Source organism: Castanea sativa, chromosome 6 (genome assembly GCF_040712315.1).
Source record: "Castanea sativa cultivar Marrone di Chiusa Pesio chromosome 6, ASM4071231v1".
Taxonomy (NCBI): domain Eukaryota; kingdom Viridiplantae; phylum Streptophyta; class Magnoliopsida; order Fagales; family Fagaceae; genus Castanea; species Castanea sativa.
In genome coordinates this window covers 52,400,079-52,472,167 of record NC_134018.1, presented here as the reverse complement: position 1 = coordinate 52,472,167, position 72,089 = coordinate 52,400,079, and the positions used below count along the sequence as shown (strand labels likewise).

Genomic DNA, 72,089 nt, shown 5'->3' with positions numbered 1-72,089 from the left:
ATGACTTTAAATAGAAACACACCTACTTAGCTTATATTTTGCAAATCATGACCTGCGAACAAAACATATGTGAAACAGCAATATACAATAAAAAAACTTAACTTAGAATTTAACTTGGGACATAAAACAATCCAAGTGTTTCATTAACTCCTCAGCACTAATGTGAAATAGTTTTCTGCTAATGTTTTCAAAGTGAAGGGTTCAAAGACCTAACATAACCAAACTTTCTTTCTAGAACAAGTAGGATGCCAATTTTTACAGGGCATGTGGTCCGAGGACCATGCATATCAAAGTTTTTATCTAATACTTAGATATTGCAACTTAAAATGTTAATTTCCCAAAGTAGAAGGTCTATGGACCCGACATAACTAAGGTTCTGCTTAACACATGATAAAATATCAATTTCCATAAGGTATGTGGTCCGAGGACCACCCATGACCAAGTTTCCGTTTGATACTTAGAAATTGTAACTTAAAATGTTAATTTTCCCAAAGTAGAAGGTCTGTGGACCCGACATAACTAAGGTTCTGCTTAACACATGATAAAATATCAATTTTCACAAGGTATGTGGTCCGAGGACCACCCATGACCAAGTTTATGTTTGATACTTAGAAATTGTAATTTGAAATGTTAATTTCCCCAAAGTAGAAGGTCTATGGACCCGACATAACTAAGGTTCTGCTTAACACATGATAAAATATCAATTTTCACAAGGTATGTGGTCCGAGGACCACCCATGACCAAGTTTCTGTTTGATACTTAGAAATTATAACTTGAAATGTTAATTTCCCCAAAGTAGAAGGTCTGTGGACTCGACATAACTAAGGTTCTGTTTAACACATGATAAGATATCAATTTCCACAAGGTATGTGGTCCGACCATCCATGACCAAGTTTCTGTTTGATACTTAGAAATTGTAACTTGAAATGTTAATTTCCCCAAAGTAGAAGGTCTGTGGACCCGACATAACTAAGGTTTTGTTTAACACATGATAAGATATCAATTTCCACAAGGTATGTGGTCCGAGAACCATCCATGACCAAATTTCTGTTTGATACTTAGAAATTGTAACTTGAAATGTTAATTTCCCCAAAGTAGAAGGTCTGTGGACCCGGCATAATTAAGGTTTTGTTTAACACATGATAAGATATCAATTTCCACAAGGTATGTGGTCCGAGGACCATCCATGACCAAGTTTCTGTTTGATACTTAGAAATTGTAACTTGAAATGTTAATTTCCCCAAAGTAGAAGGTCTGTGGACCCGACATAACTAAGGTTTTGTTTAACACATGATAAGATATCAATTTCCACAAGGTATGTGGTCCGAGGACCATTTATGACCAAGTTTCTATTTGATACTTAGAAATTGTAACTTGAAATGTTAATTTCCCCAAAGTAGAAGGTCTGTGGACCCGACATAACTAAGGTTCTGTTTAACACATGATAAGATATCAATTTCCATAAGGTATGTGGTCCGAGGACCATCCATGACCAAGTTTCTGTTTGATACTTAGAAATTGTAACTTGAAATGTTAATTTCCCCAAAGTAGAAGGTCTGTGGACTCGGCATAACTAAGGTTCTGTTTAACACATGATAAGATATCAATTTTCACAAGGTATGTGGTCCGAGGACTATCCATGACCAAGTTTTTGTTTGATACTTAGAAATTGTAACTTGAAATGTTAATTTCCCCAAAGTAGAAGGTTTGTGGACCCGACATAACTAAGGTTCTGTTTAACACATGAGAAGATATCAATTTCCACAAGGTATGAGGTCCGAGGACCATCCATGACCAAGTTTCTGTTTGATACTTAGAAATTGTAAGAGATAAACCCAAATACATATTGATAATTTTGAACGACGAACGATAAAAGTGCTCTTTATTAATAATAATACCTTCGCAGGTTGTTTGCATTCCAAGGGCGTTGTACAATTTTTTCATCTAGATCAGCTAGTCGATATGATCCTATGCCTGCTACAGAGATGATCCGATAGGGTCCTTCCCAATTTGGTCCTAGCTTTCCCCATGCTGGGTTTTTGGCAGTACCCACAACTTTTCTCAACACCAGATCCCCAAGCGCTAGTGGCCTTAACTTCACATGGGCATCATATCCTCGTTTAAGCTTCTGTTGATAATAAGCCATTTGGACCATAGCGGTCTCTTGCCATTCCTTAACCAAATCCAGGCTTTTCTCCAGGAGACCATCATTACTTTTTCGGCTAAAAGAACTCGTCCTTAGCGTGGGGAAACCTGATTCTAAAGGTATCACCACCTCGGCCTCATAAGTTATAGAGAATGGTGTTTCTCTAGTGGACCTGCACGGCGTAGTCCGATACGTCTATAAAACATGTGGTAGCTCCTCTACCCATCTACCCTTCACGTCATCCAGCCTCTTTTTGAGTCCACTGACTCTGACTTTGTTAACAGCCTCGGCCTGCCCATTTCCCTGAGGATAAGCTAGGGTGAAGTATCTGTTTGTGATGTCCATGTCACTACAATACTTCCTGAAAGCTCTACTATCGAATTGAACGCCGTTATCTGAGATAAGTGTGTGGGGTACCCCAAATCTAGTGATAATATTCTTCCAAATAAACTTCTTGGAGTCGATATCCCTAATATTTGCTAAGGGCTCAGCTTCGACCCACTTGGTGAAATAGTCAGTTCCCACGAGTAGCCATCTTTTATTTCCCACGGCCCTCGAAAAAGGCCATACTATATCCAATCCCCATTGAGCGAAAAGCCAAGGACTGGACAAAGGATTAAGGACTCCCCCAGGCTGATGAATGTTGGGAGCGAACCTTTGGCATTGGTCACACTTTCTCGCGTAGTCTTGAGCTTCCCTCTGCATATTGGGCCACCAATATCCCTGAGTCAGAGCCCTATGGGCTAAGGACCCTCCCCCAGTGTGGCTTCCGCAAATTCCCTCATGCAATTCTTTCAAAAGTGCCTCCGTTGACTCAGGGTGTACACATAACAAGTACGGTCCAGAGAAGGAGCTTTTATACAATTTCTGATCCTCGGACAGTCAGAAATGAGGCGCCTTTCGACGAATCTTATCTGCTTCAGACTTGTCCTCGGGAAGAATGTCGCTTTTTAGAAAAGACACCACAAGGTCAATCCAACTAGGTCCGGGTCTTATCAGATGGATATGGACGGCACTTGCAGTGGTCAGAGTTGGTTCTAGCAAGTCTTCAATGAGGATAATCTTAGGCAAAAACTGAGCCAAGGATGTCGTCAAAGTGGCCAACGAGTCCGCATGTGTGTTTCCACCTCTAGAAACATGAGAAAGGATAAAGGAATCAAATTCAGATTGTAAACATTTGACCTGGGTCAGGTACTCTTGCATTCTTGGATCCCTAGCCTCCATGGTCCCCGTTACTTGGCCAACCACTAACCGAGAATCCGAGAACATATGAACTTCCTTTCCCCCCATTCTACGTACCATGTTTATACCGACCAAGACCGCTTTGTACTTGGCCTCGTTATTAGTGGTCGAGAACGCTAATCTCAATGATTTTTCGAAGACAATTCCCTCAGGGGATACCAAAACAAGTCCGACACCAGACCCCCTCTGGTTGGCTGCCCCATCAACGAACACTTTCCAATTCGGAGGTCCTTTGTCCATAATCATGCCAACTGATTTCTCATCCATGCTTGATCCCTCCGCAGGTTCTTCCAACAATGGTTCAGCGAACTCTGCCACCAAATCTGTGAGAACCTGGCCCTTCACCGAGGTGCGTAGCATGTATTTGATATCAAAAGCTCCCAAAATAGTTCCCCATTTAGCTACTCTTCCCGAGTAGTCAGCACTGCGTAACACTGACTTGAGAGGCAGTTGGTTCAAAACCATAAAGGTGTGGGACTAGAAATAGTGAGGAAGCTTCCGCATGGCATGGACTATGGCCAGAAGTGCCTTCTCTAAATGCAGGTAACACACCTCAGCTTCATTCAAGGATTTGCTGACGTAATAGACCGGTCTTTGCACCCCACCATCGTCCCTTATAAGGACCAGGCTGACTGCATGGACGGCCACAGCTAGGTACGCAAACAGGATTTCATCAACCTTCGGCCGAGACATAATGGGTGGCCGGGAAAGATATTCCTTAAGTCGCTGAAAAGCTAAAGCACACTCCTCGGACCATTGGAATCCTTTCCACTTATTCATCAGTTGGAAAAAAGGCCTGCACCTATCAGCTGACCGAGAGATAAATCTGTTGAGAGCAGCGATCATCCCGGTCAACTTCAGAACTTCCTTTGGGTTCCGAGGTGGTTGCAAGCTCTGAATGGTTTTAACCTGTGCCGGATTCACCTCTATTCCTCTATAAGTCACCATGAAGCATATGAACTTTCCAGAATCCACCCCAAAAGAACACTTTGAGGCGTTAAGGCGCAGCTTGTACTTTCTAAGTATTTGAAAAGTGTCGTCCAGATCTTTCACGTGCGTAGGTATTGTCTTACTCTTCACTACCATATCATCCACATATACCTCAATGGTCTTTCCAAGTTGAGACTCAAACATTCTGGTCATCATCCTTTGGTAAGTAGTCCCGGCATTCTTCAATCTGAACGGCATCACTTTATAGTGATAGTTCCCTATTGGAGTAATGAAAGAAGTCTTCTCCTGATCATCTGCCGCCAATGGAATTTGGTGATAACCCTGGAAGGCATCTAAAAAGCTCATTTGAGGATGCCCGACCGTGGCATCCACAAGCTGATCGATGCGAGGCATCGAGAACGAGTCCTTTGGACAGGCTTTGTTTAGGTCTGTAAAGTCCACACATTCTCTCTACTTTCCGTTCTTCTTTTTCACCACAACTGTATGCGCCAACCACTCCGGGTAGAAAACTTCTTTAATAACCCCAGCCCTTTTGAGCTTGAGCACTTCTTCTTTAACAGCCTCGAAATGCTCTTTGGAAGAACGCCGAGGTGGCTGTCTCTTAGGAACAACGGCAGTGTTGACGTTCAAATGATGGCAAATGAAGCTTGGGTTAACCCCCGGAGCCTCATAAGGATCCCAAGCAAAGACATCGATATTGTCTTTCAAAAACTTGACCAATTTCATTTTCTCCTGGTGTGGTAACTGTATCCCCACTTGAAAGAACCTCTCAGGATCATCGGCTATTAGAAACCTCTCCAAATCTTCACACATGGCTTCCTCTGCTGTCACCACATCGGGTGCATCCAGAGTTGTTAATTGCTATAAGTCCTTCACAACCGAGGCCGAGGACTCTGATTTGGCTTGATGCAATACTGCAGCCGATATGCATTGCCTTACCACTGCTTGGCTGCCAAGAATTTCTTCGATGAGTCCCCCCAAAGGGAATTTTACTTTAACATGCAAAGTTGAGGGGACAACACCCAAAGCGTGCAACCAATGCATGGCAAGAATGGCCATGTATGGGGAATATGCGTCAACCACAATAAAATCCACCTCGACCGTTTTCGAGCTAGATTGTACAGGCAATCAAATCTGTCCCTTTGGTATGATAGCCTTCCTTTCGAAGCTTGTCAGTGGGGAGTCATAAGGTGTGAGATCCTCCAGTTTTAACCTTAGCCCCTTGAATAAGTCAGGATACATAATATCCGCGCCGCTACCTTGATCGATCATCACCCTTTTGACGTCGTAATTGCCTATCCTTAAAGTGACCACCAGAGCGTCATCATGGGGTTGGATGGTCCCAACCTTATCCTCCTCCGAGAATCCCAAGATAGGAACATTCCCTTTAATCCTCTTCGGCTTCGAGCCTGACTCCTCGGCCTGGGAGTGTGACACTGCCATCACCCTGGTAGGACAGGAACCGGTCCTGCCAGGTGCAGTAAAGATGACGTTAATCGTTCCCAAGGGCGGCCGAGATGAGTTGTTCTTCTGATTATTTGAGCCTGACTGACTGCCTTGCCCGTTAGGTTAGTACAAGTGCTGCTTCAACTTCCCCTTGCTAACAAACTGTTCCAGATGGTTCTAGAGGGTCCAACAATTCTCGGTAGTATGACCCACATCCTGATGGTACTGGCAAAAAAGATTCTGATTTCGCTTCGTAAGGTCCCCCGCCATCTTACTGGGCCATCTGAAGTAGGGTTCCTTACGGACTTTCTCCAGCAGTTGGTGCACTGGTTCTCGGAATACAATATTAACTGCTTGAGGAGTGGCTGAGCCAGACTGCCTAGAGTAATCTCTCATCGGCTTATTGTTGTGATACCTATCCGACCTGAAATCCCTTCTCTCTTGCGGGATAACCTTCGCCATAACCTTCGCCTTACCCTTACCCTGCTGTTAATCTTCCTTAACCCTTTTGTACTCGTCAATACGGTCCATGAGGCGACGTACATTCCGTACGGGCTTTTCGGTCAAGGATTTCCTCAAGTCGTGATCAGTGGGAAGGCCCACTTTAAAAGTATTGATCGCCACCTCGTCAAAATCTCCATCTATCTTGTTGAACATCTCCCAATACCTGTCGGAGTATGCTTTCAACATCTCACCCTCCATCATGGCCATAGATAATAGAGAGTCCAACGGTCGAGGAACTCTGCTGCATGTAATGAACCGAGACGCGAATGCCCTAGTAAGTTCCCTGAACGAACCGACAGACCCCGACTTTAGTCCATTGAACCATCTCATAGCAACAAGTCCCAAGCTAGAAGGAAAGACTTTGCACATCAAGGTTTCATTGTGAGAATGCACCGCCATCCTCTGATTAAAGTGGCTCACATGTTCCACCGGGTCTGTCCGGCCATTATAAGTGGTGAAGGTGGGCGGGGTGAACCACCTGGGGAGCCTTCCATTCTCAATCTTGCATGAGAAGGGCGATTTGGAGAGTTGGTGTAGCGCTCGACTCATAGCATCATTCCCCAAGCCCTTAGAGGGAAGCTTCCTATGCTTATGACCCGGTAGGTCATCCTCTTTGCAAGAGAAGGTTTCGTTGGGGGGAGTCCTGGACCTTGAACTATAACTGCTTCCCCAGGATCCCCTTGAAGAAGGATTGGATGGGGGTGAAGCCTGCCTTCGTCTGACGCGGCGCAGCTTCTTCTTGAGGTGGTCAATCTCCCTCTGCATGGCCTTGGCATCGTCCTCATGAGTGGCACTACCTCCGCCGCGCGTATGAACGCTTCCCTCTTGATCCCTCCAGCGCTCAAGACGCTCAAAAAGATCTTCAGGCTGCGATCCTTGAGATTCTGCATGGTGTGAACCTAAACCTGCCATGATGTTCCAATTCGTTCAACGCTAGATTTCCCACAGACGGCGCCAATTGTAAGTGCACAATTGCACCCGGTCCCAAAAACAAGTGTTGGGCTCGGGCCCAATGAGCCTTATACAATAAACTTGTAGAGAATGGATTTGAAATCTAGGTTCGGGATGTTGGAAGTTTGATTAACAGACTAGAGTGCCACTATCTGTGCAAATGGTAATCGAATACGACAAAGAGACCTCCTTGGACATAAGCCGAGGACGATTTGTATAAATATTCTTTTTCTATGCCAAAGTTTGCAATTCTTAGTTCCTATTTTTCTCAGCAGAAAGTGTAGATCCCTCTCTCTTTCCTCTCTCGTTTCCTTATATACTTTTCCTCTTCATTGGTTCATCCACGTGTCATACAAATCTTTCCCTTAGATACTTGTCCCATCCACCACCTTCTTGAAGTCTTCAAATAATAGCAGGGAGACTGAATCCTACTGGTTAGAGGTCATTTCTACATTAATGCGACCAAGGAGGTAGGTGCAGGGTCTTTAATGTGGTGGTAGCAGCCTTTTCCTTAGATACTTCTCTCACATCCTCGCTTCTAGAGGGTTCTTGGATCACCCTCTTACCCATCAGTTTTTCTAGAATTCTGCCTTTAATCCGTTTAGCAAGTCCCAGGGTCATTGCTAGGCCTGTCCGAGAAGATATTCCTCTTCGGACAACTTCTTGGACCTTTACAGTGCAGATTGACTTGTGGGCCTGGAGGCCCTGATAAAAAACAAACTGGTACCAGCCAACCAGGCCCAAAGCCCAAATGTTTGTTCAGGAGTTTTTACCCCCCCCCCACATATATATATATATATATGACTTATAAATTTGAATTGTTTTTAGTTATACAAAAAAAAGGCTCATAAATATAAAATAATTCAAACTCTCTCTTCCTCTAATTTTATATATAGTGTTAGATATATGATTATGTTCTTTATGATTTATTTATATTGAATTCCTTGTTTTTAACACTAAATTAACTCATTTGGCACAAAAATTAAATTTTTTTGATTAAATGGGCCACACACACACACACAAACACACACACACACACATATATATATATATATAACTTATAAATTTAAATTGTTTTTAGTTCTATAAAAAAAGGCTCATAAATATAAATTCATTCAAAAATTATGATTTTTATGGTTTACTTATATTGGACTCTTCGTTTTTTACACTAAATTAACTCATTTGACAAATTTTTTTTTTTAAAAAACTTAGATTAAATGGGACACATGTTGCAAAATTAAACTCTAATTAAAATCTAATTTTTACATTGAATTAACTCACTTGACACAAAAATTTAAAAACTTATATTAGATGGGACACGTGGAGCAAAGTTAGACTCTAATTGAATTCCAATTGGAAATCTAATTGGATTTTCTCTTAACTTTACCTATTATTAAATATTAGTGTGTAACTCCGTGCATATATATGCACGGATACATTTAAAAACAACCACAATTACATATATATAATTTAGAATCTAATTAGATCTAGATTCTTCTGTTTTTGCATTCAGTAATTTACTTGTCACAAAAATTAAAAAAATTAGATGGAACACATGCTCAAAATTGTACTCCAATTAAAATTCAATTTAGAATCTAATTGAGTTTAGGCTCTTTAATTTTTGTACGTAATAATTTACTTTAAACACAAATTTATAAATTAGATGAGACACGTGGCGCAAAATTAGACTTTAATTTAGAATTTAATTGGATTTCTCTTAGCATTGGCTATTAAATAAATAAATAAATATATATATATATATGACTTATAAACTTGAATTGTTTTTAATTATACAAAAAAGACTCATAAGTATAAAATCATTCAAAAATTATATTTTTTATGGTTTACTTATATTGGACTTCTCGTTTTTTTACACTAAATTAACTCATTTAGCACAAAAATTAAAAAATTTAGATTAGATGGGACACATGGCACAAAATCAAACTCTAATTGAAATCCAATTTTTACATTGAATTAACCCACTTGACACAAAAATTTAAAAACTTAGATTAGATGGGACACATGGCGTAAAATTAGACTCTAATTTAATTCCAATTTGAAATTTAATTAGATTTTCTCTCAGTTTTACCTATTAATATATATATATATATATATTATATATATATATGTGTGTGTGTGTGTGTGTGTGTGTGTGTGTGTGTGTGTGTGTGTGACTTATAAACTTGAATTAGTTTTAGCTCTACAAAAAAAAAAAAAAAGCTCATAAATATAAAATCATTCAAAAATTAAGTTTTTTATGGTTTACTTATACTGGACTTCTTTTTTTTTTACACTAAATTAATTCATTTGGTACAAAAATTAAAAAATTTAGATTAAATGGGACACATGTTGCAAAATTAAACTTTAATTGAAATCCAATTTTTACATTGAATTAACTCACTTGGCAAAAAAATTTAAAAACTTAGATTAGATGAGACACATGGCGCAAAATTAGACCCTAATTCAATTCCAATTTGAAATCTAATTGGATTTTCTTTTAATTTTACCTATTATTATATACTAGTATGTAACCCGTGCGGAATCGATATAATTTAATAAAACAATGAAAAAAAATTGCACCTTATTATTTAAGTGATACTATTGGTTTTTTTATTTATTTATTTATTTATTAATCATGAGTTTATTCATATTTAAAAGGCTTAGTTAAGTCTAAATTCATGTTTAAATATTAAACGGGAATGGATATCATTTAATAAAATAATGAAAAAAATATATATTGCATTTTATTATTTAAGTGATACTATTGGTTTTGTTTTTTATTTATTAATCACGAGTTTATTCATGTTTAAAAGGCTTAGTTATGTATAAATTCATATTATTAACCAGAAAATTTCGTTAACAAAACTTAGTATTATGTAATTTTTTTACAATTGCATGGATATGCTTAAAAAATACACATTAGGATGCATAGTATAATTCTTGTATATATAATGTAAATACTATTGATAAATGGTCATTCTTATATTTTGTTAAGTCTTTAAAAAAAGTTGTAAGGATATTATTAGGTAGATTTATTCATGTTTAAAAGGATTAGTCACGTCTAAATTTATATTATTAACCAGAAAATTTTGATTAACAAAATTTTTCATTATGTAATTTTTTTACAATTGCATGGATATACTGAAAATACACATTTAAGATGCATAGTATAATTCTTATATATATATAATTTAAATACTATTGATAACCGCACGGGAAATGGTTAATTGTAGTGATACTATTGGTCAATTTCTTTTTTGTCTTTTTGGATTTATCACAAAGAGGATAGAATTAGATAAAACATTAAAAATATATATTGCATTTAACTACAAATTTTTGATAATCACAAGGATAAGGTTGATTATACTTTGAATTTTCCACAATCTATAATCATTGATTTTGGCAAACCATTAAGGAAATCATAATTGTAAAACTTTTGCAAAGTCTTTTGCACGTCACTACAAATTCTTCATAACCGTAAGGATAAGGTTTATCTCGGTTCCAATGTCCCATTCTAATTTTGTGACATGCTTGAAAGTTTGGAATTTTATACATGTCGATTCCTGCAATAAGTAGTTGAAGCATTTTTTCAGCATTTGACAAGCCAAAACTTCCCATGTTCATCATTTAAAATTTTCAAAAGGTTATCAATGCCTTCATTATTTGACTCACAAAGTAGCATGATTCCATAAATATGAGGTGCAATAAAATTGCCACATGGAAGAGTTTTTTCAATTATTTTTTTTCCTACAACGACTTCTTCATTCAAAAAATATTGGTAGTTTCCCACTATCAGTAGCGCATAAGGATTTTCTGCTTCATAACATGAAAATATTAAATTTTTTTCTTTGTCATGTAGTAGAGCTGGATGATTGAAATACGGAGTCAACTCAATTTGTTGGAAGACCAATTTCTTTTCTGTTAACTTCTTGAAGCGTTTGCAACTAATTAAGACAAAGGAAAAAAATCAAATTAATAGACTGTATTATTTATATAGAGGGAAATGAATAAGTAGATACAAATTGAAGAAATAGTTTTTTTTACCTTAACTTAATGTTTCCTAAGAGTGTTGCCGAATCTTTGCCCACTTTCGAAAAGATTTCAACCCACATGTCAATAGGAAGGTTTTTTAAAGTTTTCATATTGTTGTTTTGTTGAAATAGTATTATAACATTTCATCTACTATTTATAATAAAATCATTTGTTAAGGTTCATAGTATGATATTAAATAACAATACATAATAATCACGTGTTTAAGAATTTTGAAATGATTATACATGAATTTGATGGTGAAATGGTTCAATTCGTATAGAATTTTGTATTGCAATTGGTTTTTAATGAATTTCATTGTTTCTATCCATTAATATTAATACTTTACAGTTAATGTTAGTGGTTAATTAGGTTCACTAAATTGCTGTTTTAGTTTCCTAACGATTCACAGTATTAGAAAGTGGGCAATGATTCGGATCCCAAGAATATAACACAAACCAGTTCAATGAATCAACAAAAACGGAAATCAGTGTAAAACATAAAGGAATTGAATTTGCTTAGAAGGAAGGGAAAATGTCATAACATAGAGAAGAAAATTGATCAAACTTATTAGTTATTACTTATTGAACCATACAATGAGAAGAATCTAGAAACAACTATAAAGATAGATTCAGAATTGGGTCACTGCTTTTTTCAAATTTATATTCAAATATTGGTAAATTATTAAAGAGTGACAAGAAATGTGATTCATTTAAATCATTCAACATATTATGTATTCAATTTTAATTAGTATATGTTTAAAGTGATCTTATTATTATATGTTTAAAGTGACAAAAAAAAAGAAAAAAAAAAGAAAAGAGTTATTATCATGTGATATGGTGAAACCTCCCATCGAATTTGACTATTGTCATAGTTTATAGTTTTGGAAAAAAAATTATCAAAGACTTATGGGATTACTGTTCAATGTGACATGGATTATTAATTGATATGATATAATTCTTGTCATGTATAAGTTAGTATAACTTTGTTAGTTTCTGTTCAAATTGACAAAAATGAAATGAAAGAAAATAAGAAATCTAGCTTTTTACAATGCAACGTGACAAACCTAATTAACTACTATGTAACCATGTTATGGTCTAACTTAAAATATAACTACCAAAAAAATGGTGGAGTTATTACTTGATTTGTAATATTATAGTCCAACATGAAATAGAAAATAAAAATAAATAAATAAACTGAAAAAAGTTGTTTAGTTACCCACTTGATTTAAGGTTATCAGCAAATATGACAAATTAAGTCACTGTTTTCTTTTTATTAATTAACTATTTAAATACAATATGAATGGAATATATAATATTTACTTTATAATGATTATTTTTTATCATTAGCCCAAGATATTAATGAATTAAAATAATTTATTTATTTATTTAATTGGGGCTTTTGTGCACTAAGAAAATAATCTTTCTGAACATAGATCTTTTCTACAATTTTAAAAAAAAAATAATTGAATGGTTACAAAAATTATGAGAGATTTGAACTATGATTCAACTAATTCAAGATATGATGCTATCCATTGAGTTACAAAATATTCTTGGCTTATCTTAAAATTAAAAATTATGTTTTGTCTAATGACTATACATTTGGTAAGGAAATCAGTAGTTTTAAAGACTCAGTTCGTTGGCAACAAAGTTTCCAATATTATGACAATTTCTTGTGAGGGGAAAAAGCACGGCAAATAAGGATATAAACTGTGAAAACATAAACGACCTTTGTCAAGACAATAAGCTGTTTACAGCATATACTATTACGCAATCAGGGGAAACCTGATTAACATAGGCAACAAAAAAAGTTTTATGAAACATGAAGTAGGAAATAAACATGCAACATCAATCATAGGCAAACAAAAAAACTTTTATAATTAAAGAATAAAAATTATTCACAAAAAGGACGGAAACAATAGGACGATGAAAGAAAGGAGTAATCAAATCTTAAGAATGGTTGGAATTCATTTTGCAGACCATAAACTAGGACCATTAAAATTCTGAGTTTCCTTGCAACTTGTTATGAAACAGAAAATAAACATGCAACATCAATGATAGAAAAACAAAATTTTTTTTTTATAATTAAACAATAACAATTATTCACAAAAATGAATGAAAGTATAGGCGGATGAAAGAAAGAAGTAATCAAACCTTAGAAAGTATAAACCAGGACTATTAAAATTGTGAGTACAATCCGAATCTATGGAAAACATTTTCTTATATAAGATACAGAAATACCCAAATACATGCTTCATTGATACCGAGAGATTCTTATCAAATTCCATAGCATTCGTTGAACAACAAGGGAGCTATATATGAAGGTTATTATTGGAGAAGGGAAGATGAACCTTAAACTCCACAGGTATGGAAGAAAAAAAAAAAAAGCACACCAGAATTACAACTAATTCACTTAAATTTAAACAAATGGAATCACATGAATCTTGACACATGGCACAAAATTAGGATTCTAATTTAGAATTGCAATTGAAGTTTCTCTCTACTTCACCTATTTTATATATATAGATATATAGATATATTCGATGATTTGTAAATGTTCGAATCTTGATATATATTTTTTTAATAAAAGATACCAAGTAATACAACTTAGACACGCATTGAATAAGCCTAAAATATCTTTCTTTTACATGTATCCATTTTTCTTCTAAATAATACTAGATTTGTTAAACGTGTTAGAAAGATTCAAAATTTTAATGGAATATTATTTTTAATGCATAACTTTTTGAATTTTACATATATAAAAAAGGTAAAAATTTTCAAAATTACATTTAAAAAAAAAAATTATACTTTAGTGAAAAGAAGGATATTGACTATTTTATTAAATTAAAGTGTATATAGAGAATTTATTTGTTGTCTTTTGAAAAGGAATTTTTTTTGAGACATCCTAAAATAGAATAAAAGATTAACACAAATAGAATATAAATTATTTATTTTTAAAAGAATATGATTTTTTTTAATATTTTTATAATATATAGGTCCCCCTGTCATCAACGATGTTAAAAGTGAAAAATAACGTTTTTAATAAAGAATTAGAAGAAAAATGAAAATGCAAAACAAAGACAAAAAAATCTTAAGTTTAGCTCATAAAATAAGAAATTCAAAAAACTTTAGAAAAAAAAAATGCATTTCAAGGAAATCAAGAAGCTTATCAAATATCATAAAAATTGCAAGATACATTTCCTTTTATAGAAATTTAGGAAATGCATGCAATCTACTAGAGATGCCGAATACCAAATAGGCAAAATAACGAGAGAGATGGAATCGATGGATTATTAAAAATTACTAGTAGAAATTAAGGAAAACTTTTTGTTAAGTTACTACAATAATAAAATGGTCGGGCGTTTTTAAACATTCTTTGAAACGGTACCCTAATCTATATGATTTGAAGATTAGGAAACAAACGAGCTGTAGGAATTCTCCAAATTAATAGGAAAATAAAAAACTTTTGGGTATCCAAGCGAAGTTCACATTTGTCCCAAGTTGTCTAGGGCTATTAAAGTGCCTCCAATACTTGAGAGATGCTATGGTTACAATATTTTCACAACAAATTCTAAATGACATATTGTTATTGGTTGTTACAGGTAAGCAAAAACATAATTTAAGTTGTGGATTCAAATTAGAACCAATAACAACTTATCACCTATGATTTGTTTAAAGTATTGTGAAAATGTTGTGGACATAGTACTTCTAAAATAACATTAATTAATGTCACTAGAATAGATTCTTATAATTTGATCCAACGGGTGATGTATAATAAGATATTAAACGTACGGATAGGAAAATTTTATATACAATAACTTAGGTGCAATACCGTTAAAACAAACCTAAATGGATTTTAGGTAAAATATATATTGCATCATTTAAGTTAAGTCGATTATTTTTTCAGTTTGCAAATTTTAATTTTATCATCTTGGTCTTGTAAGTTTTCATTTGTTGTTATTGTTAGTCATTTTGTTAACTATTAAAAATAGGCAAAATACAAATTACACCATTTAAGTTTTATCACTTTTTTATCATGTAAATTCAAAATTTTTATTTCACAATTAGTCCTGTAAGGACCTAGAAATCTAATAGTCCAGGCCCACTTAGAATAGTGAGTTTGTACAGTTCAACTTAGGCCTAAATCAATAAATTTGTAAGAGAGGGAACCAAACAACAAGAGACGGCTCAACCAGAGGATGAGAGTAAGGAAGAAAGACTTCGTATTATAAGATATACAGGTAAATGTGAATCGCACTATTCAAGTCACTTCCTCATCAATGCTGTTGATAAAGCTGTTGCCCACCATTTAATGCGGAGGCAATAGGCTACTCCAAACTACAAACTTCCCCTACAATCTCTGATTCTCTCTCGTCAAATCCCTCCTCTCACTTGAAATGCCTCAGAGTCCTTTTGACTTATCCCTTCCTCTTATCGGGCAAACTTCCTCCTCGAGCCCGTGGCCCATGGCATCCCCCCACCCATACTGCAACTCTTCAACTTCATCCTCGGTTCTTCGGCACCCACAATAGCCCCCTAAAACTCCTGCTATTAACCCTGAGGTGAAAGCAAACTTTTATTTAGACAAGCAAACTACATACGTGCCACATACATTCCTACGTGGTAACGTCCTTTCATTTGTCTCCAGCACGCTCCTGATGCTTCGGAATCCACGATTTCACATTTATGGCATCAAGCAACTGCTTGTCTTCCCACGTTCGACAACTCGATCAAGATCCTACGGTCCTTATTTTCCTTCATTTATGAGCGGGAAAATTATCACCAATTTTTTACTCCCATATAAGGAGAATTTGGGGCAGAAGTTCATTTACGCATTCTGGCAATTTGAGTTGAAGCAACCTCCCGAGGAGAATCCTCTTTCTTTTGTTTCTATTTTTGCACAAGTTAACTCTTTCATACCATAGAACTTCATGGGTAGATACGCTAAGGCTGTATTTAGTGCACAATATAAGATTCCCAACGGTGTTGAAATCGGACATTGTGAATACAGTGAATGGCTGGTCTTGAATAGACCTCCTGAATCTGTGGTCATTCCAATGATTGCCTTCATTGAAGGCGGGATGGAACTTACCATGGGAAGGGTTACAAGAGACTATCTAATAAACTATAGGTTAACCCCCACCCAATGCTCTCCAAATGTCTTTAGTGTCCTCGGGTGTGTAGATATGCTGAATAGAAAAATGGGAACCAACCTTACCTAGCATGATGTAAACTGGGTATACAATTGCCAAAAAGGGGAAAAAACTAAATATTACATCAAATGTAGAGTCCCCTTTGTTAGGTTAATCTTCTGCGTACCTGACTCAAGCAAGGGTATGGACTAGGACTTCCTCATCATCTCGGGAGATTGGCACGATGGATGGGGAACCAAGTAAGGTTCTCGAGGACCATAGATGCATATAAGATGTTTAGCTAATTTCATCAGTATGAAAGCTTTCTTTTTCTTTTCTTTTTACTCATAATTCTTATTGTTCTTCTTGGCAGATGAATACCACATTGCCCCAACTAAGCATCTAGTGAACCTCAAGGACTTGAACTGGATCCTCAAGTCAGAGATTTTCCTACACAAGGACGGTCAACTTCGAGCTGCTCACGTCATCTTTGGATACAAGCCCTCCACCAAACGTTTCCAAAGCCCAAAGAATGTCATTAAAGCCAAGAACTCCCAATTGGTTTTAATTGACGTAGCCATTCTAGGCTTCCTACTATTAGAACCTCCTCTAGAGGGGACTCAAGACGCCCAATTTCCAGCCCCATTAGCTGTTAGGCTCCTCTACGCCCAAGAGCCTCCCATTCCTTCTGACGACGAAGACAATGAGCTCATACCAGAACCTACCCAGCCAGAAGTCATAGATAAAAACTTTAAGGTCTTTTATTAACAAAAGGACATTGAAGACACTCCCAGTACTTCACGCCCACGCTTGCAGCCTGCACAAGTCAGCTCCAACCAAGAGGCAACCAACATCCTAAAAGGCATGGGATTTGAAGAGAAGACCCCTAATTTGCTCGCCCTACTTATAGCCCATGCTGGGGGCTCCTCCCCAGTTGTAGCAGTGGCGACTCGACCACCCACCCCTGCCCCAACACACACCTCTTTTGTTGATGCAACGGACAAGAAATGGAAGAGGCCTAAGGAGGCAAAGGCACTGAAGGTGCCGATGAGGGGGAGGTCTCCCAGTCCTCCCACCAGCCCCCTGTCAAAGAAGCTTAGACAGGGAGGGGGCAATAGAAGAAGTCCTCATCCACAGGGACTACTAAGGAGCTTGGGGGAAACCAGCCCAAGAAGCCTTCCATCTAGTGGCCCCTCTTCACCCTCAGCTCTGGCAACTCGGTGCTGGGCGATGCTAATCTGAGGGACCCCCAAAAGGGGAGCTCAAGCCTAGTGGCCGATTACCTGGAAAAGGCCTTATGCCTGCCTGAAGACATGGCAGAGCTGAGGTCCTTTAGGAAGCGTGAGGTCTTCCTATCCCTGAACTAGGACTTAGCCAAGGTATGTGGCTACTCTCCTTAGCCTGCAACATTAAACTGTATAAACCTTAATTGACACTTTCTATTATTTTTGTAGTCTGTCCAAGCTACCTTTATGGCCGAGGAATGGGTAGACCACTCCTTGGACTTGGCAAGAAAGGTAGAGAATAAACTAAAGGCTGCTAAAAAAGCCCATGTGGAGGTGGACAAGAAGCTCAAGGAAACTCTTGCCTAACTGATCGAGGTGGAGAAGGCTCAGAGGAAAGCTGAGTCTGCCCTCAAAGGTTATGAGAAGTAGGCAGTTGATGCCCTGGAGGCCCAGAAAAAGGTTAAGAATAAGATGGCTCTGACTGTGGTGGAGTTAAAGCAAACAAAGAAGCAGCTGGAGGCTAAGGAGGCAGAGATGTCCCAAGCCGAGCAGGCGGCCTATGACGCGAGCATGACTAAGGCCGCTGAAAGCCTTACTGCCCAACTCAGGGACGTTGCTCAGGCCTTCTGAATCAGAGCTTAGGGCTTCTGATAAGGTGTACTATCCCCCAACCTTCCGCTTGGCACCTATTCCCCCCCTAACCTTTAGCAGATCCCAGTTCCGCCCCCCTCCTCCACAGACTAACCTGCCTCTACTCCTTCTACTTCCCCCTCCAAAAACCAAGAGCAAGAACAGCCCCATCAGGCCAATGTGGTGGACTTAAAGAAGGAGGAAACAACAGAGGTGGCCTAGCTGAAGAAGAAGAAAAAAGAGAAAGAGCAAAAAAAGAAAGGGGGACAAGGGAAAGAAGCTTCAGCATAACCCCACCTCAGACTAAGAGACAGATGGCCATTTTTTGTAATTAGGCTCAAATGTAATAGGCGCTTTTTTTTATTGTACTTAGTTTCTCAAACATTAATTAAAAATGACTTCATGACTTATCTTAAGCTCCTTTAACTATGTAACTTATATTTGTCAGTTTATATCTTACGCTCCTGTACTCCCTTTATAGCAATTTCATCATACTAACCTATAATTTATTCATGGAATATTCCTTATCTTCCTATCTAATCTAGAATGACTCGCACTACAACTAATAAACTAACTCATAGAACTTAAGAAAGATTCCGACCAACACTTATCTTACATTGGACTTGGAATCCCAAACCAAACCCACTAGTAGTGACCCTGACACCCGGGGAAACATTGAAGGCTAATTACTTCACTGTCTATTTAAGCAACCTCTTGAAAATATCACTTTATTCCCTTTCTGTGATCCAGGGGGTCATGTTAGGTCTAAATTCTATCCAACACTTAAAAGACTCTTAGAAAGCTGTTAATTTACCCAAGGCTTGTGGCTCAAGGAGCCAAACAAAGCTGAGGGCTTGTCTAACACTTAAAACATTTCATAAAATTTTAATTTACCCTAGGCTTGTGACCCAAGGAGTTGAACAAGGTCTAGGTTCTGTTTAACACTTAGAACATTTCATACAATGTTAATTTACCCTAGGTTTGTGACTCAAGGAGTTGAATAAGGCCTAGGTTCTGTTTAACACTTAGAATATTTCACAACCAGATTATTTTAGCAAATACATCCACAATAAGACATAACTAATCAAGATATAAGTGGCAAAGGAATTCATAACATTAATAATAGTAACGTTGCAGATTGTTTACATTCCAAGGATGAGGAATTACATTTTCATTCAAATCTTCCAAGTAATAATCCCCAATGCTAGCAACAGAAGTGATCCAATACGACCCTTCCTAGTTAGGGCTCAGTTTTCCCTAGGCAGGGTTCTTTGCTGTCCCCACTACAGATTCCCTAGAGCTAGTGGTCGTGACTTAATCCCCTTATCATAGCCTTGCTTAAATTTTTGTTGGTAATGTGCCATCTTTACCATTGCCACCTCTCTTCTTTCCTCAACCACATCCAAAACCGTCCAAGAGTGAACAGTTGTTCTCTACAACATTGAACTGGTCTATCCTTAAAGTTAGGAATCTCGACTCAAGAGGGATTACTGCCTCTGCCCCATAAGTAATTGAAAAAGAGTCTCCCCTGTTGATCTTCGAGGTGTGGTACAATAGGTCCACAATACATGGGGCAATTCATCTACCCATTTTCCTTTATCGTTGTCCAACTTTTTCTTCAGCCCAGATACTATAACCTTATTAGTGGCCTCAACCTATCCATTCCCTTGAGGATAGGCAGGTGTAGAATATATGTTCCTAATTCCTAACTCCCCACAATATCTTTGGAAGGCTTTGCTGTCAAATTGAAGACCATCATCCGAGATTAGTGTGTGAGAGACTCCAAACCCTAGGACAGTATTCTTCTAGATGAGCCTCTTAGCATTCATGTCCCTGATACTAGCAAGTGGCTCAGCTTCCACCCACTTGGTGAAATAGTCCGTACCGACGATGAGCCATCTTCGGTTTCCTATAACTCGGGAAAATGGTCTCACTATGTCTAAGCCCCACTGAGCAAATGGCCAAGGGCTAGATACTGGATTTAGGACTCCCGTTGGCTGATGAATACTTGGGGCATACCTCTGACATTGGTCACACTTCTTCGCATGCTGGGCCACCAATACTCCTGAGTAAGGGCCCTATGCACCAAAGTCCTACCGCCTGTATGACTCCCATATATGCTTTCATGTAACTCTTTCGACAAAGGCTCCACTACTTCTGGATGTACACAAAATAAATATGGTCCTGAGTAAGAATGCTTATACAACTTCTGCATAGCAAGGAGCACTTCTTCGTACCTTCTCTGCTTCACACTTGTCCTTGGGTAACAATCCCAACTTCAAAAAGGTTACTATGGGGTCCATCCAGCTCGTCCCCACATAGAGGCTATAAACTCTGACCATGGATACCCCTATGAGACTTGAGCTATTCATCTCCTCAACAACCATAACCCGAGGAAGACCTAACCCTAGAGAAGTGGCTAGCATGGCTAAAGAATATGCATGAGAGTTCTGCTCCCTAGGGATTTGCTTTAATACAAAACTCTTAAATCGAGCCCGAGCATGCTGTGCCCTAACAAGATAACCCTGCATTCTTTCATCCCGAGCTTCAAACTCTCCATTAACTTGGCCCACCACCAACCTAGAATCAAAATACAACTCCATTACATCTCCACCAAATTGCTTGACCATTGCTACTCTTGCTAATAGAACCTCGTATTTGGCCTCGTTGTTAGTAGCGAGGAAACTCAACCATAACGATTTCTCCATTACCAGCTTCTCGGGAGTGATTAACACAATCCCTATCCTTGCTCCCTTTCAGTTAGATGTCCCGTCCGTATAAACCTCCCAAGGGAGGACAACAATGGCCAATGTGACCATTATCCCTAATCCTTTTTCTTCCTTCTCTATTATACCCTCAGTGAACTCTGCCACAAAGTCTGCTAGAATTTGCCCTTTTATGGCAGTCTGAGGCATGTATTTGACATCATAGGCTTCAAGCATGGTTCCCCACTTAGCAATTCTACCCGTATAGTCTGATTTCCTTAGAAGAGCTTGCAAAGGAAGCTGAGTGAGCACCACCACAATGTGAGCCTGAAAGTAATGAGGAAGCTTCCTCGTGCCATACACTATAGCCAAAACTGCCTTCTTCAAGGTAGATAACGTGTCTGCACCTCCTATAAGGACTTACTGATATAGTAGATAGGCATTTGGACCCCATTCTCATTTCTGACCAAGACGAGACTAACAACATAGTCTATGACTGCTAGGTATGCATACAACATTTCTTCCTTCTCGGGCTTGGAGAGTATTGGAGGACTTGAAAAATATTTCTTAAGATCCCAAAAAGCTGTTATACACTCCTCCGTCCACTGAAAGTCCTTCCACTTGTGAAGAAGCTGGAAAAAGGGACGACACATGTCCGCAGACCGAGAGATGAACCTATTTAAGGTAGCTGCCATTCTAGTCAATTTTTGCACCTGTTTGGGATTCCGATGAGGAATTAAATTTTTAATAACCTTAATCTGCTAGGGGTTGACCTCAATCACATGGTGAGTAATCATATAGCCCCAAAACTTGCCCAACCTGACCCCAAAAGAACACTTAGAGGCGTTCAAGCGTAACTTATGTTTTCTCAGAACCGAGAATGTCTACCCTAAATCGGCTAAATGCTCTTTTATCTGCCTACTTTTCACTACCATGTCATCAGTGTATGCTTCCACGCATCACTCGATAATGGTAGTTCCCATTAGGAGCACAAAATGCCGTCTTTTCCAGATCAGGTAATAATAGGGGTATCTGATGGTAACCTTGGAAGGCGTCCAAGAAACTCATCTAAGGGTGTCCCATCGTGGCATCCACCAATTGGTCAATTCTAGGGATAGGGAAGGGGTCTTTTGGACAAAATTTATTCAAATCAGTGAAGTCCACGCAGACTCGCCACTTCCCATTCTTCTTCTTAACCACCACAGTGTTGGCCAACCACTCGAGATAGAAGATCTCCTTAATGGCTCTAGCTTGCTTCAACTTGTTCACCTTTATCCTTACTACCTCAGCGTGATCTTTGGATGATCGCCGAGGAGGCTGTTTATGTGGATTAACGTTCAGTTGGTGACATATAAACTCAGGGTCAATCCCTGGGACGCCATAAGCAGTCCATGCAAAGACATTAATGTTGGCCTCCAAAAACTTCACCAAATTTGCTTTTTCCATGGATGGAAACTGGGATCCCACCTGGAAATATTGTTCCTGATCTTGTCCTATTATCACTCTCTCCAAATCCTCGGATGGCTCTCTAGATGTCCTAGTCTGTTGCCCCCTTACAAGGCCCTTTAGTTGCTATGAGACTGGATCTTTAATCACCACAACAGGATCTGAAGGCTGCCATGCCATTGCTAATACCAAGCACTGCCTAGCAGTGGCCTGGCTACCCACCAACTCTCCCACTTTCCCCTGAGTAGGATACTTAACCTTTACTCGGGATAGAAGATCTTCTTAATGGCTTCAACTTGCTTTAACTTGTTTACCTTTATCCTTACTACCTCGGCGTGATCTTTGGATGATTGCCAAGGAGGCTGTTTAAGTGGCATAACCTCGAGATTAATGTTCGGTATCTGGATCTTTAATCACCAAAGTAGGATCTGAAGGCTACCATGCCATTGCTGATACCAAGCACTGCCTAGCCGTGGCCTGGCTACCCACCAACTCTCCCACTTTCCCCTGAGTAGGATACTTAACCTTCAGGTCTAAGGTTAAGGACACAACACCAATAACGTGAAGCCAGGGTTTGGCCAGAATAGCTGTGTAGGGGGAAAATGCCTCTACTACAATGTAGTTAACCTGAACCTCCTCGTCCCCAGCTTGTACGGGTAACCTTATCATTCCTTGGGGGACCACCAGCCTACCATCAAACCTTATCATTCCTTAGTCCTTGGGTGACTGAACTGCTCTGCAGGCTGATGCAAAAACCGATTGAGCTTCCCTGCCTTCACCAATCGGCTTAGGTGATCTCGCAGGGTTCTACAATCCTCAATAGTATGTCTTTTGTTCTTATGGTAGTGGCAATAGAGGCTTTGATTTCTCCAGGATGAGTCCCCGCCCATCTTATTGGGCCATTTAAAATAAGGCTCATTCTTAATTTTCTCCAGTATTTAATACACTAGCTCCTTAAACAAGGAGTTGACCAACTGAGCTCCCGCGGATGACGGTTGACTAAAAAACTCCATTCGGGGGCAATTACCCTAGTATCCCCCCCTTCCCCCCGCGAGTCCCTCTTCTCCGAGAACATCTTAGCCTTACCCATTCCCTGTACCTGGTCCTCCTCCACCCGCTTATACTTATCTATGCGCTCCATAAGTTGGCATATGCTCAAGGCAAACTTCATCGTCAATGACTTCCTCAACTCGTGCTCAACAGGGAGCTCAACCTTAAAAGTCCTCACAGCCACATCGTCAAAGTCTCCATCGATCTCATTATATGTTTTCCAATACTTGTCCGAGTAGGTCTTGAGGGTCTCTCCTTCCCTCATCGCCATAGACAGTAAAGAGTCTAATAGCTTGGGGACTCTGCTGCATGTTATGAATCTGGCCCCGAATGCACTTGTTAGCTCCTCGAAAGACCCCATTTATCCTTCCTCCAAGGCATCAAACCAACATATAGCCACAGGCTCAAGACTAAAGGGGAACACTTTGCACATAAGGGCCTCATTGTTGGCATGGACTGCCATCTTCTGATTAAAGTGGTTGACATGCTCCACGAGATCAATTTTCCCATTGTAAACGGCAAACGTCAGCTGAGAAAACCGGTGAGGAAGTTTGGCCTTGTTAATCCTCCTAACGAAGGGTGACTTAGAAATCTGTTATAGGGCCTTCCTCATTACATCATTCCCCATGCCATGGTGGGAAGGCCTTTTTTCACACTTAATTATGCTCTTCTCCCACCTATCTTGCCGCGAAGAGGTTGAAAAGGACTCACTAGATGGAGTTCTAGACCTACGACGATATGAACGGTCCCTGCTTTCCTTAGAACCATCACTTGGTGGGGAGAATTGACTTTTTCTATCACGTTCCCTGTGCTTTAGCTTACTGCACAGGTGATGTATCTCCTGCTACAACTTCCTCATCTCCTGATCATGTGAGACATGATTCCTAGTCCTTAAGTGACTCTGCTCAGTATGCTTAGTGTGGTAAGATTCCACCACAACGTTTGGGGTATGTTGCCTATCTCTCATTCGCTCCAAGTTAACAAACTAGTTCTCCCTTTGCAAGCCAACCGATTCCTTCCTATCCTAGCCTACGTTAGCCATATACACTCGAGAAGAATCTACAACACCTTGTTGTTTCCCACAAACGGCGCCAATTGTAAAGACCTAGAAATCTAACAGCCTAGGCCCACTCAGAACAGTGAGTTTGTACAGTTCAACTTAGACCTAAATCAATAAATTTGTAAGAGAGGGAACCAAGCAACAAGAGAGGGTTCAGCTCAAGGATGAGAGTAAGGAAGGAAGACTTCATATTATAAGATATACAGGTAAATGTCTTAATACAAGCTTGCCCGAGGAGGCCAATATTGCATAGAAAAATACACTGTTCATGTTCTTTTTTCAATGTTCTTGTTTTTACTCTTCTTTTTCTGATACTTCCGTCTAGATCCTTTTCTCTAGAAACTTTCTTTTTCTTATATACTCTCTCCTACTTCACATCTTGACCCCTCATTCTTACCTAACAAAATTCTCAGCGTGACACTTGCCCCTTTAAACATCTGATGAAGGTGGTAGAATGAGCTGTTTAGCTGTGAATCGCACTATTCAGGTCACTTCCTCATTAATGCTGCTGATAAAACTGTTGCCCACCATTTAATACGGAGGCAACAGGCTACTCCAAACTAGAAACTTCCCATACGATCTCTGATTCTATCTCGTCAGATCCCTCCTCCCACTTGAAACGCCTTAGAGTCCTTTTGACTCATCCTTTCCTCTCACCAGGCAAACTTCCTCCTCGGGCCCGTGGCATCCCCCCACCCATACTGCAACTCTTCAACTTCATCCTCAGTCCTCGGGCACCAACAAGTCCTTAATTGCAAATTTTTTAACTGAATGGTAGAATGACTAATGGTGACAACAAATGTCAACTTATGAAACCAAAATGACAAAATTAAAACTTACATGACCAAAATGGCAATTGACCAAAGTTAAAGTATTTTTTTTCCTATTAAATGGAAAGAGAATAAAAAAACATAATTGACAATGGTTATAGGAAAAGTGGTGACAACTTTGGGGGGGGGGGGGGGGTTGTGACTCTTTAGGTGTTGTGACTTGTTACAAACACACGTGAGAGAGGTGGGAAGGGAGTTTTGGGTGGGTATTTTTTCCCGATTAAATTGAAAATAATTTTGATTTGATCAAAATTTTAAATTGATATTACACTCAAAAAGTTCGAAAAATGTTATAATTTTAAACAACTAGGCCTATTATTTACTCATACAGTCCGCACTTCATGTGAAAGGAGGCAAGACTCCTCCTGATTTTGTGTTCCACAAGACTAAATAAATTCTCCTAAAATAGGTTTTAACTCAAAAGTTTTGCCAACTATTTAAATTTTCTGATTTCCAAGTCTCATTTTCAACTCTCCTTAAGTCAGTCTTCAAAAGGATTAAGACATTTTAATAGTCTATCTAAAAGGAAAAGGTCATTGCCTTATCTAGTTATCTTGGCATAACTTTTTTTATACACAAATAGTGATAAACATCATTGTAATAATTCCAGTCAACTTAACAAGATTCAACATTCAAGTTAGTGAATCATGCAATACTTGGAGGAGAAACCTCTAGACACTAAAAAAAAAGTTTGACTTATCTCGAGTGCTTTTTTAATTGGACACGTCTATTTGCTTTTTTAAATGGATGATGTGACAGTCTTTCATTAAAATAAAAAGATATTCCTGTTTAAAAAGTACTGAAAATAAGCCAAAAAAAAAAAATCACACATCATCTCTTACTATGCAATATGAGAGATTTGAGTGGAAATTTATGTGAGGAGCTATGGTTTTTTTTTTTCCCCAAGTGATTTTCTCTTTGTCTCTAGAGCTCTACTTATATACCATAGTAAACATTTTAAAAAATGAATCATACTAAGAACACTAAAAATTCACAACAATTTTTCACATTATTCTTATATTAATATTAATTTTTTATAAAAGAAAAATAACATAACATAATGGACTATATGTGTGAAATAGTAGGTTAATTTAAAAATATTGTAAATTTTTTATGCACTTTTATTATATCCTTCGCTTTATTGTGAAGGAATAGATAAGGATACTTTTTTTTTTTTTGGTAAGATAAGGATACTTTTAACTAAACCATACAACTAGTGTCCTCCCATGTTCAAGGGTAATAATAAATAAATAGATAAAAGCCTTATAACCTTACTACTTACTAAACAAGCAAAAAAGATCACCACCAAAACAAAACAAAAAAACGCTGAAATGAAATTACAAGAAGTCAAGAACCACAATTAAAGTTTCACAATCGCCATAATGGAGGGATGAGCGAAGTGAGTGGAAATTTATGTGAGGGGGAAAAAAACAGCTCACGCATTTATTCTTCATATCCTAATGGACCTAACCTGATTGTTACCATATTTTTTGGGATTCAGATCCTCTAGAGTTCCTAGGGTACTCTACCAAGTAGAGTTCATTAAATCCTAACCACTCTTTAATGATTTAATGGTCTAGATTTTGCCATGTCAGCATTTCATTAACAATCATCTTAATTGTTTTGTTTACAACATTATTTTATTATTTCAAGAATATTATTAATGAAATGCTGACATGGCAGAATCTAAACCATTAAATCATTAAAGAGTGGTTAGGATTTAATGAACTCTACTGGTAGAGTACCCTAGGAACTCTAGAGGATCTGAATCCTATTTTTTGCTGACCTCATTGTTACCTACTTAATTTGTGCCTTCAGTCCACCTGGACATATCTGCAGAGTAATTTTTGTACTATATAAAAAGTTATAATTATCTTACGTAACGGTTATATATCGAGATTACTTGTTTGATACTTTTACATAAATTCACTTTTTTTTTTTTTTTTCTTTATCACTCACCATTTGTTACTTGAAAAAATTGTGACAAAATTGTTATTAATCATGTGGTCCTAGAACTTTTGCCATCTCCAGCCATCATAGTTTGAGTTTGGACCACATTTTCTTTTTAACTTAACTCGATCTATAAGTGAGTGTTTGGGTGCACTTCAAAACTAACAACTTATTGCTTATTACTTCTAAATGTTCAAAATACTTTTTCGGACCCTGTTTCGATTTGCCCATTGAAACGAACACTACAAAAAACGGGGTCTATAGCCGCGTTTCAAAAACGCGGCTATAGACACCGAAAACGCGGCTATAGACCTGAAGCCGCGTTTTCTATGGCTGCGTTTACAACCCCGGCCTAAGCGGCGCAGCAACAGACCCTGGGGGTCTATAGCCGCGTTTTTAAAAACGCGGCTACAGACTTGACCTGAAGCCGCGTTTTTGAACCATGGCTATAGGCTTCAGGTCTATAGCCGCGTTTTTTAAAAACGCGGCTACAGACCAGACTTGAGCTGCGTTTAAACCGCGGCTATAGCCCCTCCCTAAAAACAAAAAAAAAATTTACTGGGGTTTTTTTTTCCCCAAAAAATTCAAAAATTCAGCTTTTTTTTTTTAAACAAAAATAATTTTCTGGGTTTTTTTTCCCCCAAAAATTCAAAATTCAAACAAAAAGAATTTTTAAATTAAACACAAACTCAAAAAATTCAAAATCAAACACAAACCCAAAAAGTTTAAAATCAAACACACCCAAAAAATTCAAAATCAAACACCATATACTGACAGTACAAATGCAACGTGCTCCAAATTTAAACAAAACCAACCCAAATTTAACACTAAATCCATTCAAAGAACACAAAAGCTCAAGAACACAAACCTATTTAAACATAAGCACAATATCAGCAACACAATAGCAAAAATAACTTCTAGAAAAAGTATAATACCCATTAAAAAATTAGAGAATTTTTACCTCAAATAGTAGAGATGAGTGAGCCTTTAGCTTTTCTTATGAAGTTTTCCAGTGACCCTTGCTTGAAAAATGAAGTATAAGGTGGTGTGGAGTGTACCGGTGAGAGGAGTGTGCGTTGTGTTGAAAGAAAAAAAGAAGGAACGAGAGAAAAAAAGAAGGAAAGAGAGAAAAAAAAGAAAAGAAGCAGCAGCAAAGAAACAAAGAAAAAAAAAAGAGCTGTGTTGGAGTGAAGAAGGAAAAAAAAAAAAAAAGAGAAAGAAAGGAGTTCGGCGTGACTTGCAGAGAAGAAAGAAAGAAAGAACCCAGGAAAGCAGAGATTGACGAAAGAAAGAAAAGATAAGAAAGAAAAGATAAGAGTGGGGGTAGGTGGGAAAGTGGGTTCTGGGGCTTTTAATTGGTGTTACCTATAGCCGCGTTTTTGAAAACGCGGCTATAGCCCCTCCCTTATACTAAAAAAATTTATTCGGATGCACAGGTCATCCTTTTAAAAAATATATATATTATTTGACTGGACCTATAGCCGCGTTTTCAGAAACGCGGCTATAGCCCCTCCCTTATAAAAAAAAATTTTATTCGGATGCACGGGTAATCTTTTTAAAATATATATATTATTTGACTGGACCTATAGCCGCGTTTTCAGAAACGCGGCTATAGCCCCTCCCTTATATATAAAAAAAAATTTATTTGGATATACAAGTCATGTTTTTAAAATATATATATTATTTGACTGGATCTATAGCCGCGTTTTTGTGAAACGCGGCTATAACCCTCCCTTATAAAAAAATTTGTTCTACTGTACATAGCACCCTATTAAAAAAATATTTTTGTCTGGACCTATAGCCGCGTTTTGATAAACGCGGCTATAGTCCGGATGTAAAACGCAGCTCAAGGCACTAGAAACGCAGCTTCAGACCGAACCTATGGCCGCGTTTAACAAAACGCAGCTATAGATTGGGTCTGAAGCCACGTTTCTTGGAAACGGGGCTATAGGTTTGGTCTATAGCCGCGTTTCTTTTAAACGCGGCTATAGGTCAGGTATAGCCGCTTTTTTTTATAAACGCGGCTAAAAAACGCGGCTATAGCGCGCGTTTTTTGTAGTGGAAAAATTTTGTTACCTGTCTATTCTGGCATACCATTTCGTCGTTACCACTAAAGTTTTACACACACACACATACACCTAAGTATCACATGATACTATACCGTATCAGATTATTAATTCAAAATCAAATAGTGCACAAACTTTGTGTCTATTTGGGAACAACTCAATCTATAAGTGAGTGTTTGGGTGCACTTAAATTGTTCAAAACTAACAACTTATTGCTTATTACTTCTAAATGTTCAAAATATTTTTTCGGACCTTGTTCCGATTTGCCCATTGAAATGAAAAATTTTGTTACCTGTCTATTCTGGCATACCATTTCGTGGTTACCACTAAAGTTTCACACACACACACACACACACACACACACACCTAAGTATCACATGATACTATACCGTATCACATGATACTATACCGTATCAGATTATTAATTCGAAATCAAATAGTGCACAAACTTTGTGTCTATTTGGGAACAACTAATTTAACTGAAAGTGAAATCTTTTTGCTAAAAGTACTGTAGATAAAACTAAAAGATAGTTGAAATAATACAGTAGAGCTCATGAATAATACGAAAAAGTGCAATGCGACTCATGAATAGTAGCAAATATATAAGCTGAATAGTAAAAAAAAAAAAAAAACTGGCTTTTTAAGCCAATGCCAAACACACACTTAATCATCATTATATAATATAAGTATAAAAAATGTCATATATAAGTATATTAATGAAGAAAAAAAACATTTTATATGTGAGTAAAGTAAACAAGAAAAACACATTGTTAAAGGAAAATGATATTAAAATGTCATATGTAAGTGAAATAATAAAAGTTTCTTAAAAAAAAGTATAGGTGAAAAATAATGATTCATTCACGTACCCGTCAAAATCAACATACCTAGTAGAATTTAGTGAAATAGAGTGAAATAGACTCAACATACCTAGTAGAATTTAGTGAAATAGAGTGAAATAGACTGGTATTTGGAGCAAGGTAAAATAGAAGGCAGATAAAATAGAGGGCTGAATCGTACCGGTTAACTAATTAGAATGGAAAATTCAGACTTTTCTAGGTAGAATGAAATAGAATTTATAACTATTTCTATTGTTTACATGTCCCATGGGTCTTGCAAAGAAGAAATTCTTTTTGGCTTAAGCGAGCTTAATTGCTCAACCGGCTTGGCACATTTTAAGAGTCTTACTATAACTTTTTGTTCAAAGAGTGAGGTAAAGTTGATTGTTTGTGGGTTCTATGTTACAGATTTTGCACAAATGATAGTTAATTTTTAATCATTGTGGGTTCTACTCTACTTTTTTTGCTACAATACTTAAAAAAAAGCAATTAATTTATTTTATTTAGTTTTTATCTTTTATCTATAGCATTTTCACAAAAAAAAAAAACTAAACAAATTATTCCCAAACTGCCCCTAGAGGTCACTCTTATATAAGTCCTTCTGCCAAGGAGGATATGGGTAAGTGAGTGAAAATTTATGTGAAAATTCATTTTTTCCACATTGTTTTTTTTGTTTCTTTGGAATTTGGAATTGCTTCTCCTACATGCTTTGCCAAAACAAAGAAAATCACATTAGGTCCAAAAGGCATGGTTTCAAAATTTTACCAAATGTCTCATTCCATCTCAAATGACATTTTGAAATTGCCATCGTGACTTTTTTGTCCATAAACACTGAACCAAAAGGGCACTAAAAAGCATCCAAAATCCAAATGCATACTAAATTTTCTTCCATCAACGAAGTTGCATAAAGTAATAAATACAAGCCACTTTTTGAAAAATAATTACAATATATTGCTAACCCCGCAGCTCAAACCTTTTTCCCCCTAAACTTCCAAGCACTTTATACATGGAGAGGTCCAATTCAACTACAAGGTCTTTAGCAAATACAAGCCACTTTAATTAAACCACAAGTGTGAAGCGTCCTTTATTATCTAGTTAATAATACTAATACTGCACACAAATATACACATTTTGTCATAATTTTCCTACGTGACAAAATATGATTGGTTATTTGTTACTATCCCATAAATTTGATTTTTTTACCTTTCATAATCTACCACGTAGGAAAGACGGTTTTGGAAAAATTAATGTATTTGTGTGTGGTATTAATATTATTAATATCCAGTAGGAATTAAAATAAATTAAAAAAAAAAAAAAAAGCCTTGTAACCTTAGAAAACACTTGGTAATTACAGATTATTTTGCAAGAAAAGACCCACAAAAAAAAAAAAAAAAAAGCTTCACAATTGCTACAAGGGAGGGGAGAAAAAAAGTCATTGTTACCTACCTAACTTGTGCCTCCACCAGTTGGGCACCATCTCCAGCCATCACGGTTTTCGTTTGGGCCTGATTCTCATTCTCACTGAACTTCTTATAAATGTCACTCTTATAGAACTTCCTAGTCCTTAGCACCAGAATGAACGAAACAAGTGTGCCAAAAAAGGTCACGGCAGCAATGATTATGAAAGACAATTTGAAGCAATCAACCCCAGTACACTTCAAGTCCTCCCCAGCCTTCCTTATGAGCCCCGAGGCTGCCATTTGCTTCTCAGCTTCCTTGTCATATAAATGCCCAGTGACCCTCACATTGAGCAAATAAGACCCAATTGGACTAGCCACTGCCGCAAAATTGAATAGCGTAGAGTAGTACTTAAGGCCAAAGATTTCAGAAATAATTGCAAAGAGCAATGGCCATTGGGCACCGAAACAAAACCCAATAATCACCGATGCGAAATAGATACCATTTGGTACATTAAAAGCGATTAATAGGTGACCAACACATGATACTAGGAGAGTTAAAGTGAGCATGAGAGTGCGTGGGATTTTATACTTTGTAATGAAAAATTCTGAGGTAATACCTGCGACCACACGTCCGAGGTAGTTCCAAATGCTTACAAGTGACACAAAAGTGCTTATGCTTTGCTTTGGATATTCTAAGGAATCTCCAATCTGACCCAAGTTGTCTATTACCGTTAAAGTTCCCCCTAGGCCACAGATTGTAGCTAAGAATATCAGCAACATGTCAATGCTGAAAAGTGCTTGTAATATCGTATAGTCCTCCCCTCTATCTGGTGGCTGAAAAGCTGTTTGCCAACAAGAAACTTGCTTGTTATTTTGAGCACTTGGTTTCGTGACTGAAATTGTTGAAGCTTCAGTACTAGAAATTGCCTCTTCTGTAGTAACTTCTAATGGTGAAGGGTCATTGATGGCTTCATTCTTGTTCTTCCAAAGCTCGTACTCGTCCCTAATGACAACTGCAAGTGGGAGAAACAGTAAGAAAAGTACCATGGCTGCACTCCCTCCATATTCACTTTGTGTAAAGGTGACCCTTTTCTCTAATATGATTATAATCATCAAGAACCCCGCGAGACCAAGCGAAATATAGAGGAAATTATAGAGAAGTTTGAGCTCGTTTGGCTGCCGAGGAGCCTTCATGATCCTCATGGTTCGAAGAAAAGCCAAACATATAGCTACTGGAAGCCACGCTATTAGCAAAATCAAAGACTTCGCGTCATCACCATAGATAGCATGGTACAACTGTGTAATCACAGCCCCACTTAGACCCGTGTAACCCTTCAAAACACCAATAAGAACTCCACGGCTTTCAGGGAAGTTCTTGATGCAAGTGACAAGGGCTCCAGTGTTGACAAAAGGTTGTGAATTTGAGCCAAGGCATATGTATAAGCACATTTGCCAAACATGGGGCTTGGCAATTCTTCCAGTCACGCTTAGCCATATCATGAAGTACCCAAAAAAGTTGAACCCTGCACCCATAGCTAACACAACCCATGGGGGTGTGATCTCATTGATTAGGCCAGAGATGATTCCAATATTTGCACCCAAGTCCTTGTAGAAGCTGATCAAATTGAGGGTGGTTTGGTCATAGCCAAGTGAGGACTTGATCTCGCTGGAGTAAAGGCTAAAGATGTAGCTCAAACCAGCTGTGTTCATAATCAAAAGAGACCCAAACATCATGAATCTTCGCCCCTTTAGAATTTGGAGGGTGAGGCCGCCCTTCATCTCCGCCCAAGGGCCTCCACCACCACCACTGCTAACAACCATTGATCTGTGCTCTGCAGCTAGTGTTTCGCTTAGTATGATATACCAAACAGTCCAAACATTGACAAGGTTGTCACGTACCTCATGGAGTCATGGTGGTCCTAGAGATGGGTGTTAATTATTTGGAAGATAGTCAACATTTCTATAGTATATTTGAATTTAAGTACTTCAAGATACCTTTCTGAATAAAAAAAAGGTGCTTCAAGATACTTGCCATGACTTTTATCAACGTTACTCGTATAATAGAGCAAACATCCTATTAAAAAAAAGGTGTTTTATTTTATTTTAGCAAAAAGAAAAAAGAAAGAAAAAAAACTTGTATTATTTTATATTCCACCATTACTATGCCACGTATGCTTTCTATAAAAAAAAATGTTTCGTATTTTATTTTTTTCCTCTTAATAATATATTAGTGAAATAAGACCAGTTGTTACTTCTGTATTATTATTATTATTATTATTATTATTATTATTATTATTATTTTTTGGCTGAGTGCTCATGGTCTGATAAACGAATTGAAATGAAGAGATAAGGTGCCACCAAGAAAATCACCCAAGTTGGGTCCGCATTTATGTTCCCCGCCTCTGATTATTGTGGATCTTAATCTTCCACATGGTTAAGGAATGGGACACAATTACCAAAGATAAAAGTACTAAACTGTGAAACGAAAGAATTTTGTAATTTAACTAGTTGGTATATTATAGTGTTTTATGCAGAGATATTTAGGATTCAACTTCCCTTCTCTTAGCTATATATATATATATATATATAGGCAAAAATCAATTATCAACTCAAGTTGCATGGAGAGTTAATTTGTGACGGCCTATTACAATTAACTAGTATATAACCTATGCTACCGCACGAAAATGGATATAATTTAATAAAATAATGAAAATAAATATATTGCATTTTATTATTTAAGTGATACTATTAGTTTTGTTATTTATTTATTTATTAATCATGAGTTTAGTCATGTTTAAAAGACTTAGTTTATTCATGTTTAATAAAACTTAGCATTATGTAATTTTTTAACAAATATTTTTATCATACAAAATTCTAATGAAAGAATGCTACATAGACATATATATATTCAAGGTTGATTCATGCACGGTACATATAACTATGATTTAGTTACTTTATCACAAACCATTTTTAACAAAATATTTTAATCAATTAAATGTGAATCTCATAACATGCATCTCATAACAATAGAATAACGTAAATCTCTTAATTTTTTTTTAATCACTTAAAAATCTCTAAAATTATGAGCATAAAATGTAAAGACAAACAAATAGGATAAGTACTAGTTCTTTAAAAGAAAAATTACAGTGAGTTGAGAAAACTACACAAATAATTTTTGATGTTTGAAGAATAATGGGATTACAACTTCATTTCGAAATTGGGTAGAGACTCGTGTTGATAACATGTTATGAAAAAGAAAAGAAACATGCAACATCAATGATAGGAAAACAAAATAATTTTATAATTAAACTATAAAAATTATTGAAAAAAAGGAAAGAAAGTATAGACAGATGAAAGAAAATAAACATACAACATCAATCATAGGAAAACCATAAAATTATATAATTAAACAATAAAAAATTTACACAAAAAAGAACAACAGTATAGGCAAATGAAATAAAGTAGTAATCAAACCTTAGGAATGGTTGGTATTCGTTTTGCAGAGCATAAACTAGAACCATGAAAATTGTAAAGACAAGTATAATCGGAATATCTAGAGAACTTCTTCTTATATAAGATACAGAAATACCCAAATACATGCATCACTGATACCGACAGATTCTTTTGAAATTCCATAGCATTGATTGAAGAAGAGGGGAGCTGTATATTAAGGTGCTTGAATCGATGTGGAAAAGGGGGGTAAACTTGAAAATACGTAAGTGTGGAAAAGGGAGGTGAACCTGAAAATATACGGGTGTGGAAAAAAAGAGAAGCACATTAGAATTACAACAGATGGAGGAAAATTAGACTCCAATTTCATATTTACAATGACACGTGGCACAATATATATTAGAATTCTAATTTGGAATTGCAATTGGAGTTTCTCTCTACTTCACCTATTAATTATATATATATATATATATATATATATATATATATATATAGATTTTTAGAGAATGAGCTCTCGAGGTCAACCTTCGTAAGTTCTTATGGTTTCATTTAAAGTTAGTAGAAAAACAATAAATTACCAGTAAAAAAGGAGAAGATTTCAATATTAACTCTTTCTTGGGTTAGTCCGAAGATCACTAGTTCATATAATATTCAAGTCTTGGTTACAAAGCTTATAGATGCACAATTGTATGTTTTTCTATGATTCTCAGTCCCCCTATTTTGGAAGAGTTCCTTTTCCTTATATAGCTATTTGAACTTTGAAGTGCATTCTAATCCTCTACTTATATAGTCACTGATCTTCATTTGGATACTTGTCCCATCAAGATTTTGCTAGAGGTAGTAGAATGTGTTGCAAGCTATGAGAGTACTGTTCAGGAGTCATTCTATCATTAATGCGGCCAGCTGAGATTGAATGCGGAGGTGGTGAGTATTTTATCTAGATATTTCCCTTTTTCTTTAGTTGTATGTCCTTACTTCTTTCCTTAGTATTTTGTCTTTTGGTCCAAGTGGCTTACCTAAAACCTACCGAGGAATGTTCACTCTTTGGGCTCCTAGGGCGGTCGGCTTCTTTGGTTTCAATATTTGAGTTCTTATCAACGTATTGGGCCAGAATTGATGAAAGGATGGACCTTCCCTCTCCTTAGGTCAAACCCACTTGGCACTATTATGTGTTCGAATCTTACCCCTCCCACAATAAATAAATAAATATATATATATATATATATATTTATATATATAGTTGTTTAAAATAAACAAGGATACTTAGTAATATAACTAAGAGGATGAATAAAGGCTTAAGAATTTATAATATGGAGAACACGAATAAATTATCTATTTTTAGAAAATATGATTGCTTTTATTTTTGTAACTGATTCCCCTTGAGTAAGGATGTTGAAGGAGAAAAATAATTAAAATTTTCAATAAGGAATTAGAAAAGTAAAATGAAAATCCTAATATTTTTTGGAAATCTCATTTTAGCTCCAAAAATAAGAAATTCAAAATACTTTTTAAAAAAATTTCAATTCATAAAAAGCAAGAGGACTATCAAATATTATAAAAATTTGTAAGAGATATTTTCTTTTATAGAAATTTAGGAAATACATTGATTATTTGATTTCCACCAGAGATGTCAAATACCAAGTAGACAAAATAAGGAAAGAGATGACGATTTCGAGAAAAGAAGGATGACTGGATATATAATTTTAGATAGTTGAAGCAAACCAAAAACCCAAGTAAAATTGATAGATAGCTTACCATTAAAACAAAAGCCAACGGGATATAAATTATCATCGCCTAATGGAATTCAACTAAAGATAGAAGATTAAATAAAATCCACCACTCAATAAAATCCACCAAATGACTTATATAGTACTTAGAATAGCCCTCTAAGCATAGGAAAACAAAAATAGCATTCCAGCCAAATAACTTAAATACATATATAGTACTTGGAATTAGGGATGACAATTTTGCCCCACCCCGCTTAACCCGCCCCTCCCCTGCTTCGTCCCGCGCGGGTTTTCCTTACCCCGCAAAGATGATGAGGCGGGGATGGGACAAGATTTTAGCCCCGCATCATGGGGCGAGGCGGGGATGGGTTTAGACTTTTTAGACCCACCCCGCCCCGCCCGAGTTGCTAAGGGTTATAATTGTAAATTTTTTATACTTTAAAATCCTACTATTTAAATAACATATCAATATTAGCTTATTTACCCAATGTGGTTATTTGCCTTTATTTTGTTATGTGTTATACTATGAGTTTTTTTTTTTTTTTTGTGATTGTCTTGTTAAACGCTTGGATATATTATTCAATTTTTCCTAAAAATTGATTTGATTTAATAGGATAAATTTAGTTGTAATTTCAAGTATATTTTTATTAATGAAATATATTTCGTTAAAAAACACTACAACAAAAGTGGGCTATGGTGACGAAATCTAGTGAGGATAAACAATTTCGTCACCGAATGATAACATTTAGTGAGGAAAAGAAGAATTCGTCACCAAATACTATAAAAATATTAAAATGGGTGACGAAATCAATATTTCGTCACCAAAGATGTACCAATTGGTGACGAAATCAATATTTTGTCACCAAAGATGTACAAATTGGTGACGAAATATTTATTTTGTCACTATAGGTCATAAAAAAATGCAAACCTAGGGTGACGAAATATTCACGTCACCAAAGACTTACCAAAGGTGACAAAATTTTAAATTTGTCACCCAATATTAGGATGTAGGTGTTTTTGGTGACGAAATAAATTTTTGTCACCTATTGTTTAACCAAAGACTAACTAGAGGTGATGAAATTCCAAATTCATCATCCAATATTAAGATGGAGGTATTTTTGGTGACAAAATAAGTGTTTGTCACCTATTGTTTACAAATAATTAAGGATTGCCATTGTTATACGGTATACCCATATATACCCGGTTTGTTTATCCATAGATATTTATAACCCACCCAAAGCTAATTTTTATAAAATCAACAAATATGTTCAAAAACCACTAAAATGACTAAAATATCCTCAAAATCTCTAAAATAAGCAAAATACCCATGAAACCTTTAAAATGACCAAAATATTCCTACAATCTCTAAAATCACCAATTATGCTAAAAACCCACTAAAATGACCAAAATATCTCTAAATCTCTAAAATGAGCAAAATACCCATAAAATAACCTCAAAATGACCAAAATACCCCTAAAACACCAAATATGCTCAAAAATCACTAAAAATTACCAAAATATCCCCTAAACCTCATAAATGACCGAAATCCTCTAATCCTAAAAAATGACCAAAGTACACACAAAACCTAAAAAATTACCCCTCGAAACCTAAAATTTGGCCAAAATACCCCCAAAACAAAAAATTATCAAAATAACCCCTAAACCCAAAAAATAACCAAAATAACTTTGAAACCTAAAAACTGACCAAAATAGCCTTAATGCTTTAAAATTACCAAAATACTCCTAATCCTTAAAAAATGACCAAAATACCCCCCCAAAACTTTAAAAATTACCAAAATACCCCTGAAACCTATAAAATGACAAAAATAGCCCTAAAACCCATACGATGATAAAAATACACCCTAAACCTAAAAGATGATCGAAATGCCCTCAAACCTAAAAATGACCAAAATACCCCTAAATGACAAAAATACTCATTTTTATAATTTCTGGCTATTTTGGTCATTTTTTAGGTTTAGGGGGTATTTTGGTCATTTTATTGGGTTTCGAGGGTATCTTCGGTTCTTTTTTAGATTTAGGGGGGTATTTTGGTAATTTTCATATTTCAAGGGTATTTTTGGTCATTTTTAGGTTTCATGGGTATTTTGGTAATGTTTAAGTTTTGGAGAGTATTTCGGTCATTTCTTAGATTTAGGACGTATTTTTGTCATTTTTAAGTTTCGGGGGGTATTTTGGTCATTTTGAAGGTTCCAGGGGTATTTCAATTATTTCTTAGCTTTAGGGTGAATTTTGGTATTTTTTTAGTTTCGGGGGATATTTTGGTAATGTTTTAAGTTTTAGGGGTATTTTGGTAATTTTATGATTTTAGAGGTATTTTGGTCATTTTTTAGGATTAGGGTACATGTCGGCAATTTGGTAATTTGCAAGCTTTAGAGGCAATTTGGTAATTTTGATAATTGGGTAATTGAGTGGGTTGGAGTTTACCTATAATAATTTGGTTGAGTTAGGTTTTAGGTTAAATTTAATTAGTTAAATGGATAATGATGTGTAAATTACGCTTTGATTGGCGGGGAAAATTGACGTGCATGTTAAGAACATAAAGAACATATAATCCAACGGTTGAATTTTCAAAATATGAATTCAATAATAAGTTATTGTGTGGTGTAATATTTTTAGAATTACATCAGGTGTAACTTGAACCCAGACTTATATTTCTTAATTCAATGTGAATTTCGACAAATCTACCGTTAGATTACATTATCTTCATATGTTTTTCATGCTTACAAAATTTCAAGGTGATTAAAGATTAGGCATGTCATCAATCAATTGTCTAAATTCAAGCTTTTGTAGTTTAAAATAACGCATAAAAGATGAGTTTAAAGATCAAATGGCAAATTACTCCCGATTGGCATGAACATTGGCATGCATATTCAGAACATATATAGAATGTAATCTAACAGTTGGATTTCCAAAATATGAATTCAATAATAAGTTATTGGGTGGTGTAACATTTTTTAGAGTTACATTAGGTGTAACTTAAACCTAGCCCTATATTTCTTAATTCAATGTGAATTTTGACAAATTTACAGTTAGATTACATTATCTTCATATTTTTTTCATGTTCACAAATTTTAAAGGTGATCAAAGATTAATAGGCATGTCATCAATCAATTGTTTTCTAGGTTTCAAGTTTTTGTCGTTTAAAATAACACATAATAGATGAGTTTAAAGTCAAATGGTAAATTACACCTGATTGGAATGAAAATTGACATGCATGTTAAGAATATATAGAACATGTAATTCAACGGTTGGATTTTCAAAATATGAATTCAATAATAATTTATTGGGTGGTGTAACACTTTCTAGAGTTACACCAAGTATAAATTGAACCCAGACCTATATTTCTTAATTCAATGTGAATTTTGACAAATCTACCGTCAGATTATGTTATCTTCATATGTTTTTCATGCTTACAAAATTTCAAGGTGATCAAAAATTAATAGGCATGTCATCAATCAATTGTCTAAATTTAAGTTTTTGTAGTTTAAACTAACGCATAATAGATGAGTTTAAAGATTAGATCACAAATTACACTTGATTGGCATGAAAATTGGCATGCATTTTAAGAACATATAGAAAATGTAATCCAACGGTTGGATTTTCAAAATATGAATTTAATAATAAGTTCTTGGGTAGTGTAACATTATTTAGAGTTACATCAAATGTAACCTAAACACGATCCATATTTCTTAATTCAATGTGAATTTTGACAAATCTACCATTAGATTACATTATCTTCATATGTTTTTCACGCTCACAAATTTTAAAGGTAATCAAACATTAATAGGCATGTCATCAATCAATTGCCTAAATTCAAATTTTTGTAGTTTATAATAACACTTAAAAGATGAGTTTAAAGATCAAATAACAAATTACACCTGATTGGCATGAAAATTGGCATGCATGTTCATAGCATATAGAACATGTAATCCAACGGTTGGATTTTCAAATTATAAATTAAATAATAAATTATTTGGTGGTGTAACATTTTTTAGAGTTATGTCAGGTGTAACTCGAACTCAACCCTATATTTCTTAATTCGATGTTAATATTGACAAATCTACTATTAGATTACATTATCTTCATATATTTATTATGGTTACAAAATTTCAAGGTGATCATAGATTAATAGTTATGTCATCAATCAATTGTCTAGATTCAAGTTTTAGTAGTTTAAAATAATTCAAAAAATATGAGTTTAGAGATCAAATGGTAAATTACATCAAATTGGCATGAAAATTGACATGCATGTTAAGACCATATAGAACATGTAATCCAATGGTTGGATTTTCAAAATATGAATTCAAAAATAAGTTATTTGGTGATGGAACATTTTTTAGAGTTACGTCAGGTGTAATTGAACCCAACCATATATTTCTTAATTCGATGTGAATTTTGACAATTCCACCGTTAGATTACATTATTGTCATATATTGTCCATGTTTACAAAAGTTCAAGGTGATCAAAGATTAATAGCCATGTCATCAATCAATTGTTTAGATTCAAGTTTTAGTTGTTTAAAATAATGCATAAAATATGAGTTTATAGATTAAATGGTAAATTACATCTGATTGGCATGCAAATTGGCATGCATGTTAATACCATATATTACAAGTAATCCAACGGTTGGATTTTAAAATTTTGAATTCAATAATAAGTTATTAGGTGGTGTAACATTTTTAGAGTTATGTCAGGTGTAATTCGAACCAAACTCTATATTTCTTAATTCGATGTGAATTTTGACAAATCTACCGTTAGATTACATTATCTTCATATATTTTTCATGCTTACAAATTTTCAAGGTGATCACAGATTAATAGTCATGTCATCAATCAATTGTCTAGATTCAAGTTTTAGTAGTTTAAAATAATTCAAAAAATATGAGTTTATAGATCAAATGGTAAATTACATCAAATTGGCATGAAAATTGACATGCATGTTAAGACCATATAGAACATGTAATCCAACGGTTGGATTTTCAAAATATGAATTCAAAAATAAGTTATTCGGTGGTGGAACATTTTTTAGAATTATGTCAGGTGTAATTGAACCCAACCATATATTTCTTAATTCGATGTGAATTTTGACAATTCTACCGTTAGATTACATTATCTTCATATATTGTCCATGCTTACAAAATTTCAAGGTGATCAAAGATTAATAGCCATGTCATCAATCAATTGTTTAGATTCAAGTTTTAGTTGTTTAAAATAATGAATAAAATATGAGTTTATAGATCAAATGGTAAATTACATCTGATTGGCATGAAAATTGGCATGCATGTTAATACCATATAGTAAAAGTAATCCAATGGTTGGATTTTCAAAATTTGAATTCAATAATAAGTTATTAGGTGGTGTAACATTTTTTAGAGTTATGTCAGGTGTAACTCGAACCCAACTCTATATTTCTTAATTCGATGTGAATTTTGACAAATCTACCGTTAGATTATACTATCTTCATAAATTTTTCATGCTTACAAAATTTCAAGGTGATAAAAGAGTAATAGTCATGTCATCAATCAATTGTCTAGATTCAAGTTTTAGTAGTTTAAAATAATGTATAAAAGATGGTTTATAGATCAAATGGTAAATTACATCCGATTGGCGTGAAAATTGGCATGCATATTAAGACCATATAGAACATGTAATCCAACGGTTGAATTTTCAAATTATGAATTAAATAATAAGTTATTGGGTGGTGTAACATTTTTTAGAGTCACTTCAGGTGTAAATCGAACCCAACCCTATATTTTTTAATTCGATGTGAATTTTGACAAATTTACCGTTAGATTACACTATCTTCATATATTTTTCATGCTTACAAAATTTCAAGGTGATAAGAAATTAATAGTCATGCCATCAATCAATTTTCTAGATTCAAGTTTCAGTAGTTTAAAATAATGCATAAAATATTAGTTTATAGATCAAATGGTAAATTACATCCGATTGACATGAAAATTGGCATGCGTGTTAATACCATATAGTACATGTAATCCAACGGTTGGATTTTCAAAATGTGAATTTAATAATAAGTTATTGGGTCTTGTAACATTTTTTAGAATTATATCAGGTGTAACTTGAACCCAACCCTATATTTCTTAATTCGATGTGAATTTTGACAAATCTACGGTTAGATTACACTATCTTTATATTTTCCATGCTTACAAAATGTCAAGGCGATAAAAGATTAATAGCCTTGTCATCAATTTATTGTCTAGATTCAAGTGTTTGTAATTTAAAATAATGCCTAAAAGATGAGTTTATAGATCAAATGGTTAATTACATCCGATTGTCATGAAAATTGGCATGAATGTTAAGATCATATAGATAATGTAATCCAACGGTTGAATTTTCAAAATATGAATTCAATAATAAGTTATTGGGTAGTGTAACATTTTTAGAGTTACGTCGAGTGTAACTCGAATCCAACCCTATATTCCTAATTCGTTGTGAATTTTGATGAGTCTACCGTTAGATTACATTATCTTCAAATATTTTCATGCTTCAAAATTTCAAGGTTATCAAAGATTAATAGGTATGTCATCAATCAATTGTTTGAATTCAAGTTTTTGTAGTTTGAAATAACACATAAAAGATGAGTTACAGATAAAATGGTAAATTACATCCGATTGGCATAAAAATTGGCATGCATGTTAAGAACATATAGAACATGTTATCCAACGGTTGGATTTTCAAAATTTGCATTAAATAATAATTTATTTGGTGGTGTAACATTTTTTAGAGTTAGATCAGTTGTAACTTGAACCCAACTTTATACTTTTTAATTCAATGTGAATTTTTAAAAATCTACCGTTAGATTATATTATCTTCATATATTTTTCACACTTAGAAAATTTCAAAGTGATTAAAGATTAATAGGCATGTCATCAAGCAATTAATTTTTCTTGGAATGGACAATCACATGTTTAATTGTAATCATAAAAATAAAAAAAATATTTTATATATAATGAATTAATTAATGCTATATAAAAATTAAGTAATTTTTTAAGTTTATTCACTTAATTAATTAAAATTACTATTTTTTTCTAACCATAATTATCACAAAAAGGAAAAGGAAAAGAAAAAAAAAATTCACGTGACTTTTAACATAGAGTAGTATAATATAGTATATAATAATGCTTTTGAGGACAAAGAAGTTGTAATTGTACCATCTACAATGTACAGACCTTAAACTATGTCAAGTAAAACAAAAGCCCTTTCTAAAATAAATAAATAAAACAAATGCTAAAAGTAAAGTCATAGCATGTGGTTCTCATTTATTCTAGATTAATAACTAAAAATAAAAAGGTGTGGCTCTCATTGTTTTGTTGTGTATAGAGCACACCATTTTTAAAGGTTCAGTTGTTTTGTAACTTTTGATTTGTTTGTCTCTTTCCGTATTTCTGCAGCAGAAGTTCATTTCAAGAAACTCAAGCAATACTGTGGTCATGCTTCGTCGTGGTCTCTTCTCTTCCAAATTCAAATAGAAATGGTATTTTCACAATATTTTTACAATATTTTTATAACAAATCTTAAGTAGTAAGTTGTTATTGGTTGTTATGTTAGGACAAAAAAGTAATTTTAGTGTTATATTAAAATTTAAACCAATAACAACTAACCACCTATAATTTGTTGTGAAATTATGATAAAAATATTGTGGAGATAATATCTCTCAAATTTTTTAATTTCTTTTTGCGCGGTGCCAAATTTTCAGGCGCGTTCTAAAATTTTTTTCTTTATTTTTTATTTGTGTAAACAAAACACTGATGCTCTCTTTCTCCTCCCACATACAGACCCACGCCTCTTAGCCTCCCAAAAAAACCGGTAAGCTCTCTCTCTCATCGATCCTCTCTCTCAGATATGTGATTTTTGTTGGTGGTTGAAAGTGCTGCATTAGATCTTTCAAACTGGGTAACTGTTTTTGTTACTTTGATCATAAGTAGAAATTAATTGGATATTCTGGAATGGATCTGGGTATTTTAAGTTTTTGTTGTTGGCCTTGAAAATTTTAACAAATAAAGCATAAATATTGGGGATTTGCCACTTTTTCATTGTTTGAGTTTTAATGTAGAATCATAGACTGCCTTCTTGTAGGTTAGTCTTTAGTCAAACATTTATTTCAATGAATAGTATAGTAGTATATTCTTTTATTCGTAAGCTTTTTTGGTAACTTGAATGCTTCTAGTTTGTACCACATAGCACTTGTGCATTTTCTTTTGGGAAAATGGGGGTAATTGATGCAATTTTTAGTAACTGGATTTGGGTTTAATGATTTTTATTCATTTCAATCTATCGCTTGTGATGATGGCTAATGGATCCCTTTGCTCATTTAGAATATGCTAGTGTGTCGTGCTAGTAAATGAGCATGGGGCATATGAAACGTGTACATGAAGAAAATTATTGTCAAAATGCTTGGAGGTTTTGAGGGGTGTGAATGAACTATTATAGATCTAAAACTATTATTGGTTAGTTATTTGCTTATTGTGATGACTGCGTTCTTTGTTTATGGTAGTGACTGTGTTTTTTGTGTTAATAGTGGTGACCATGTTTTTTGTTTAATGGTGGTGGTGGGTTTTTTGTTTATGGTGGTGATTGAGTTTTTTGTTTAATGTTGGTGGTGGGTTTTTTGTTTATGGTAGTGACTGGATTTTTGTGTTAATGGCGGTGATTGTGCTTTCTGTTTAATGGTGGTGGTTGGGTTTTTTGTTTATGGTAGTGGCTGGGTTTTTGTGTTAATGGTGGTGGTTTTGTTTTGTTTTGTTTTTTTAAAAATAGTTGTGGTGGGAATTTTGTTTATGTATGTTGCTGAGTTTATTGATTATTGTGATGTGTGGGTTTTTTGTTTATGGTAGTGGCTGGGTTTTTGTATTAATGGTGGTGGCTGAGTTTTTGTTTAATGGTGGTAGTGAGTTTTTTGTTTATGGTGGTGGCTGTGGTTTTTTTAATGGTGGTGTCTAGTTTTTTTTTTTTTTTAATAGTGTTTGCTAGATTTTTTTTTTGTTGTGGTGGTTGGGTTTGTGTTTATGATGGTGGTTGGATTTTTGTTTTGGATTTCTTTTTATTTGTTTTGTTTTAAATTGGGATTTTTCTGCATTCTTTATGATTTCTCCATGGTTTGTAATGTGGGTTGGGTTTTTATTTGATGAGAATGTTGTGGGTCTTCTTTCTTTGATAGTTTGGCTTCATATGATGTTGCATTATGATTATTTTGTCTAGTTTGTTATTGGGTATTCTGTGGACATTTTTTGCATTGTCTTACTAATAATAATCTTTTTTTTGTTGTTGTAGTACATCTTATCAGGGATATAGGTTTGCAGTCTAGTTTGCTATTGATGTATTTTCCTTTATGCTTGTGCAGATATGGGATTGGTGGCAAAAAGATAGCTTTTGTGGGACTACTTGAACTCAAATAATTTTCTGTAAAGTTTGGAAGCGAAGACATCATTTGTATATAAATGGTTGTAATTATTTTGTGAACATCTTTATTGCATTTTTAGATTTTATGGATGTTTTTTTTATGGATTTGGTTAGAAATGAATGAATTTTTTTTATATGGATTTGGTTAAAAATGAATAGGTTAATGTAATGACAAGTAAATGTAAAGAATATTAATAAAAAAATAAAATTGGTGACGATAATTTTCGTCGCCATATCTGACTATAAACAGAAATTGGTGATGAAATAATTCGTCACCTGATCTATTGAAATTAAAAAGAAAAAAAAAACAATCGGTGACGCAAAACTTCGTCACCTAATCTATTGAAATTGGGAAAAAAAATACATTTGGTGACGAAATATTCCGTCACTAAAAATAAGGTTTAGTGACGAAAATATTAGGTGACGAAAAGCTTTCGTCACCTATCATTTTTTGTTGGTGACGAAAAAATTTCGTCACCTATCATTTTTTTATTGGTGACGAAACATTTTCATCACCAATACATTTTGTGACGGAGCTTAGGTGACGAATGTTGTTTCGTCACCATACGTATTCAGTGACGAAATAAGGACATATTGTGACGAAATGTTTCGTCACTATAGTCCACTTTTGTTGTAGTGAAAATTGTACTAATTGTAGGGCAAATTAACAAAAAGTAGAGTTTTACAGGGTGGGGCGGGAGTTCGCGGGGCTCCAAGAGGCAGGGATGGGATGAGAAAGTTTTTCCCATCATGCGGAGCGGGACAAGAATGGGACAAGACAAAACCATGCGAAGTGGAGATGAAGATTCCATCATTCGGGCCCCGCCCCACCCCATTGCCATCCCTACTTGGAACAGTCCTTTAAGCATAGGAAAAAAATAACATTCAAAACATCCACCAAATAACTTATATGGTACTTAGAATAACACTTTAAGCATAGTAAAACAAAAATAACATTCCAGCTAAATAACTTATATTGTATTTAGTATAGCCCTCTAAGCATAGGGGAAAAAAAATAGCATTCAAAACATTACATTTTCAAGATTGAGTCAAATTGGACTCATAGAAACTAGTAAAACTAGTAAAGGGCTTTTCTGCCTTATCCAGAAGCTGAAATGAGAGGCTGTAATATTTCCTAGAAAATTCTAATTAAATGTTATTTGATTCCTTGGACAAAATGACTTCTTAATCTTTAAATATCATCTAAATCGGAGGAAAAAATTGATTAAAAAAAAAGGGGACTTATTCATTGGGCCTAAAAGTCATCTTAGTTGGGCTTTTTAAACTCATATTAGGTTAGCTAATACTTCAAACACTTCCGGTGTCAAATGGATTATTAGAACTTAGGAAGAATAATGAAAGGATTGACATTAACTAACTAAAACAGTAAATTGGTTGTCAAAGAATTTTGTATCTCAACTGGTTAATATTTTCTATATTTTCAATGGACATTATTCCAAATTTAAATATCTTATTCTCCAATGATCAAATTTAAAAAGAAATAAAAATGCTAATAAAATGGTCACATGGATTTTAAACATTCTTGGGGACGGTGCACTATATATTAAAGATTAGGGTACAATAAACAGGCTGTAGGAATTCTCCTAATTAGTGAGGAAAAAAAACTTTTACCACGTTAAAATAAAAAAATTATATAAATTAGAAACTATTAGTTCTTTTATAAATTGTCAATTTTGATCATTCAGACCTTTTTGAATATACATCATTGTAAGTTTCTTTAAAAAACTTTCCTTCCTCTCTTCGTATGTGTGTATATTAAAAATACTTAGTATTCTCGACAAAAAATAAAAAAATAAAAAAATAAAAATCTGATCATTCAAAACATGTTTATTTGTCAATAGCCCAAAATTTATCCCATATTTCTTTAAACGATTTTATAACTATAAATGTAGAGCAATTGTGTAACACTGTAACCATTATCAAATGTATTGAGACTGGTCAAGTCAACCAATAAAGTCACCAGCTCTTTATTTTATTCCGAGTAATTTAAGCAAGCCCAAACGTTAATACGTCTCAGGAGACCATTTTTTTACCTTGCAAGTTGCAACCAAAAAAATAAATAAAGATAGAACATAGTATTATATTTTTTCTTATAAGGAACAATTTAAGCCTAACAATGAAATTCTCACCATTTATACCAAATCTGTATTTTCAAGCTTAATCAAGAATCTTGTAACTTAATATTATATGTTTTCCCTCGTAAAGAAAGTCACTGTAACCATCATTTTTTTTTTGTATAAATCCTTAACCATCAAATTATTAAAAAGAAAAAACTCTATGAAACCTAATTTCATCCTCAAATAAAACCAGTCTTCCATTTCACTAATAAAATTAACGACTTTTATTGGTAGCCTAGCGACCATTTTCGGGTCCAATGTGGTCTCCGGCCATAGCCATCTCCCTCTCGGCCAACTTCGCCTCCTCCCGGAACTTCTTGTAAATGTCACTCTTATAGAACTTCCTAGTCCTCAGCACCAGAATGAGAGAAACAAGCGAGCCAAACAATGTCACAGCAGTAATTATAATGAATGACAATTTGAAGCACTCAACCCCAATACAATTCAAAGCCTCCCCAGCATTCCTTAATTGTCCTGAGGCAGCCAGCTGCTTTCTAGCTTCCTTATCATATAAATGCCCAGTGACCTTTACGTTGAGTACATACAGTCCAATTGGGCTAGCCACTGACCCAAAATTGTACAAAGTAGAGTAGTACTTCAGGCCAAAAATTTCAGAAATTATTGCAAAAAGTAACGGCCATTGTGCACCAAAAGAAAACCCGATAACTATCGATGCAACATAGAGACCACCTGGAGGATTAAACGCGATTAGAAGGTGACCAACACATGCTAATAGTAGCACTAGAGTCAGCATGAGAGGCCGAGGGAACTTGTACTTTTTCAATAGTATTTCAGAGACCAAACCAGAGGTCACTCGTCCAAGATAATTCCATATGCTCACGAGAGACACAAATGTGCTTATACTTCGAGTTGGGTACCCAAGCGAAGTTCCCATTTGTCCCAAATTATCTATTGCTGTTAAAGTGCCTCCAACGCCACAAATTGCTGAGAAGAACAATATCAACATGTCAATGCTGAAGAGTGCTTGTAGTATGGTATAGTCGTCACCTCTATCCGGTGGGCTGAACACGTTTCTCCAACATGAAACATGCTTTTCTTTGTCCAATTCAGGGACCATATTAGTTGTGTCAGGAATGGATTGTGCAAAAGATGCGGTAGTACTTTCTGCCTTTGGCTTCTCAGTGATTACTTTCACCTGGGAAGAATCGTTAAGTGATGATATATTCTTGTTCTTCCAAAGATAACGCTCTTCTATGATAACCACAGCAAGTGGGAGAAAGAGCAAAAGCAGCACCGCAGCTACACTTCCACCATACTCGCTCTTTGTGAACGTGACCTTTTGCTCTACTATAATCATGACCATTAGAAACCCAGCAAGGCCAAGTGATATATAAAGGAAATTATAGAACACTTGGAGCTCGTTTTGTTGCCTATTCACCTTCATGATTCTTATTGTACGTAGAAAAGCGAAAGATATAGCAGCAGGAAGCCACCCTAGAAGCAAAATCAAAGACTTCGTGTCATTACCATAGAAAGCATGGTAGAGTTGAGTGATTATAGCACCAGTGAGACCAACATATCCCTTTAGAAGCCCTAGCACCACGCCACGGCTTTCCGGGAAGTTCTTCACGCAGGTTACGAGTGCTCCAGTGTTGGCAAAAGCAGTTGAATTTGCAGCAAGAAAGATGTACAAGCACATCATCCACACTTGGGGCTTTGCTATTTTTTCTGTCACGGATAGCCATATCATGAAGTACCCCAAAAAGTTCACAAGTGCACCAGTTGATAACACCACCCATGGGGGTGTAACCTCGTTGATTAGGCCTGGTAGGATACCAACGTTGGTGCCCACGTCCTTGAAAAAACTGATCAAATTGAGTGTGGATTGGTCGTAGCCAAGCACAGATTTGATCACGCTGGAATATAGTCCAAAGGCATAGGGTGTGCCTGCAGTGGACATGATTAGCAATGATGCAAAAACCATGAACCATGGTCCAGTGAGGAGTTGGAAGATGAAGCTCTTGTTGCTAAAGAGACCATTGGGTTTTCTAAAATCCATTTTTTGTAACTATTTGAGAGTAGCACTAAGTATGTTATGAAATTGGATGAGAGGATCATAACATATATATAGATAAACACACACGTAATGTATGTATATATGGTCATAGATAATCAGTGTGAATGCACGTACAAAATTAATTTTATATATGATCTTCTTCAATTTTGCCCATTCAAATGGGGAACCTTGTATGTTGATTCGAATACGTGGACTTAGCTGCAAAAATGGACCTATTCCAACAAGTAAACGCAATTAAGCACTTGTGGTTGTGGATATAAATATGGATAAATAGCGGTGATAAATATTGGTGAAGTCTTGTATTGGTGCTTTAATTTTTGGGTTTAGAAGCAAGAGTGGTAGATTGAAATCAAATTGAAAAAGATGCAGTTTTAAATTGGAAGATGATTGTTATGATTACATCAGCTTTTGCTCAATAAATAAATCGAGAATCGTTGTTATAAAAACTGCGTGTGGAGTTGGTACTTGAATTATTGACTGGCCGACTTAAATCTAATTGATATATACCAACTATTATGGAATACTTTTGCACACCATTTTTAATAATAATTTTTTTTCTTCTCCCTAATTTCATGCAGTTTTTAAAGCTTTTGGTCAAGTAAGTTTTGATTTAAATTGCCGAATTGCACCATCCATATACACGAAAAAAGAAAGAATTCCTGAAAGGTCACAAATTAAGAGTAAACTATTCCATTACCTTTCTATTATATTACGGAACGTTTTTTTTTATTTATTAACGCATATAAAAAATTTGTTACATCAACGGTAGTATGAAAAATTAGGTTGTACAAACAAAAATTAACCGCTTGATTATGGTATCATAATTTTTATATTTCAAAATTGTTATATGAAATTCTACAATCATAGTATTTGAATTCCATTTATAACATTGCTAGAATTAGATCGAGGAATTCTATCACAATTCAATATTTATTAAATCTGTAACTGTTATTCAAGTTTTCAAGATCAATGTGTGTATTGAAGTACTTAAAAGACACTATCTAAATTTCATCAATCACTCGATCAATTGAGATTCAAAATTTGATAGACATTCAATTGATACTTGATCGATCAAAAGTCACAAACTCAGTGATATGTTTTAAATTTTGAAGTTGGTATACCTTAGATTTTGTACCCTAGTTACATCACAAATAAAAATTGGGGTTTCAATCGAGAGTCCAAATCTTCTATTCCATTTTTCCTAGTTCACTCTATATTTCACAAATAAAAACTTGTCACATATCAAGTTTTAAGTGATATATCATTAAAAAAAAAAAAAAGTAAAATTTCGTGAAAAGCATGTAGGGAATTCTATTGAAAAATAAGTTGTAATTTTCTTAGAAAATAGGTCCAAAAGAGTTTGAAAATATGTGTCATACTTCACTAGATGTGTCTTAATTCCCTTGAAATTGCATGTTAATTTGATTAGAAAAACTGGTTTCTCTTGGAATGTGTGCTTTTGTTTTCATTGGGTACACATTCAATTTTCTTAATTTTTTGGTCAAAATGTAAAGCTGACTCTCTAAATTTCTTCATATTTCATTTCAATTTTTTAGTTTTGCTTTCGTTCATTTTAGTCTTCTAACTTTTAAGTTTATTCAATTAAAACTTTTCCATCAACTTTTGTTATATGTTATGGTTAATTTTTAAATTTTTTTTAGATTTAATTAAAAAAAATTCAATTAATGATTGAAAAATATTTTCTAGATTTTTTTAAAAAATTTTTTTTTTAATAAAGACATAAAGGTCTTAATTGAATAAATTTGAAACTTAGGGTCTATTTGGATACAGCTAAAAACTGAAAATACTATAGCAAAATAATTTTTAAATGTGTGAATAGTGCCGTGTGACCCATTTTTAATGAAAAAGTGGCTGAAAAGTGCATGAACAGTAACTTTTGTCCCCCAGCTGAAGCGCGTGTAAAGGAAGAAAAAAAAAAAGCTGAAACGCGTCCCTCCCAAAACGTAGACGCTATAATTTTTATCCAAACAATTATTTAAAATACTGAAATGAATGAAAATAAAGTTAAAAGACTAAAATAAAATCTGAAAAAACTTAGAGGATCAATTTTGCATGTTAACCTAATCTTTTTTATTAGAAAACATGTCCATAAACTTTGTTTTATAGTCGACATTTTTGTTACATTGTAATTTATGTCTCAGTTCGCTTTCACAAGTTAAATTTTTTTTTTTTTGGGTTGAGAAATACAAGTTAGAATTGATGACAGCATGTACATCCCTCAATCTAGGGGGTTAGATATCTATAGTTAAGCCTTCATTTTCCTTTTAGTGCCCACTGTAAGCACTCAATTGTACCTGGACCCAAAAACACACGTGGGCTCAGGCCCAATGAACCTTAAACAATGAAATTTGTAGAGTATGGGTCTGCAATCTAGTTTAGGGGTATTGGAAACGTGACAAGCAGGCTATAATGCCACAATCTTTGCAAATGATAAACAAATATGACAAGAGAACCTCCTCGGACGTAAGCCGAGGACAATTTATATATTACTTCTCTTTTATGCCAAAGTTACAGTTCTTAGTTTCTTTTCTGCTCCTCCCCCAAAAATAATCCTCATTTTCTCCACCACCTTCTTGAAGTCTTTTTATAATAGCTGGAAAGTTTAATTCTACTGTTCAGGGGTCACTCCCCCATTAATGCGACCAGGGAGGTAGGTGTAGGGTCTTTAATGTGGAGGTGGCAGCCTTTTCATAAGATATTTCTCTCACACCGTTGCGTCTAGATGGCGCCTAAGTCCCCCTTTTAACCAACGATTTTTATGTAACCCTGCCTTGATCTTTTTGGCGGGTCCCAGGGTCATCGTGGGTCTGTCCGAGGAGATGTTCGTCCTCGAACTCTCGACTCATGGGCCGAGTTACGGTTCTAGGAGGCTTTTAGTCTAAACAAACTAGCGCCCATCAACAAAGCCCAATGCCCAAATACTTACTTAGGTCTTTTTAGTCCCCACACCCACAACATTACTACATTAACCAAGTGTATATCTTTACCCACCACAAATTAAAATCATTCGTGCAATTAGAATTTCTACCATTTGAAATTTTGTTGTTGATGAAAGGTTTGTCGACACTACCAAAAACCCAATGGAATAGATTAATTACTCTCAACCAAATATAATAGATTAATTACTCAAAAAAAAAAAAAAACTACTTGTGTAAAGTCCCCAAAGGAAACTTGAAAAGCTCTAAATTTAAATAAAGAATTCAAACTAATTATAGTTAATTTATGCGAAATAAAAATAAATAAATAGATAAATATGGGTGCGGTTTATGTCCAGTGCTCCAGTGCACTGGAGCCGCACCGATTGTGACATGTGTCTATTTTTGGACACGTGTCACAATCACAACGCATCCAGTGCACTGGAGCACTAGACGTAAGTTGCGCCCGATAAATATTATATAGAAAACACTAAAATTTACGTGCTTCAATATTATTATTATTTTTTTTTAGAAACCAGAGTTTGGGACTTTATTGAAAGAAAAAAAAATAATAATGAACATCAAATAGCAATAGGGGAACACTGTCATCTGGAGGATCTTCCATCCACACCTGAAGCTCCAAAACGTTTTTAGCTTTTTTAGCTAAAACATCAACAACACAATTACATATTTGACTTACATGATTGAATTTGACAAACTGGAAATTTACCGCAATACAACAAATTTCATCAATGATGTTTCCATAGGTAGAGAAATCAGCAACTCCTTGAGTAATAGAATTGATCACCAAAGTTGAATCTCCTTCAAAAACAACTCTGCAAAGCCCAATTTCAACAACAAACTAGACAGCTCTTCGACAAGCCTGTGCTTCCATATCTGCAACCGAGTGAGAAGTCGGGATAGGCTGAGACAAAGCACCAACAACTTCCCCGTGCCAATCACGAGCCATAATCTCAATCCCAGCTGACTTAGAAGCTTTGAAAACAGCTGCATCAAAGTTAAGCTTATAAGAATTAAACAAATTATTTGGTTGAGAGTAAACTTGCATTAACGAGTAGCGTTGAAGTAAGAGTTTTACTAGTAAATTAAACAAATTATAGTAGTATCACAAATCTCACACAAAACCTAAATAAACTGGCTCTAAAAAATAACAAAAGACTTGAATAAAATACAAAGAGAGAGACATCAATCAATATATCATTACTAAGTGCTCGTTTGTTTCAACGTTTTGAGCTCAAAAAGCCACTTTTTAAAAAAGCCAGCCCTTTATGTGCGTTTGGTTCAGCACAAAACGCAACTTTTTTCAAAAAGTTGCGTTTTATATTTGTGAAGAAACGCGCATATCCTGAAAGGAGCTTAGAGCTCCATTTTGGAAAAAGCCGGTGCACGTTTGAATCTATCCGTTGGACTCACAGGGCAATTACCAAATTACCCTTTCACACCATTCCTCATTCCTCTTATCTCTCTGCTCTACCTTCTAACCTCTCAATAACAAATTTCCAAATCCAAACACAAAAAAATCTATAACAAATTCCCAAATTAGCTAAGGAAAATAAAAAATCAATCCCTTGCAAATTAGGATTCCTCAAAATGCAAAAAAAGAAAAAAATCAGAATATAGCAAAATCAGAAGAGATCAAGCAGCAGAATCACATAGGAAGAAGAAGAAGAAAAAAAAAGAAAAAAGAAAGAGCTCTGCGGAGTGAAACTGGAATGTTCTGGAGGAAGATCAAGCACAGTAGAATCACGCAGCAAAGATCAAGCACAGTAGAATCACACGGCTGGAGAATTTTTCGTCGACGTTGACGGAGAGATCGGAGTGCGTGAGTGATGGAGGGAGGTGCCGTACCACCACCTTCGTCTTCTCCGATGGCTCTTTCATGGATTTCGTCCCCAAACCTCTCTCACTCTCTCAGTGTTTTCTTTTTTCTCTGTGTGTGTGTGTGTGTGTGTTTGTGTTTTGGTTGCTTTCTCTGTGTATTTAGGGTGAGGACAAAGACTTGAAGAAGAGAAGAGACAAGAGAGTGACTAGTGAGTGGAGGAAAAGAAAAGAAATGATATTTGATGTGAATGGGGGAAGAAATGTGTGGATGAGAAAAAAGGTCTAGAAATTTTTTTTTTTTTTTTTTTTTTTTTTTTTGCCTCCTAGAGTGGGACACATGGAGATGGAAATTTACTTTAAAAAAATTACAATTGTGTTAAAACACAACAAATTTTCATAACAGTTGAGGTATCAAATATTCCATATGTCAAAATAAAATTAAATAAATTAATAAAATATTAGACTTGGATTGACCACAACAAAAAATAAAGAGTATTGTAAAAATATTGTAACATTTTATTATATCTCTAAACTTTTTAAATTAGCACTATTTTTTTTTCTAAAAAAATAGTGCTATTGATAGAATATTTTTATAACAATTTTATAATAAAGTTTACCTAGTAAGTTGTTATTGGTTCTCATTTAGACCTACTAGTGACATTAATTTTTTTTTTCCTACCATTAACAACTTGTCATATTAACTTTATTGTGAAATTTTTGTGAAAATATTGTGTTCATAACTTGCATTAAGAGAGGTAATTAAAACAAAGAATTCTCTTTTTATATATCTTGTCCTTTTTGGTAATTTATAACTCAAACTGCCACTTTTATAAGTGCTAGCCAAACACTCAGTTTTTTTAAAAAACACTTTTTAACAGTTTTTACCAAACACTCAGTTTTTTTAAAAAACACTCTTTCATTATGAACTTTTTAAAAAACTCCACTTTTTTATTATGCACTTTTTCAAAAAGCCCAACCAAACTCACCCTAAGTCTAAGAAAACAACTTTTGCCACAATGCGCTGAACTAGTTGAATGGTAGGTCATTGTTAAAATGATTGTCCACCACCTTGACCACTCTAGCAAATTGTGCACAAAATTAGGATAAAAGTGTCCTTAAACCTAGTAATTTACTATTCCAAAATATAAAACTCCAAAGTCGGCAAAAGCTTGTCACCAAAGCGTTGTTGGAATGGTTATCCAAAACATAGCCAAGGTTGGCTACTTAGAATCCTAATATGCATTGTGATGAAGTCGGAAATTGACCTCGTCAATATGCTCCTCGTCAGTGCCGATGGACAAATTGCTGCACCTGTAGTTAAGAAAAGATTAAAACAAGGAAGATTCATGCATGGGGTCCAGTGGGGAATGCTCTGATGCTTAAGTCAGTGTATGGTTCTCAATGGGTAGTGCAATTGCTCTCTCCTCAGTTTTTTTATGAAGAAAATAACCTTGGTTCCATTGCCTTTTATAGTTTCCTTTCTGGCGGGTCAATTATGCCAGTTAATGCTCCTCTAGGCGTTTTTCTCCTGAAGGAAACGTGGCATTTAATGGTAATGAAGTTTCTGTTTAATGTGTAACAGGTGACCGTTAGTTCATTATTGCTTTTGTAACTGCTTCAGTGCATTTATCCCTTGTCAACTGGCTTAATGGAATTCACTTCTGGCTTTAATATGTATAGGCTCATCTCTTTCATATGGACAGCCTTTCGTCATTTTACTAGTCCCCGACCTAGATGTGGCTATGGTCATCTTTACATTGGATGACGTTTAACTGATCTTTATCAATTGCCCCCCATTCCGTTGTTGTCAAGATTTTGGAAAATCTTAGGAATGTGATCAATCATGGCGGTTCGTATCTTCCCGAATCCCGAAACTTTGCTTCCATCTTAAATGTGAAACAACTACTTCTCAGGAAAGAACCACGTGTCTGTTCCCGATTCGCGTTGTGTGTGAAATCGCATTGATCTTGGCGCGCTTTAATTCTAGTTTTTCCTTATTTAAGAAAATGGTTCCTCTTATTCCGCCTTATTTGGTCTGCACTTCAGAGTACTGAGGAGTTTTCAAGCTTCATTTTTCCCTGGTAAGGCCTCCTTCCTTTGTGTTTTAATGGTTGGTTTTGATTTTGTCAGGCGAGAGTGCCCTATGATTTCCTTTTTCTTTGCTAGGTTAGGAGTTTACTTTGAATATTCTTCTGGTCGGCGTCCCCAGGCTGGTCGGTTTGTGTCTCATTTTACTCCCCTCAAGCCTGTTTTGCTCACCCTCTACCCCCTAATTCGCCATTTATTGATAGAACATCACTTGGAGACAGGGCTGTCTTCAAACGTGGAATCCCTAGCCAAAGAGACTGACACGACTATGTCAAAACTTCCTTCGTCTTCTTCTTCTCCTCCTTTGCACGCCCTTTCTGAGTCCTGTTCTTTGAAAGAGACGCATATGAAAGGCTTTAGAAAAAGATTCCAGTTTCCCAAAGGCATACCTTTGTTAGATTACCCCGTCTTGGCGAGAAAGCTTGCAATTTTGCCCATTGAGGAGTGTGCTTCTATGAGGCGGACTTCCTGTGTGGTCTCCATTTCCCCGTCCACCCATTTATTATGTGACTTCTTCATAATTTTCAAATTGCCCCGGGGTAACTCGTCCCTAATGCCTGGAGGACAATTATAAGTTGAATATCTATTTGGGTGTCCGCTTGTGATGGAGATATGATTACGTTAAACGAGTTTTTGCATTTGTACCTTCTGAAAAACTCCACCTATCACGGGTATTTTGAGCTTTTACCCTAGGATAGAAAGTCTAGGATCGTCAAAGGCTTTCCCTCATCTTTTTGTGATTGGAAATCATGATACTTTTTATTTCTGGAACGGGTTGGGAAACTATGTCAGACGACTTCTAGGGGGAAGTCCCGAGGTCAATGCAAAAATGGGAAGTTTCTGCGCTTGGTGCGAACTTTTCATCGTCTCCCTTAGTTTTCTTTGACATTACAACTGCTTGCCTAACAATGTCTATCTTTCAATTCCTGCAGCCTTTGATCGTCCTGAGTTGGAGGACCGGAATCGTAGTCGGGTTCAAGCAACTCTTGATTTTGCTCGGGAGATCGAGGACTTAAACGATCTAGTTGACACTCATCATCTGTTTGATTGCTGCCTAGGGCCCGAGCCTTCGAGTACGTGCTGGAGAAAATTCGTCGAGAGGAAAAAAGTAAGATCGTCCTTTTAGTTTTTTTTTTTTTAAGTGATCTTGTCTCTGCATACTTCTAATCACTCATTCTTTTCTTCTTATCAGCAAAAATGGCCACCAGGTACAGCAAAAATAATATCCTTGCATCAGAGGACTGAAAAATGAGCCTCTGTCTAATCTTACTGTGGATTCAAAGAAGCGGAAACTGGGTGAAGAGAAAGGTGAAACTGTCGTGCTCCCTTCTATTCAAATTGCTCCATCTTCTCGAACCCCATCCTTAGAAGTGACAGCTTTTACTCCCTCCACCACACGTTCAAAAGGAAAGGAAAGGGCAAGGTTAGGAGGAGTGTTTGGGATGACCCTGCCACTGCTTTAGGCTGCGCTCACAACGTGATAATAGACGAAGAGCTCAAGGGCATGTCATCTGTTCCTTCTCATGAGTTGGTCAGCCGCCATATCCACAAATTGGTTCAGGTATGTCTTTTTCCTCACTGCTTCCTTTCGTACTTATTCGTATATGTTTAAGCACCTAGCCTCTCTCTCTCTCTCTCTCTCTCTCTCTCTCTCTCTCTCTCTCTCTCTCTCTCTCTCTCTCTACACATGTCCTTGGAGAATCCTTGCTATAACAACGGATTATTTAAGTACCGAGGAGAAGGTCGTGGTGGTCAACTCAAAATTGGAATCCGTCAAAGTTGAAAGTTCAAAGTTGAGGAAGGACCTGATCGTGGATATGGACGAGACAAACAAGGCAAACGAGAAAATAAAGGAACTTACTAAAGCCTTGCGGGTGGAAAAAGCACTCGTTATCCAGAAGGACGAAGAAATCCAAGCTGCTCTCCTGAAGACTGATGCCGAGAGAGACAAGGTCATCCAGAAGTTCATGCAGTCTGAGCAGTGTTTGGACATCTAATTCATTCAATACTTTAAAGGTTTTGAGCTTCTGCGAAGATGGAAAATGAAGCACCATAGCTTGGTCGTAGATTTTTCTAACTTGGATTTCAAGAAGATTGACACCGAGATTCTTGCAGATGAGGCTAAGGAGCAGGAAGAGACTGACACTAATGTAGTTGTAGAGAACGATACCGCTGGAAAGGACACCGTTGGGGAGAAGGAAAATGTAGTTACCGATGAGTTTGTTGTTCCTCTTTCTTAGTATACATTGATCTTTTCTTTTCTTTTTGTGAACAATGGTTGCCCCCTGTTTTGGGGCTTTAACTATCAAAAACACTTGTTACCTCTTGATTTTGAAGTTGTTTCAAACACTTGTTGCATCTTGGTTTTGAGGCTTCTATTTAACTACTTTTCTTGTTTCGAAGTCTTTCTTGAATGTGCCTCTTTTATTTCGTTGAACATGATGATACCTTCTTTGCAGGAAGCCTTATGCTCTTGGCCATCTTATGGTCTTGCTTTTAGAGAGACTTTTCGTTGGTAGAGCTACAACTTTCTCTCACAATAGATGCATCTTTATTTGTCTATGCAAAAGTTTTTATTTTAGAATTTCATCACTAATAGAGTAACTCCAACTTGTAATTTTACGGACGAATTCTTTTGTCACCGATGTCGTGATTTAGACTTGTCATTTTGCAAGTGCTGCAATCTACCCTCATCATTGTGTTGACGAAATGCTTATCGCTTATTATTTAAACTCGGCAGAGTTTTTATCATTATGGTTTATGATTTAAACTAGTTGTGGCATTGACAGAGTTTTTATCATGGTTTATGATTTAAACCCATCATTGCACTGACATAATTTTTATCATTATGATTTAAACTCATCATTAATGTTGACGGAGTTTTTATCATCCACATTGTGCTTTTAAGTTCGTCACTTTGAATGAGGAGAGTTTGCTTCCTCACAAGATGCTTGAGACTTGATCTTTTGGAAAGAAATGGCTTTAGAGTGCCTATTTGCTTTATTCATCCTTGCTTATAAAAGGTGTTACAAGGATAGTACTTAACAAAAAATGAAATTGCTGAAAGTATGAAAGTAAAGCTTAAACAAGAAAACAATAAAGTCTCGCTTATCTGTTGGTGAATAAGGTGAGGTGCTCCAGGCACTAAAACTTATTGACGTTGGGTGTCAGCTCCTTCACTGATAGTACTTCTTGAGGTGCTCTGCATTCCAAGGACGAGGCAAGGGTCTTCCGTTCACATCTTCCAAGTAATAGTTCCCTCTTCTCGAATAACGGATGATCTTGTACAGACCTTTCCAATTGGGGCCTAGCTTCCTTTGAGTTGGATCTTTGGTAGCTTGGGAAACCTTCCGCAAAACCATATCTCCAGGATTGAAATGTTTCAGTTTCACCCTTTGATTGTGGTACCTTGTCATCCTCTCATGGTACAGAGCCATCCTCTGAGCTGCATCGTCCCTAACCTCAAGTAAGCAGTCCATGGTGAGTTTAAGTCCCTCGTAGTTGCTATGCTCGTCATAGTACGTTCGTCTGAGGCTTGACATTCCAACCTCCACAGGAATCACTGCTTCAGTTCCAAATGCCAGTTTAAAGGGTGTTTCGCATGTTGGTGTTCTCACAGTTGTTCTATAGGCCTATAAAACTCCTAGAAGTTCTTCAGTCCATGCTCCCTTTGCCCCCTCAAGTCAAGCTTTGATTAACTTAACCAAAGTTCAATATGTGACTTCAGTCTGCCCATTAGCTTGTGGATGTCTAGGGGAGGAATAGTGGTTTCTGATCCGCAACTCCTTACAGAAATCCCTGAACTTGTTGTTGTCAAATTGTCGCCCATTGTCAGAGATAAGCACCCTCGGAATCCCGAACCGACAGACGATGTTCTTCCAAACGAAGTTTTTTATTTTTGCCTCTGTGATAACTGCCAAAGGTTCTGCTTCCACCCATTTCATGAAATAATCAATTACGACAACTAGGAACTTGACTTGCTTTTTACCCGGTGGTAGGGGACCTACAATGTCAATTCCCCATGTTAAGAATGGCCATGGTTACGAAATGGTAGTCATGTGCTCTGCTGGAACGTGCTGTGTATTGTCAAACCACTGGCACTTGTCGCACTTTTGGACGACTTGGACTGCATTCTTCACCATGGTCATCCAAAAGTATCCCACTTGTACCACTTTCTCTAAGAGTGATCGTGGGCCTGAATGATTGCCACAAACACCTTCATGGACCTCACTCAGCACATTTGCAGCATCTTCGAAATCTAGGCACTTCAAGTAAGGTTGGGAAAACCCTCTCTTATAAAGCTCGTCATTCAAGATCATGAATCTGGACGACCTTACTCTGATTTCTTGGCCACTGAAGGATCTGGTGGGAGTGTGCCATCTCTAAGGTAAGTGATTATTGAATCCTTCCAACTTCCTCCGGATTGGACATAGATTACGTCCAACTCTTCTATGCTTGGGAGGCTTTGCACCTCCATGTATAGCCTAGGTCGACCTACATCACAGTTAGATGATGCAAATCTAGCCACCTTGTCTGCTTCAAAATTCTCCTCCCTTAATACCCAATTGATCCTGACATCATCAAAATCAGAAACTAACTGGATGATTAGTTTCAGGTACATTTTCATCTTGTCTTCCTTTGCCTCATACTCCTTGGTTATCTATCCGACCACTAGCTTTAAATCTGAATTCAGCTTTAAGTTCTTGACCCCCAATGCTTTAGCAACCCTCAGGCCTATAAGTACCGCCTCATACTCCACTTCACTGTTTGTTGCTAGAAACTGAAGTTGGACCTTGTATCTGAGGATGTCTTTCTCTAGAGATAGGAGAATCACAACTACACCCCCAACGCCCGCGGTTGACGACCCATCTGTATATATAGTCCAATAATCTACTTATGGATTCTGATCCTTCATGGTGAATTCAGCAACAAAGTCAGCTAAACGAAGTCAGCTAATGCTTGGGCTTTAATTGCTGCCCGTGGTCTATAGCCAATATCAAATTGGCTCAACTCCACGGCCCATTGAACCATTCTTCCTGCAGCATCTGGCCTGCCCATAGCCTTCCGGAGGGGTTGGTCTGTCATGACGAGGATGGTATGAGCCTGGAAGTATGGACGAAGCTTCCTAGATGCGACAATTAGAGTGAAAGCCAACTTTTCTATCCTCAGGTATTTTGCCTCTGCTCCTTGAAGGCCTAGTTTGTGTAGTAAACCGGCCTCTGGACCCTAAGCTCTTTACGGATTAAAGCTAAGCTCACAGCTGTTTATGACACAGTTAAGTAAAGGAACATCTCTTCCCCCTCAACAAACGGGCTTAAGAGTGGTGGTTTGGACAAGTATTCCTTGACTGCCTGGAAAGCTACTTCGCATTCTAGTTCACTAGAAGGCCTGCTTCAATGTCTTAAAAAATGGAAGACACTTATCTGTGGCCCTAGAGACAAACTTGTTCAAGTCACTATTCGTCCAATCAACCTCTGTACTTCCTTCACGATCCTTAGGGAGGTCATGTCAAGTATGGCTTTGACTTTCTCTGGGTTGGCTTCGATCCCCTATTGGGAAACCATGAAACCCAGAAACTTGCCTGACAAGACCCCAAACACACATTTCACCGGGTTTAATCTCATCTGAAACTTTCTCAATGTGTCAAAAGTTTCTTTGATGTCATCCAGGTGCAACTGTGCCTTTTTGCTTTTTACAAGCATGTCGTCCACATATATCTCCATGTTTCGTCTAATCTGCTTACTGAACATGTGATTCACCAGCCTTTGGTAGGTAGCCCCTGCATTCTTCAGGCCGAACAACATGACTTTGTAACAATACAACCCTTGGCTAGTGACGAAGGAAGTTTTCTCTTGATCTTCCTCGTTCATGCGGATTTGGTTGTAGCCTAAAAAGGCATCCATAAAGGTCAGCAACTCATGACCAACTGTAGAATCTACGAGTTAGTCAAAGTGGGAACCTGTCTTTCGAGTAAGCATGGTTGAGATCTGTAAAATTGACGCACATTCGCCATTTTTAGTTGGACTTCTTCACCATGACGACATTGGCAAGCCACTCCGGATAGAAAACCTCTCTGATAAAACTGGCTGCTAAGAGCTTCTCCACTTCCTCCATGACAACCTTATTCCTTTCTGGAGCAAAGACTTGTCCTTTTTGTTGGACGGGCTTTCTTGTTGGGTCGACATTTAGTCGGTACTCTATCACCTTGTTATCTATGCTTGGCATATCTTCATGGGTCCAAGCGAAGATATCTAGATTCTTCTTTAGGAATTCTATGGTCTCGTCCTTCAATACTTCGTCAAGTCCACCTCCGATTTTAGTGAATTTGGTAGGATCTCCTTCCACTAGTTTCACATCTTCCAGATCATTGGAAGACTTCTTAGGCTCTTCCTCAACCACCCATGCATAATTCTCTCTGGAAGCTAGTACCGCCTGATAACACTCTCAGGTTAGCAGTTGATCTCCGCGTATCTCTCCAATCCCATGTGGGGTTGGAAATTTCACCTTGAGGCAGTAGGTCGAGGTTGCAGTTTTAAGTCGATTCAACGTTGGACGTCCAAGGATCACATTGTATGACGATGGATAATCAACGATTAAAAAATCCACTTGCTTTGTTACTTGGGCTGGATGCACCCCTGCTGTGACTGATAACGAGATAATGCCTTTTGGATAGATGAGGTCTCCACTGAAGCTGACTAACAGTGACTTGAAAGGCTGAAGCCGCTTTGGATCCAACCTCAGCTGCTAGTAAGCCGTCATGTACATGATATCTGCCGAGCTTCCGTTATCGATCAATACTTTTCTTGTGTTGAAGCCCTCGATTTCCAGCGTAACGACAATGAGGTCATCATGAGGCTGCTTGGCTCCACTTGCATCTCGTTCAAAGAAGATTATATCGCAATTCTCTGAGTGACGGTATTTTGCTGAGGGATGCTTGATGTGAACACTGTTGACTTGCCTCTAGTAAGTCCTCCTCAAGGACTTGTATGATCCTCCTAATACTGGTCCACCTATTATCGTCCTTATTTCCCCTACAGCCTACTTCGGGTGGTCTTGTCCCTTATCTTTATGGTCGTCATGGGGTTTATCCTTTATTCTCGTCCGAGACTGATGATCTTTCTTGATGAACGTCTGGAGCTTCCCCCTTTGAATTAGTTCCTCAATTTTCTCCTTCAAGTCACGACATTCGTCAATATAATGGCCATGATCCTTGTGGAAGCGGCACTATTTCTTCGGGTTGCGCTTTCTAGAGGACGTGCTTAACGGCTTTGGCCAATTCAGAGTGGGTTCATCCTTAATCTGCATCAGGATTTTGTCCATAGGCATTACCAATGGGGTAAAGTTCAACCTCTTCTTTGAGACCTCTGGGCTACTCTTGCTGGTCTTGGTTTCCACTAAATGGTCTTTGCACTCTTTTTTCTTACCCAGGGAGTCACTGGGCTCCTCCTTTTTTTGCGTGCCCGTCAGCCTTTTTGCGGTAAGAGCGTCCTCCCCATTCATGTACTTCTGAGCTTTGAACAGGAGATTTGTCATAGAAGTTGGTGGCGTCTTCCCCAATGAAAAGACGAGATCAAGATTGTTGAGCCCGGCCTGAAAGGTCGTCATTATAACTTCGTCGTTAGCTTCGTCAATTTCTAGGACAGCTTTGTTAAAGCGCTTCACATATTCTCTCAAGCTTTCCCCCTCCTATTGTCTTATCGTTAATAGGTAAGAGGTTAGCCTCTTGTGACGCTATGCTTCAATGAAATGTCAAACAAACGAGTCAATGAGTTGTTCAAAGTTAGCAATTGAAGACGCTAGTAACTTGCTAAACCACACCCTGGCAGCTCCCCTGAGAGTGGCGAGAAAAGACATGCATATGACTTCGTTTGGATTTTGTTGGAGGTTCAGTATTGTCTTGAAAGCCCCTATGTGGTCAAGGGGATCTTTCGTGCCATCATAGAACTCCAACTGAGGTAGGCGAAACTTTGGCGGCAAAGGGCACTCTAGAACTCCAGCAGTGAAGGGTGAATCTGTTCGTTTGAGCATGCCATCAAGATTCATCGTCGTTTTTCCCTTCATGGCGTTCTTCACCTCGTCCAACTCCCTTCGTAGGCTTTTCATCATGTGATCATTGCCACGCGTGGACTGTCCGGTGTATTCTGAAGCATCCTTCCCCTTGCTGTTCTCAGGGCTGCTAGCTCTTCATCATGTCTGTTGCGGCTGCATCGATGGAGTGAGGTGTTGCTACCCTCAGGACAGTTTCGATGCCTCAATTCTTCATTCTGCTTCATTATTTCTTGTACATTGGCTGTTAGAGCCTGGATCTATTGAGCCATTACTACAAGATCCAAAGGTGCTGCAGCGGATTCCATTGATCTTAAGGAGCTTTGTCGATAGGAGTACAATGGTTTGGCATGTATTCCCGCAAACAGCGCCAAACTGATGAAGCTGGAAATTCACCTCTTCAATATGCTCCTCATCAATGCCGATGGACGAACTGTTGTACCTGTAGTTAAGAAAAGATTAAAACAAGGAAGATTCATTGGCATAAGGCCAATTAGGAATGCTCCGATGCTTAAGTCAGTGTATGGTTCTCAATAGGTAGTGCAATTGCTCTCTCCTCTGAGAATTCTCAATCTAAGGTAAACTAGCTAATTACAAATATGAAATCCAAAAGAGAATTTATATTCTAAGGTTCTTCTAATCTAATCACTATCATTGTCATATCCCATTTCATCATCTATATCCTTTCTAGTATCAACATCCAAAACGTTAAACTTAAGTACTATAGGTTTTTTTTGAGATTTTATGTTGACATAGGGGTAAATTTGGGACTTCAATTCATTATTGGGCTTCTGATAACCTGTTGGGCTTGTGGGTTTAAGTGGATTATTTTACCCAAATGGATCCCACTTAAAAAAAAATTTAAAAAAAAATCAAGCCAAATGGTAGGATCAGTAGGATCTCATACGATCCTACACAATCCTACATTTTTTGCGATCCTGCTACGATTTTCAACTTTTTGGTGAAATGGGATCGTAAAATCATGGGATTTTACGATCCGGATCGCGATTTTGACAACCATGATAGTACGTACTTAAATTAAACAAATTTTGTCTTACAAAAGAGAAGCATTAAGCAGAAAATGTGGGCTTAAAATGGATTAAGATTCCTAAGAGTTTATAGGGAAATTTAATAGTGAAAATCTTAAAATTCTATACATTAATTGGATTTTGTTGTGTCGTTAATATTTTAAATTTTTTTATTATCCATACTTTTATTTCTATTTAACTTATTGATGACGTGTTTCTCAACAAAAAAAAAAACATTTATTGATGATGTGATTAGAAAATCCAATTTACTCATTTCAAAATGAATAAATAATATTTTAAAATTTTTACCATCCAATTATTCTAAAAACTTTAAAGGATCAATAAAAAGAAGAATATTAAAAAAAAAAATGAATCCAAAAAAATAAAACTAATATCATTGACTACATGACAATGGCAAGAATTTATAATAGAATCAACATAATTAGGTGATTTTCTAGTTATAATAGAATTTCCATAATTAAAATTTATAGGGATAATTCTACTCATGTAGAGCTGCAACATTATGAGTCTAGTGACATCTATTTTCACGATTACTTTTTTTTTTTTTTTTTGAGGGGTTCATGATTACGTATTTGGAAAAAATATAAGTGAGGTTAATAGTAAATTTACTTGCAACTTATCACTTCAATAAAGTGATATAAGTAGTGAATTTATGCTAAAATGGTTTCTCATTACTGGCAACCTATCACCTTAATAAAATATTAAGAAAAATAAGGGTGGTCCAAAGTTGTTCGTGCAAAGGGCTTACTGCATCGAAAACATCCGCTAGCTAATCTACCGCTTTTACAAAATGGCCCAGCTCATTATGTTGTAAAAGCAACCACACGCCTTTTTAGACTTTGTAGTCCCAGGCTTATTGGAGATTTTTCATTTTCACATCTGGGAGATGCTTTACCATCTTTTTATTTATTTATTTTATTTTATTGCGTCATTTTTGAAAAATCTGCACCCTTCACTAAAGATTCACATCCCAATAAGTGCCATTCAGGTATAGACTTGCAATAAAATTGTTCATTCCTGTTCTTCTTTTTATTTTTTATTTTTTTAATAGTTTATTTATTTTATAAATAGGTGTATTTTCAGTAAATTTATGTAAACGAATTTTTAAATTTTTATTTTTTAATTACAATTGCAATTTTACTCAACTTAATTTTTTTAGCCAAATAAACCAATGAATTTAAGATATTTCCAACAGAGGAGACAAAGTAATTTTTTCGACTCCCTCTTTTACCTTCTCTCTTTATCTTCTTTCTCTATTATCAGTTGCTTATGTTCTAATGCCCTTAATGTCTCTTTCTTTAACCTCTCACTATAAAACTTGGCAACGAGCACACGATCTAGCTACATGACACGCATGACGAGAAATAAGGAATGGTCAACCACCAATTGTTGTGGTGCTCGTTGTCAAAGACTCGTTTTAGGCTAACCGTGAACATAAGCATAAGGGCGCCAACTTCTACCCCTTTATATGTTTGGTCTCTCTGCCCCCTTCTAGCACTCTGTCTTGCAAGGGAAGATTGAATTAAGAAATTCCAATTTTTCTAGTATAATTATTATATTCAATTGATTTAGACGTTAAATATGTCGATGAATTTGAGGTATAGGCATCTCTAACACAACAGATAAATAATTCACCAATCATGATGCAAATGTCATTAAATTGTGGTCCTAGAAGAATTGAGGGCGAAAATGAGTACAAATTTGGGTCAATGTGTCATACTAGTCTAAACCAATACCACATATTTTTGGCTACTCCATTTGGATAACGTATCTCAACTGACAATTTTGCTCATGATACTCCAAATGACAATTGACCACTCCTGTAATGATGTAAAACATGAAGAAACAGCTTTGCACGCAAGAACAAATCTGGAAAAATAAATAAATAAATAATGAAAATCCTACAATGTTTGCACTTAGACCCATTTTGCTATATTACAGATAGAGAACATTATATGTTCCTCATTTCCTCTGGAATAAACTTAATTCTTTTTTACTTTTTCTTTTTTAAGAATATCCTCTTGAATAAACTTGTTCACACGAAGCGAACCTTTCCATGCAAAGACAGATTTGAAATAAAACAAGAAACAAAAATCTAAAAGAAAAATAATTAAAATCGATCCTACCATGTTGATGTATCACCTACTTTAATTTGCATAGCAGATAAATACAATTGGGTCTATTTGGATAGAGCTTGTGGGGAGTAAAGATACCTTGATGGGAATATGGGCCGATGGGTCATGCTAAGGAAGGCCGACCTGCTCTTGGGTTTAGGGCCTGTTAGTACTACGGGTCGGCCCATAAGCCGAGGATCCGAAGATCCAGCCGAGGATGTTTTTCCCCTCGGATTGGCACCAGAGAACCCGGGACTTCATGGTAAAGGTTAGGGAATGACACGGTCAAGATCAATGGTTAAAGGGGGTGAACCTTTGAATGTCCTAGAAGTACCGATGTTGGAAAAATGTCAAAGGTAAAGGCTGCTACCTCCACATTAAAGACCCTGCACCTACCACCCTGGCCGCATTAATGGGGAAGTGACACTTGAACAGTGGAAGGGAAACTTCTAGTTACTGTTCAAAGGCACTAAGAAAAGAAATATCTAGGCTAAGGGAGGAGTTGGGACAACACGTGTATAAAGTATTAAAAAGAGGAGTATTTAAGGAGGGACCTAGAACAGAAACGGGACGGACTTTTTGTAACCTAGAAAGAAAAAAGACAAAGAGAAAGATATGATATAAGAACAGCTCTCGGCTTACGTCCGAGGAGGCCTATTTACAATATTCTTTGTTGTTTCCAAGTACTGGCAATCTTTGGTTTGTCATTTAGTCCCCACACACACTTCTAACCTAGGTTTCAAGCCCACACTCTACAAATTCGTATTGTTTAAGGCTCATTGGGCCTGAGCCCATAACTGTTCTTGGGTCCAGGTGCAATTGTGCACTTACAGAGCTTATTGTTGAAAATTGAAAACTGAAAATACTGTAGCAAAATAATTTTTAAATGTATAAATAGTGCCGTGAGACTTATTTTTAATAAAAAAGTTGCTAAAAAGTGGAGTTGTAAGACCCTTAAACAGTACACAAATACACTGTTTACTGCTGAAAAGTTAATAATATGCAGCTGAACCCAAAAAAAAAAAAAAAACTTAAAACGCGGGGCTTCAAAACGCAACGTGGAAACGTTGAATCCAAACGGTAAAAATATTTACACTTAAAACCTACGCATCCATTATTCCCTCTTGAAATAAACTAAGTCATTCCATCTTCTTTCTTCTAATATGTGATATCTTTTATAGTTGAAGTCAACGTCTTTGGCCATTATTTGTGTCCTGCGATCCAATGCTGATTCCGGCCATAGCCATCTCCATCTCGGCCGCCCGTGCCTCCTCCCGGAACTTCTTGTAAATGTCACTCTTATAAAACTTCTTAGTCCTAAGAACCAAAATAAGGGAAACAAGCGAGCCAAACAATGTCACAGCAGTAATTATAATGAAAGACAATTTGAAGCACTCAACCCCAATACAATTCAAAGCCTCCCCAGCCTTTCTTACGCTTCCTGAGGCAGCCAGCTGCTTTCTAGCTTCCTTATCATATAAATGTCCAGTGACCTTTACATTGAGTACATATAGTCCAATGGGGCTAGCCACTGACCCAAAATTGTACAAAGTGGAGTAATACTTTAGGCCAAAAATTTCAGAAATTATTGCGAAAACTAATGGCCATTGTGCACCAAAGGAAAACCCGATAATTATTGATGCAACATAGAGACCACCGGGAGGATTAAACGCGATTAGAAGGTGACCAAGACATGCTAATAGGAGCACTAGAGTCAGCATGAGAGGTCGAGGGAACTTGTATTTTTTCAATAGAATTTCAGAGACCAAACCAGCGACCACTCGTCCAAGATAATTCCATATACTCACAAGAGAAACAAAGGTGCTAATACTTCGAGCTGGGTATCCAAGGGCAGTTCCCATTTGTCCCAAATTGTCTATTGCTGTCAAAGTGCCTCCAACGCCACAAATTGCTGAGAAGAACAGTATTAACATGTCGATGCTGAAGAGTGCTTGTAATATGGTATAGTCCTCCCCTCTCTCCGGTGGCTTAAACACGTTTTTCCAACATGAAACATGCTTTTCTGTGTCCTGTACTTCAGTGATCAAATTGGCTTTGGCAAGAGTTGATTCTGGAAGAGACGGTGTGGTTCCCGTGCTGGACTTCTCGGTGTCAATCATTGAAAAATTCTTGCTCTTTGAAATATAATTTTCTTCCATGATAACCACAGCAAGTGGGAGAAAGAGCAAGATTAACACTGCAGCTGCACTACCACTATACTCACTTTTCGTGAATGTAACCTTTTGTTGCACTATGATCATGATCATTAGAAACCCAGCTAGGCCAAGTGATATATAAAGGAAATTATAGAAAACTTGGAGCTCGTTCTTCTGCCGATTGACCTTCATGATCCTTATAGTTCGTAGAAAAAGGAAAGATATAGCAGCTGGAAGCCAAGCTATAAGCAAAATCAAAGACTTTGAGTCATTACCATAGATAGCGTGGTATAGTTGTGTGATTATAGCACCACTTAGTCCCACATAACCCTTCAAAAGCCCTAACACAACCCCACGGCTTTCAGGGAAGTTTTTCACGCTGGTTACAAGTGCTCCAGTGTTAGCAAAAGCAGTTGAATTTGCCCCAAGACAGATGTACAAGCTCATCATCCATACATGGGGCTTAGCCATTCTTTCAGTCACGGCTAGCCATATCATTATGTAGCCAAAAAAGTTTAAGACTGCACCAATTGATAAAACGAACCATGTTGGTGTGACCTCGGCAATGAGGCCAGAGAGGACTCCAACGTTGGTGCCAACGTCTTTGAAGAAGCTGATCAAATTGAGAGTACTTTGGTCATAGCCGAGCACTGATTTGAGCACGTTTGAATATAGACCAAACGCGTAGGGTGTGCCTGCGGTGGACATGATTAGCAATGATGCGAACACCATGAACCATGACCCTGTGAGTAATTGAATGATAAAGGTCTTCTTGCTAGCCAAACCACCACCACCTTTGGGTTTAGCACCCTCCATTTCTTTCACTCTTTAAGTTGTAACAATACTCTTACACAGTCACAATTTTTTTTCTTTGGATAAGTATCTCACAAGTTTGTAATGGTGTTAGAAGAAACAAGTAGCGTATATATAGAAATGAATTTGTATGTGCGTGTGAGAGTGAGAGTGGGAGTGAGGGGGAGAAGGATAAGCATAGGGTGGGCATTTTTAAAATGACAACTTTGGGTTGAATATAATAGTTCGCTGTTCTTCTCAACTTGTCTTATTTTAATGATAAATTATTTATTTGTAATTTTGTGTACGTATTTGTATGTGTTTTTCTAGGACTGACTTATCTTCTTCTTCATCTGAGCTTCAATTTCAAGAGGCTTAGGGTGTAGAATCTTTCGAGTGAAGTCAACATGCGAAGCTCGATTGACAAGAAGCTGAGGGTGATAATTGGTGAAATCATATATATATATATATATATATATATATATATATATCAGATGAATGAATATTGAATTGATTAAGTAACCAGTACGTACACCAATTCTTGCAAAGAATTCGAGATATATAAGCTAGTGTTAGTCTGTTAGATTAAAATATATATATCTAATTTTTTAGTCTATCATGTCTACCAACGCAACAACTCATCTGGGCCATATCTCTTAGAAGAGAGAATATGAT

General features: G+C 36.3%; 3 protein-coding genes and 1 long non-coding RNA gene across 4 annotated transcripts; 1 reads left to right on the top strand and 3 right to left on the bottom strand.

Annotated features, from left to right (window-relative positions):
- Nucleotides 1-31,509: 31,509 nt before the first annotated feature.
- Nucleotides 31,510-33,525, bottom strand: LOC142638704 (protein NUCLEAR FUSION DEFECTIVE 4-like). The gene has a single exon (XM_075812765.1). It carries the CDS (start codon nucleotides 33,418-33,420, stop codon nucleotides 31,642-31,644), a length of 1,779 nt encoding a protein of 592 aa, XP_075668880.1. The 5' UTR covers nucleotides 33,421-33,525; the 3' UTR covers nucleotides 31,510-31,641.
- Nucleotides 33,526-44,212: 10,687 nt separating this feature from the next.
- Nucleotides 44,213-46,468, top strand: LOC142638095 (uncharacterized). Its single transcript, XR_012844975.1, has 3 exons — nucleotides 44,213-44,259; nucleotides 44,592-44,622; nucleotides 46,157-46,468. It is a non-coding gene; the product is annotated as an uncharacterized LOC142638095 (long non-coding RNA).
- Nucleotides 46,469-48,292: 1,824 nt separating this feature from the next.
- On the bottom strand, nucleotides 48,293-50,417 carry LOC142638505 (protein NUCLEAR FUSION DEFECTIVE 4-like). The gene has a single exon (XM_075812535.1). It carries the CDS (start codon nucleotides 50,371-50,373, stop codon nucleotides 48,589-48,591), a length of 1,785 nt encoding a protein of 594 aa, XP_075668650.1. The 5' UTR covers nucleotides 50,374-50,417; the 3' UTR covers nucleotides 48,293-48,588.
- An 18,901-nt stretch (nucleotides 50,418-69,318) lies between these two features.
- Nucleotides 69,319-71,512, bottom strand: LOC142641174 (protein NUCLEAR FUSION DEFECTIVE 4-like). Its single transcript, XM_075815575.1, has one exon. It carries the CDS (start codon nucleotides 71,436-71,438, stop codon nucleotides 69,654-69,656), a length of 1,785 nt encoding a protein of 594 aa, XP_075671690.1. The 5' UTR covers nucleotides 71,439-71,512; the 3' UTR covers nucleotides 69,319-69,653.
- Between the last annotated feature and the right edge of the window lie 577 nt (nucleotides 71,513-72,089).

Bases quoted from the DNA above. Each gene is read 5' to 3' on its own strand.
- LOC142638704 (XM_075812765.1), bottom strand. From the start codon at position 33,420: ATGGTTGTTAGCAGTGGTGGTGGTGGAGGCCCTTGGGCGGAGATGAAG.
- LOC142638505 (XM_075812535.1), bottom strand. From the start codon at position 50,373: ATGGATTTTAGAAAACCCAATGGTCTCTTTAGCAACAAGAGCTTCATC.
- LOC142641174 (XM_075815575.1), bottom strand. From the start codon at position 71,438: ATGGAGGGTGCTAAACCCAAAGGTGGTGGTGGTTTGGCTAGCAAGAAG.